This window comes from Eleutherodactylus coqui, chromosome 13 (assembly GCF_035609145.1).
Source record: "Eleutherodactylus coqui strain aEleCoq1 chromosome 13, aEleCoq1.hap1, whole genome shotgun sequence".
Classification (NCBI taxonomy): Eukaryota; Metazoa; Chordata; class Amphibia; order Anura; family Eleutherodactylidae; genus Eleutherodactylus; species Eleutherodactylus coqui.
In genome coordinates this window covers 48,957,894-49,029,982 of record NC_089849.1, presented here as the reverse complement: position 1 = coordinate 49,029,982, position 72,089 = coordinate 48,957,894, and the positions used below count along the sequence as shown (strand labels likewise).

Sequence of the window (72,089 nt, the reverse complement as noted above, 5' to 3'; positions counted from 1 at the left end):
GCAAACGATGTCCGAGTTTGCTTGAGCAACCTGTTTATACCGGTAGATGCATCGTTGGCTCGTTCGAGAAGTCGGTCAGTCATTCATTCACTGCAAAAGTGAATGAGAATGATAATGATTGGTGTTGAAACCAATAAAGGCCCATTTACACAGGACGAGTGTCGGGCAAACGATGCCCGACACTCGCCCCTGTGTCTCCGCTCTCCTGTGCTACCGAACGGCCGCTGTTTAAACTGCACGATGAGCGATGAGCTGATCGTCTATTGTTTATGCAGCATAAAAGATGAGCAATGAAGCTCATCATTCAGCTTAAACAGCGGCCGTTCAGTAGTGAACAGCGGCTGTGTTATGTGAATGGAGGGGGGCAGGGGAGTGAGAGGAGAGAAATCTCCTGCACTGCCCCGCCCCGCTGCTGGCTGCTCCGTGACCCAGCCAGCTCTGCTTGCCCCTGTGCACGAGCACGGGAGAGCGGAGACACAGGGACGAGCGTCAGGCATCGTCTGCCCGACACTCGTCCTGTGTAAATGGGCCTTTAGTAAATGAGCCAATGATGATTTTTATACTTCTATAAAATGAACGACATTTGAAAGTTGGCTGCGTTTACACTGAACAATCGTTCATTTTCGCTCGCTTGAACAATTTATTGAACGATAACCATTCAATGTAATAGGAGTAGAGATGAGCGAACGTACTCGGTAAGGGCGATTTCGCAATCGAGCACCGCGATTTTCGATTACTTCACTACTCGGGTGAAAAGTACTCGGGTGCGCCGGGGGCCGGGGAGAGGCGTGGCGGCGCGGGGGGTAGCAGCAGGGAACAGGGGGGAGCCCTCTCTCTCTCCCTCTCCCCCCCCACTCCCCGCTGCAACCCCCCGCGCCGCCACGGCGACCCCCGAATGTTTTTGCCCGAGTACGGAAGTACTCGAAAATCGCGGTATTCGGGCGAAAAAGGGGCGTGGCCGAGCACCTTCGCTCATCTCTAAATAGGAGGCTTTGTAAATTCCCAGAGAGCACCCCATAACAAAATAAAAATGGTGCACCATTTCTCATACTGGTTCATGTGACCACACCCTGTTCTCCCAGGGATAAAATGGCCAGCACTTATTGCAAACCCAATTCCATTCGTTGTAAGATAAATTGGGTTAATAATAGAGATGAGCGAACGTACTCGTCTGAGCTTGATACTCGTTCGAGTATTAGCGTGTTCGAGATGCTCGTTACTCGAGACGAGTACCACGCGATGTTCGAGTTACTTTCACTTTCATCTTTGAGACGTTAGCGCGCTTTTTTGGCCAATAGAAAGACAGGGAAGGCATTACAACTTCCCCCTGCGACGTTCAAGCCCTATACCACCCCCCTGCAGTGAGTGGCTGGGGAGATCAGGTGTCACCCAAGTATAAAAATCGGCCCCTCCCGCGGCTCGCCACAGATGCGTTCTGACATAGAGGAGGGAAAGTGCTATCTTGTTGGAGCTGCTATAGGGAGAGTGTTAGGAGTATTTTAGGCTTCAAGAACCCCAACGGTCCTTCTTAGGGCCACATCTAACCGTGTGCAGTAGTGTGGAGGCTGCTTTTTGCAGTGTTGCACATTTTTTTTTTTTGTATATCGGCCGTGCAGAGCATTGCGCCCTGCAGTAATTTTACATTGTCCAGGGCCAGTAGTGGTGAGGCAGGGACAGAAGACATATTTATTGAATATAGGCAGTGGGCCTTTCCAAAAACATTTGGGAAAAAAAATCTATTTGGGCTGCCTGTGACCGTCCTCAGTGTACTGGGTCTGTGCTGGGGGTAGTTGTCCTAATTCATACGCAGCCAGCTAAGTGTTACAGCAGGCTTGCGCAAAATTATTTCTTGGCTCTGTGTTGGCTGTTACATCACCGCTGTATTCCGGTCCACAGTGCAACAGTCTGCAGTTATTTTACATACTCCAGGGCCAGTAGTGGTGATGCAGAGAGAGAAGACATATACAGTGTATATAGGCAGTGGGCCTTTCCAAAAACATTTGGGAAAAAAAATCTATTTGGGCTGCCTGTGACTGTCCTCAGTGTACTGGGTCTGTGCTGGGGGTAGTTGTCCTAATTCATACGCAGCCAGCTAAGTGTTACAGCAGGCTTGCGCAAAATTATTTCCTGGCTCTGCTGTGCGTTCCGTAAGCGAAGTCAGCCTCCAACCACAGGCCAATAAGCGGCACATTTAATTACAGCGTTCTGTTTCTGCACTACTGGTAATACACCATGCTGAGGGGTAGGGGTAGGCCTAGAGGACGTGGACGCGGGCGAGGACGCGGAGGCCCAAGTCAGGGTGTGGGCACAGGCCGAGCTCCTGATCCAGGTGTATCGCAGCCGACTGCTGCGGGATTAGGAGAGAGGCACGTTTCTGGCGTCCCCACATTCATCTCACAATTAATGGGTCCACACGGTAGACCTTTATTAGAAAATGAGCAGTGTGAGCAGGTCCTGTCGTGGATGGCAGAAAGTGCATCCAGCAATCTATCGAACACCCAGAGTTCTGCGCCGTCCACTGCTGCAACTCTGAATCCTCTGGCTGCTGCTCCTCCTTCCTCCCAGCCTCCTCACTCCATTACAATGACACATTCTGAGGAGCAGGCAGACTCCCAGGAACTGTTCCCGGGCCCCTGCCCAGAATGGGCAGCAAGGGTTTCGAATCCTCTCCCACTGGAGGAGTTTGTTGTGACCGATGCCCAACCTTTTGAAAGTTCCCGGGGTCCGGGGGATGAGGCTGGGGACTTCCGGCAACTGTCTCAAGACCTTTCAGTGGGTGAGGAGGACGATGACGATGAGACACAGTTGTCGATCAGTGAGGTAGTAGTAAGGGCAGTAAATCCGAGGGAGGAGCGCACAGAGGATTCGGAGGAAGAGCAGCAGGACGATGAGGTGACTGACCCCACCTGGTTTGCTACGCCTACTGAGGACAGGTCTTTAGAGGGGGAGGCAAGGGCAGCAGCAGGGCAGGTTGCAAGAGGCAGTGCGGTGTCCAGGGGTAGAGGCAGGGCCAGACCGAATAATCCACCAACTGTTTCCCAAAGCGCCCCCTCGCGCCATGCCACCCTGCAGAGGCCGAGGTGCTCAAAGGTCTGGCAGTTTTTCACTGAGAGCGCAGACAACCGACGAACAGTGGTGTGCAACCTGTGTCGCGCCAAGATCAGCCGGGGAGCCACCACCACCAGCCTCACCACCACCAGCATGCGCAGACATATGATGGCCAAGCACCCCACAAGGTGGGACGAAGGCCGTTCACCGCCTCCGGGTGGCACCGCTGCCTCTCCCCCTGTGCCCCAACCTGCCACTGAGATCCAACCCCCCTCTCAGGGCACAGGCACTACCGTCTCCTGGCCTGCACCCACACCCTCACCTCCGCTGTCCTCGGCCCCATCCACCAATGTCTGTCAGCGCACCGTCCAGCCGTCGCTAGCGCAAGTGTTGGAGCGCAAGCGCAAGTACGCCGCCACGCACCCGCACGCTCAAGCGTTAAACGTGCACATAGCCAAATTTATCAGCCTGGAGATGCTGCCGTATAGGGTTGTGGAAACGGAGGCTTTCAAAAGTATGACGGTGGCGGCGGCCCCGCGCTACTCAGTTCCCAGTCGCCACTACTTTTCCCGATGTGCCGTCCCAGCCCTGCACGACCACGTCTCCCGCAACATTGTACGCGCCCTCACCAACGCGGTTACTGCCAAGGTCCACTTAACAACAGACACGTGGACAAGCACAGGCGGACAGGGCCACTATATCTCCCTGACGGCACATTGGGTGAATTTAGTGGAGGCTGGGACAGAGTCAGAGCCTGGGACCACTCACGTCCTACCCACCCCCAGAATTGCGGGCCCCAGCTCGGTGGTGGTATCTGCGGCGTTGTATGCTTCCTCCACTAAACCACCCTCCTCCTCCTTCTCCGCAACCTCTGTCTCGCAATCAAGATGTGTCAGCAGCAGCACGTCGGCAGCAGTCGGTGTCGCACGGCGTGGCAGCACAGCGGTGGGCAAGCGTCAGCAGGCCGTGCTGAAACTACTCAGCTTAGGAGATAAGAGGCACACGGCCCACGAACTGCTGCAGGGTCTGACAGAGCAGACCGACCGCTGGCTTGCGCCGCTGAGCCTCCAACCGGGCATGGTCGTGTGTGACAACGGCCGTAACCTGGTGGCGGCTCTGCAGCTCGGCAGCCTCACGCACGTGCCATGCCTGGCCCACGTCTTTAATTTGGTGGTTCAGCGCTTTCTGAAAAGCTACCCACGCTTGTCAGACCTGCTCGGAAAGGTGCGCCGGCTCTGTGCACATTTCCACAAGTCCCACACGGACGCTGCCACCCTGCGCACCCTGCAACATCGGTTTCATCTGCCAGTGCACCGACTGCTGTGCGACGTGCCCACACGGTGGAACTCTACGCTCCACATGTTGGCCAAGCTCTATGAGCAGTGTAGAGCTATAGTGGAATACCAACTCCAACATGGGCGGTGCAGTGGGAGTCAGCCTCCTCAATTCTTTACAGAAGAGTGGGCCTGGTTGGCAGACATCTGCCAGGTCCTTGGAAACTTTGAGGAGTCTACCCAGATGGTGAGCGGCGATGCTGCAATCATTAGCGTCACTATTCCTCTGCTATGCCTCTTGAGAAGTTCCCTGCAAAGCATAAAGGCAGACGCTTTGCGCTCGGAAACAGAGGCGGGGGAAGACAGTATGTCGCTGGATAGTCAGAGCACCCGCCTGTCTATATCTCAGCGCGTTGAGGAGGAGGAGGAGCATGAGGAGGATGAGGAGGAGGGGGAAGAGACAGCTTGGCCCACTGCTGAGGGTACCCATGCTGCTTGCCTGTCATCCTTTCAGCGTGTATGGCCTGAGGAGGAGGAGGATCCTGAAAGTGATCTTCCTAGTGAGGACAGCCATGTGTTGCGTACAGGTACCCTGGCACACATGGCTGACTTCATGTTAGGATGCCTTTCTCGTGACCCTCGCGTTACACGCATTCTGGCCACTACGGATTACTGGGTGTACACACTGCTCGACCCACGGTATAAGGAGAACCTTTCCACTCTCATACCCGAAGAGGAAAGGGGTTCAAGAGTGATGCTATACCACAGGACCCTGGCGGACAAACTGATGGTAAAATTCCCATCCGATAGCGCTAGTGGCCGAAGGCGCAGTTCCGAGGGCCAGGTAGCAGGGGAGGCGCAGAGATCAGGCAGCATGTACAGCGCAGGCAGGGGAACACTCTCTAAGGCCTTTGACAGCTTTCTGGCTCCCCAGCAAGACTGTGTCACCGCTCCCCAGTCAAGGCTGAGTCGGAGGGAGCACTGTAAAAGGATGATGAGGGAGTACGTAGCCGATCGCACGACCGTCCTCCGTGACGCCTCTGCCCCCTACAACTACGGGGTGTCGAAGCTGGACACGTGGCCTGAACTTGCGCTGTATGCCCTGGAGGTGCTTGCTTGTCCTGCGGCTAGCGTCTTGTCAGAGAGGGTGTTTAGTGCGGCTGGGGGAATCATCACAGATAAGCGTACCCGCCTGTCAACCGACAGTGCCGACAGGCTTACACTCATCAAGATGAACAAAGCCTGGATTTCCCCAGACTTCTCTTCTCCACCAGCGGACAGCAGCGATACTTAAACAATACGTAGGCTGCACCCGCGGATGGAAGCATTGTTCTCTATCACCATCAAAAACGTGGACCTTTTAGCTTCATCAATCTGTGTATAATATTCATCCTCCTCCTCCTGCGCCTCCTCCTGAAACCTGACATAATCACGCCGAACGGGCAATTTTTCTTAGGCCCACAAGGCTCAGTCATATAATTTTTGTAAACAATTTTTATACGTTTCAATGCTCATTAAAGCGTTGAAACTTTCACCTGAACCAATTTTTATTTTAACTGGGCTGCCTCCAGGCCTAGTTACAAATTAAGCCACATTAACCAAAGCGATTAATGGGTTTCACCTGCCCTCTTGGTTGGGCATTGGCAATTTTTCTCAGGTACATTAGTACTGTTGGTACACCAATTTTTTGGGGCCCTCGCCTACAGTGTAATCCAATTAATTTTTTGCCCACCTGCATTAAAGCTGACGTTACATCAGCTGTGTTGGGCACTGCAGAGGGATATATTTATGTACCGCCAGTGGGTTCCAGGGAGCCACCCATGCTGTGGGTCCACAGGGAGTTGTAACTGCATGTGTCTACTTCTAAAGAACCCAGTCTGACTGGGGCATGCAGTGTGGGCCGAAGCCCACCTGCATTTAATCGGGAGTTACCTCAGCTGTGATGGGCACTGCAATGGGATATATTTATGTACCGCCGGTGAGTTCCAGGGAGCCACCCATGCTGTGGGTCCACAGGGAGTTGTAACTGCATGTGTCTACTTCTAAAGAACCCCAGTCTGACTGGGGCATGCAGTGTGGGCCGAAGCCCACCTGCATTTAATCGGACGTTACCTAAGCTGTGATGGGAACTGCAATGGGATACATTTATGTACAGCCGGTGGGTTCCAGGGAGCCACCCATGCTGTGGGTGCACACGGAACTCCCATTGCAGAGTTGTACCTGCCTGTGACTATTTATAAAAAACCCCGGTCTGACTGGGGCATGCAGATACCTTGACAGAATGAATAGTGTGTGGCACATAGGTTCCCCATTGCTATGCCCACGTGTGCAGCTCCTGATGGCGGTGGCACAGGATTCTATTTCTCATTGCTTCTGTACAGCATTGTGGGCTATCGCCCTGCCCCTTTTAAAGAGGGTCGCTGCCTAGCCGTGCCAACCCTCTGCAGTGTGTGCCTGTGGTTCCTCCTCATGGCAGACGCACTTATAAATAGACATGAGGGTGGTGTTGCATGAGTGCAGCTGAAGGCTGCGCAGGGACACTTTGGTGTGCGCTGTCGACACTGGGTCGTGCGGGGGGGGGGGGGGGGTGGGCAGCATGTAACCCAGGAGAAGTGGCAGCGGAGTGTCATGCAGGCAGTGATTGTGCTTTGTTGGAGGTAGTGTGGTGCTTAGCTAAGGTATGCATTGCTAATGAGGGCTTTTCAGAAGTAAAAGTTGTTGAGAGGGGGGGGGGGGGCACTCTTGCCGCTATTGTGGCTTAATAGTGGGACCTGGGAACTTGAGATGCAGCCCAACATGTAGCCCCTCGCCTGCCCTATCCGTTGCTGTGTCGTTCCCATCACTTTCTTGAATTGCCCAGATTTTCACAAATGAAAACCTTAGCGAGCATCGGCGATATACAAAGATGCTCGGGTCGCCCATTGACTTCAATGGGGTTCGTTACTCGAAACGAACCCTCGAGTATCGCGATACTTTCGTCCCGAGTAACGAGCACCCGAGCATTTTGGTGCTCTCTCATCTCTAGTTAATAACCTTTGAATCACTTTCTCCATGCACTCTATCCAACAGGGAGACATCTTCTTCTTATGTGCCCTATAGCATTGGTCTGCTTCTATGATGTGTATTTCCTTACTGTTATGTCCTGCGGGAGAAGCTACGTATATCAGTGTCACAGAGAAATGAACACTGTGGGTATGGCCAGAGGCCTAGTCCTTGTCTCGGTGTAACCAAGTCATAACACAGGTGGATTGCTCATGGAAGTCTATATGTATATCATATCGTGACGCCACACCGTTATTCTATGTGGCAGAGCAATAAGCACTGGACAAGTGTATCATACCTCAGGTCCTCAGGAACAGTTGAGGCCCAGTAAAACTTTACTTTAATAAACATTGCAAACAGGTAATTACAGGTACGTTTACGGCAGCAGTTACAGGCAAAAGCTCAGAAGTTGGGAGGAAAAAATACACAGGAACAATACGGCCCTATAGTCTACGTTATCTATATGTCACCAGTCCTGGACATGAAATATACTCCGGAGGAGGGAAAAAGACAGGAATCTCTCCAAATACTCTCTGGTAAGAAATCGCTTAGAAAAAGTGTTAAGCACCCCGCACCTTCTCCGTGTGGGGGTCAAAATCACGTATCTCTGTGTGGAGATCCTATTGATGGATGGCCACACAGGAAAAATAAATGCCTGTAGTGTGAACGGGTACCTGGTTTGTATGAAGTAGGGTGATGGGGGTTTTGCGCTCTCTCTGAAAGGGACTCACTCCTATTACATCCACTCTACATGTGCAACAGGTAGTCGTTACTCTTCCTCCATCTTTACCAATATGGAAGCTAAAGGTGCTCGCATGCATAATCAATATTTATCTGCCGCCCCCCGCTGATGTTAAAATCCTTACTGATGTAACGACCCAGGTGGTCTTGCTTGAACCCGCCCCAATAATATTTATGGGGGATTTCAATCTTATTTTAGATCCGGTGCGGGACCGTTTCGCTCCAGCTGCTTCGATATCAACCAGATTGCTTACGTGGGCTGACTCCTTATTGCTGCAGGAAATATGGTGCCTGCGACACCCGCATAACACTGCTTATTCCTGTCACTCCCTAAAATATAATTCCTTTTCCCGTATCAACCTGTGTTTTGGCTCCCTGGACTGTCTCCCTATAGTGCAGCATGTGTCCTACCTGCCCAGAGGTGTATCAGACCATTCCCCACTCCAGCTGGTCCACGACCTTGGTGTGGAGGGCTCTCGCCCTTTGTGGAGACTCAGCCCCTTGTGGCTGGCACAAGGAGAGATACATGAGTATGTTGAGCAGGAGGCAGGGATGTACTGGGATGTCAATGAGGGGACTGCCTCAGAACTGACTGTGTGGGATGCCTTTAAGGCCTTTACTTGGGGGTCTTTTACATCCACCATTGCTGAATATAGAAGATCTCTGCAAGCTGCCCGACTGGACCTGGAATGCTGCCTTGTTGCAGCGGAAGCCAGGCACATAGCAGATCCTTCCCCAGAAGCCTACCTGGACTTAAATAACCTACGGCGGGAATACAAATTACTACTCGCTGAGTATACCAAAAAGAAGCTTCTTTACTCCCGTCACCAGGTCTTTGACCAGGGAGATAAGAACGGTCATTTGTTGGCCTATTTAACAAAGGAGGATCAGATGTTGCCGCCAATCACGGTGGTGCGCAATGCTTCAGGGACCCTGGTGGATAATCCCAAACTGATCAATCTAACGTTTGCCCACTTCTATAGTAATCTTTATACTTCCAAACTTAGCTGCTCGGATGAACAGCTAATAGCTTACCTTAGTGATATCTCCTTCCCAGCGCTGAGCCAAAGTAGGGCCACTTATTTGGATGGGGACTTGAGTATAGAGGAGGTAATGGATGCTATCAAGTCACTCCCCAATATGAAATCGCCAGGGTTGGATGGACTCCCTGGGGAATGGTATAAAAAGAATGCGGTTATCCTAGCTCCCCGGCTTCTAACGCTATATAATTCTATTCTGCGAGATGGTGCCCTGCCGGACACCATGCGCAAGGCCATAATTGTCATGATTCCTAAAGCTGGAAAAGATCCTGCAGATTGTGGTTCCTATAGGCTCATCTCGCTTCTTAACAACGACGTTAAAATTTTGGCAAAAATACTGGCGATGCGCATAAACTCCGTTCTTAATGAGATTATACACCCTGACCAATCTGGCTTCATGTTTGGCAAAAGTACAGACATGAATCTAAGGCGGCTTTTTGACCATCTGACATATGAACACTCTAACTGTGGGAAACGCACCCTGGTATTTATAGACCAGGCAAAGGCCTTCGACTCAGTAGAGTGGAGGTACTTGTGGGCAGTGATGCAACGGTTTGGATTTGGGCCAGCATTTATTAGGTGGGTAAAGATCCTATATGACTCCCCAGTAGCCAGTATCAAAACCAATGTCCATCTTTCTGCCCAGTTCCCCCTCGGTAGAGGCACATGACAGGGTTGCCCCCTGTCCCCTGCCCTGTTTGCCCTTGCTATAGAGCCCCTTGCAATTCGGGTCCGGACCTCAGCGGTAATAAAGGGATTTAAACTTCACAATTATGAAGAGCGCATAGCACTATATGCTGATGACACCCTCCTCTTTCTCCAGGATTCAAAGTCCTCTCTTGATTCTGCACTCGCCATTTTTGACACATTTGGCCTACATTCTGGTATTCGGGTCAATTGGGATTAAACCCATTTAATTGCTATAGACTCTGCGGCAGCTGAGCTCCCTTTGCCCGGTCCACTAAGCTGGACAGCTCAGACAATCTATTTGGGTATAAGAGTGTCGGTGAGGGTTTCTACCTTCTTTGACCTTAATTTAGCTTCCCTCCTTAAATGGGCTGAGGGAATGGTGACGCGTTGGGCCTCTCTCCTGCTCACTCTAGTGGGAAGAGTCAACTTGTTAAAGATGAAGCTACTACCAAACTTTTTGTACGTCCTCCATAACTCCCCTGTCCTGGTCCCAACCAGATTCTTTGCCACGCTTCGTGGGATTGTACTGCGTATCCTGTGGAGAGGCTCCACCCCCAGGATTAAATTGGAGACCTTGTGCCTCCCGGTGAGCTGGGGAGGATTAGCCTTACCCCACTTCTACTACTACTATCTGGCCAGCCAGTTGATGTATGCTGGGTGGTGGCTGACTTCATCGGATTACAATCTGGTGGTGGGACTGGAGCGCAGGGTGGCGGGCACCTGCAGTGCTTTACAGAGTCTGCATTCTGGAGAGCTCATGGTATTAATGTACTATCGGACATAGTCAGTGAGGGCATCTTCTGCACTTTCCTCCAGCTGCAGATAATCTTCAACCTGCCTGAGCACTCCTATTTCAGGTACTACCAGCTACGACATGTGATCAGGGCTCAGTTTCAGGGCCTGTCCCTACCGCTGTCCCTGACTCGGTTGGAAGGCTTGGCACAGATATGCAACCTAGTAAGACCACTGTCTAGTTTCTATGCCCACTTGGTGCAGTGTCTTGCCCCGTTGAGGGAGAGGGCAACCCAGAAGTGGGCCATTGACATTCCCGATCTGTTAGCGGAATAGAGTGAAGACATATTGGTGAGCTCTGGTCCTCCTTTGATTGGTGCTAGAGATAGGCTTATCCAGGTGAAGTTCCTACACCGTATATACTACACCCCATCCAGGCTACATGTAATGGGTCTGCTCCCCTCAGCGACCTGTCCCCGATGCTTAATTGCCGATGGGACAATCACGCACATGTTCTGGGACTGTGGTGTCATGCGAGACTACTGGGGGGACATTCTTGTATTTATGGAGTCTCACCTGGGGGCCCTGAGGATCATGCACTCTGGGGTGTGCCTCTTTGGGTTTGTTGGAGACCTACCAGTGGCAGCCGCAACCCGCACCTTATATAAGCTACTGTTTTTCTATGCTAAGAAGGTGATTTTGTAAAATTGGAAGCACCCTGGTAGGCCGACTAGAAACACATGGATCCAGGTGGTGAACTCTGTGCTTCCAATGTATAAACTGACTTATATGGCGAGGGGATGTCCTGAGAAGTTCGACAACGTTTTGGGGCACTGCATGAACTGTCTGGCAACAGCAGCAGAGATGCCTGTCTAGATATTGGGAAAATGAATATGGTGAGGAATACCCGCTTGAACCGATCTACTGTTTAGGCTAATTCTTTTTTTCTTTAAGAGTCCTGCAGGGTTGTTGTTTAAGGGGGAGGGGGGGGGGGGGGGTTCTATCTATTTTTTTTGCCCCTTTTTGGTTGTTTTGTCTTGTTTTTTCCTTCTTCCTTTTTCTCCTAGTGTCTTGGGGCTCCGGACTAGGAGCCCTCCCTGGTTTGGGTTTGTTCCATTATGAGTAGTTAATAAATGTGAAAATGAACAGCCAAGTATTATGTTTTATGAGAAATGCACACGAATATGCGAGACACTCAGTGCTTTCACTTTTGTCTTTTTCTTTTCAGTTCTCATGTACTGTGATTAGAGATGAGCGAACCTACTCGTTTGGAGTAATTACTCGATCAAGCACCGCGATTTTCGAGTACTTCCGTACTCGGGTGAAAAGATTCGGTGGGAGGCGTGGTGGAGCGGGGGGTAGCAGCGGGGAACAGGGGGGAGCCCTCTCTCTCTCCCTCTCCCCCCCCCACTCACCCATGGTGCCCCCTGAATCTTTTCGCCCGAGTACGGAAGTACTTGAAAATCGGGGCGCTCGGGCGAAAAAGGGGCGTGGCCGAGTAGGTTCGCTCATCTCGAACTGTGATGTATCAGCAAGGTGTGCATTCTTAATGATGTCTGCTGTTACTGTATATTTGTCTTTTGGCTAAATAAACCTTCCTTTAAAAAAAAAAAAGATGCCCCCATGCAGCTCTGTGTTAGCTCCGAGCAGCAGGTAAGATAAAACCCTACTCCAATACAGAAAGAAGAAGACCGAACTCGAACCCCTTCCTGCTCTCAGACACTCACTTTTATAACCTCACTTGTACTATATGATACAATAGGAAAGATACATTCAGCAACAGAGCTGACAGGCAATGATTTTAGGGGAGTTAACCCTTCAGACGCTGTGCAACATGCATGCAGAAAGGGACATGACAGTTTTGCACAGTGCATCCACGAGACAATATATGTATGACTATTATAGAGGGGACCAGTATGTTGTTCTGGGACACTACAATACCAAGAGTAGGGAAGTGGCCACATGACCATACCCCAGCCAGGTGGGTCTGTAAATTGCCACTTGCTGACTTCACCCCTACCTTTTTCCTCCTGTTAGTGGCATCATTCCTATGCATCATGATGCCCATATTTTTTTCTAATGAGCCATAGCGACTTCAGTTCAACACTGTATTGCAGTACAAGGTATTGCACTGCGCACATTGCAAGAGCTGACTGTAATATTAGTATGCAAATAATTGGCATCTCAGTTCATTTCTTTAACTACTTATTGCATTATAAATTTTCAGTTTGACAATGCAGACGATCTAATTGCTTCCTTACTGGCAGAACATAAAGTCTGCATCTCTCCTTCCTATTAATAGCAGGTGTAGGGTGTCTTCTCAAGCTATGGACAAATTCACCAGTGAGGCCACGTGCTGGAATTTGGCTCTGGTTCACACCCCAGTCAAACAATATTTTGCTTGAAGCTTTTCTTTAAGATCCATGGAATGCTGCCTAACCCTTTATATTTAGAGAAGAAAGTATTTACTAAAGGAAAACTCCAGAACTAATCCACTCCTTGAAGGGAATCTGTCAGCTACGTTGAGCCATATAGGAAGCTAAGCTTATAGGCTCAACGTTGACCCATTAAGTCTAGGGATATAAGTTTTGTGCTCACCTTCTCCACCGTTTCCCCAATGTCAGCACTAAAACCCGCCATTGAATGCACTTAGGTGTGCGCTAGGTAGTCCTCCCATTGTATGCATAGAGTGGGAGGACTACTTAACACACACCTAAATGCATTTCCATAGCAAGTTTGAGCGCTGACAATGGGGAACAACAGGAAAGATAAGTATAAAACCTACATCCCAAGCCTCAGCAGTTCAGCTACTTAGAGCCGATAAGCTTAGCTTCTGAAAGGCCCCAGGGCTTTCTTGGCACTATGCCTATCAAGCCATCCCCATGAGGTGGCTTGATAGCCTGCCTGTCAGATAGCAGTATGATGTAATGCTATGATGCATCTCCTGTTGTTGTCCCCCTTGGAGGCTAAATGAAAAAGTAAAAACAAGTTCAAGATCAATAACGTTTTACTAATTATTAAAAACTAATTAGTAATAAAAATTTAAAGAAAAGTCCTTTTGCCGTATATTAAATTTATCTAAATAATAAAACAAAAATACATATTTGGTATCGCTGCTTCCACAAAAGTCCGATCTATCAAAGTAATGCATTATTTACCCTGCGTGGCGAACGTTGTCCAGAAATGCGTCTTTTTGGTCACCCTGTCTCCCCCCAAAAAATGCAATAGAAAGCGATCAAAAAAGTCGTATGTATTCCAAAATAGGAGCAATGGAAACTACAAGACGGCCAGCAAAAAATGAGCCCCCGCACAACTACGTCGACAGAAAAACAAAAAAGTTATTGTGCGCAGAAGATAGCGGCAGAAAATCATTTTAAAAAATGTAAAATATTTTAAAAAAAATACTAGTTCAGCAAACAAAAACCTACCTAAGTTGGGTATGCTAGTAATCATACTGACCCATAGAATAAAGTTAGCATATCATTTTTGTTGCAGTTTGTGCATGGCAGAAACAAGACGCACTGAAAGATGGCGGAATTTCATTTTTTCCCCCATTTTTCCCCATTATATGGTATATTAAATGGTACTATTGAGAAATACAACTCGTCTTGCAAAAAACAAGCTCTCATATAGCTACTGTAGATCGTTGGATAAACAAAGAAGTTATGATTTTTTAAAGAGGGGGGGAGGAAAAAACGAGAATGGAAAAAAAAAAAAGATTGGTCACTAATAGAGAAAGCACTACTCGCTTGAGTAATTTGCTTTATCCGAGTATCGCTGTGCTCGTCCCTGAAGATTCGGGTGCCGGCACGGAGCAGGGAGCTGCAGGGGAGAGCTGGGAGAAACGGAGGGGAGATCTTTCTCTCCCTCTCTCCCGCCCGCTCTCCCCTGCTCCCCGCTGCAACTCACCTGTCAGCCGCAGCGGCACCCGAATCTTCAGGGACGAGCACAGCGATACTCGGATAAAGCACATTACTCGAGCGAGTAGTGCTTTTCTGAGTACGCTCGCTCATCTCTAGTCACTAAGGGGTTAATACGCCATGTGGGATTTGTCTAGTAGTTTACTAATTGTAGAAGAAGAAATGTGGAATACTTTAACAATTGTACATTTCCAAAGTTTTATAAGAAAATGTTTTATACATATAACATGTGAATTTTTGTTGGTGGTGTTAACAATATTTTGTGCGTTTTGCCATTTACTTAAGCCTGCTGCTAAAACTGTGACTTTGGCATTCATACAGCATGGTGGGAAATTGCAATTGAAGGCTTTTCAAACCTGACAACCAATTTGGCTGCATTTCCTGTTGTCGCTTCTTGAAAAATGGCTGCCACAGCAATATATATCACAGGCTGCTACATCCTTCGTTTATTAAAGGGATTAATAAGCGTCTCCAATATTTAGTGCCAGAATTTTGATCCTAATTTGTACAATTTTTTTTCCAGTCAAGTTAAATATTTTTGTACTCAGGAGGTCAGAAGCCTAAATGATGGAGGCAGAAAGCTTCCAGAATCAGGCAGTATGGGTATATTGGGAGGTTAGCCGTAATGTCTTAGTGCAGTATTTGAAGATGGCAAACACTTGTCTTGCATTACTAGGGGGAGAACCTGGGTGCATACCAATTGGAGCACCTTGGGCAAACACACTACTGAGGTTCTTCTGGGACAGGACAACAGGGCACAGCTTCTAAAGAGATAGGCAGTCAGGGAAGGAAACAAGCAATTTTTTCTCATTAGAAAAGCTGTAATGAGCTCTAAGTGCCACAAATACATGAACAATCCAGTTTTTATGATTTTTTTTACAAGCTGAGGGTGCTACTGTAGATCCACATGGATTGGGCTAAAATCACTGAGGTGAGAGAAAAAAACACAAAGACATTACTCACTGAAAAAGGAGCCAATAACGCACCACCAGATAGAATGCAGGGCAGGCTCAATTGCCATCAACCCTAATAGAATGTATAGAGCCAGACTTTAATATGGAGGAGCTACTTGTTCTGTACAAAATAATGTGCAGTCACCTAACTCATCCCAGCACACACTGGGGGAGGGGTGACTGTAGACAAGCATATCCAGCACATGTGAACTGATACCATGGATGCCAGCCACAGATAGATGCAGCACACCTTATAGGATTGTAATCCTTACTAAACCACCCTATATCACCACAGTGGGTCACACAGGCTGACATCCTGGGCTCCCCCAAGATCTATAGCAAACTGCATGCAAAAAGTACTGATAAATGCGGATGTTAGTTTTGCATTTTTACCAAGACACATAAGCTGACGAGCCACGGCAAGGCCACCACATGGATTGGGCTGGAGTGAGTTATTCCCATCCTGTGGCACCTGGCCAGTCAGTTCTACAGTGGTTCTTTTCAATACATAATAGAAAAGTCCTTCTAGAAGTAACCAAAAAAAGTTGGATAGATGGCCACAAGGTCAACTGTAGTATTGGGTTTGTATGTTCTCACCATGTTTGTGGGAATCAGAGGCCTGATGAAAACCTCTGGGTTTGCCATGTAAGGCAGGCAGGGTCCTACTTTTGGCAGGGTCCAAGAGAAGAGCTGTTAAAGGTATATTACACTGCATTACATGGATAATGCAGTGTAGTATGCCAGTAATCGAAAGTCTTGAGGGACAAAAAAATATGTGTAAAAAGAAGTTAAATAAAGATTACCGTATATACTCGAGTATAAGCCGAGATTTTCAGCACAAATAAATGTGCTGAAAAGCCCCCCTCGGCTTATACTCGAGTGAGGTAAAAAAACAAACAAACAAAAAAAACTCAATACTTACCTATCAGCCGACATCTGTGTCCCTGGCGTGATGCTCTCTCCGGTGATGCGGCCAGCTGCTGCATTCTTCTCCCCGCTGTCTTCTCCCTGGCTTGCTTTTAAAATCCGTGCCTGCAGCGCTGTGATTGGATCGAGCACCGGCCAATCACAGCCGGCGCTTGATAAACCAATCCCAGCCATTCAGAATGACATCACTGGCTGTGATTGGTTTATCGAGCGCCGGCTGTGATTGCCCGACGCTCGATCCAATCACAGCGCTGCCAGCGGGGATTTTAAAAGCAAGTCAGGGAGAAAACAGCGGGGAGAAGAATGCAGTATCTTGTCGCACTGCAGGGGAGAACACCGCGGCGGGGACACAGGCACCGGCTGACAGGTGAGTATTGATTTTTTTTTAACCTACTATATACTCGAGTATAGCTCGGCTTATACTCGAGTCAATAAGTTTTACCAATTTTTTGTGGTAAAACTTATTGACTCGGCTTATACTCGAGTATGTACGGTAATATTTAAAAAAATCCCCATTTTATATGGAAAAAGTAAAAAAAAATGCACATAATAGGTTCTGCTGCATTCAAATAACCTGAACTATAAAAATATTATGTAATTTATCCTCCACAGGGAAAATTGTAAAAAAGAAAAAAAACTGAATTTTTGTTTTTTGTTCATAAGCCTCCTTAAGAAAATGCAACAAAAATAAATTTAAAAAACCATATAGACCCCAAAATGTTACCAATGGAAAAAGCTCAGTTGGCAGAAAAACAAAAGTATTATGAGTCTTGCAATGCGGCGATGCAAATACAATGGCAGACTTTTTCATTTTTTTTCCCCATCTCCCACCCCCCACCCCACCCCCCAAAAAAAGGTTATACAATACATTTTATGTATCACAAAGTCATGCCATTAAAATCCACAATAAACAAGTCCCCAATGGTTATGTCAATAAAAAATATAAATGTTATAGATGTGGAGCGCAACAATGAAAAAAATTGCTTTGTTGTTAAGGTGCAAATAGGATGGTCACTAAGGGGTTACGATCTTATTTGCCTTGGCAGCAGCTACCTTGCGCCAAGCATTGAGCACTTAGAAGTAGTGCGCACAATCAGATGTGATAAACATAAAAAGAACCACTACTCATCTGTTCTCTGCCCCGCCGATCCAGCAGTGCAACTTCGGTGGTCTCTAGGCGGGGTCATCAAGTAGGCAGCAGTGGTATTTCATACTGCCGGTAATCACTGCCACAAATCAGTGGCTGCGGCTGCTATGAGCCCGTACACATGGCATTACCGCTTCGGCAGCTCAGCAGTAACACCATTGTTGCATGGCTGCAGCGGCATGGACTGCTGCATGCAAACGAAGACCAGGAGGACAGCAGGAGATGTCGGGCGGGATCAGCAGAGAAAATAGGAAGTGAGTCCTGGTTCTTGTTTTGTTTTATCATAGCTGCAGGAATTATTAACCCCTTAAGGACACGGCCTATTTTGGCGTTGAGGACCAAATGATTTTTGGTATTTTTTCATCTCCATTTTTCAACAGCCATAACTATTTTATTTTTCCATCGACGCGGCTGTATAAAGGCTTGTTTTTTGCGTGGCAAACTGTAGTTTTTTATTGTTTTTTGGGTACATAGACTATATTGTAAAACTTTTATTATTTTTTTTATGATCGTAGGGAGAGAAAACGCATCAAGTCTGCCATAGATTTTCTTTTTAAAAGCGTTAATTATGCAACATAAATGACCCACCACGTTTTTTTCTGCGGGTCGGTACGGTTACAACGATACCAAAATTCTTATATTTTTTTTAGGTTTTTCCACTTTTCCACAATAAGGGCGAGCACCCACTGGCGTTTTTTTACCTGCGTTTTGGATTTTGCGTTTTTCCTGCACAGGCATAGAGATAACATGTGTTCCTGTCCACTGGCGTTTTTTTGCGTTGCGTTTGCGTTTTTAACATAGGAACTGTCAGTTGCATATGTGTCCTTATTTTTCTCCTAATGCACCCATGAAAGTCAATGGAAATTAATGGAAAAGCCGCGAAAACGCCGCGACGTTTTTCACGCACGAAAATCGCAAAAGCCAGTGGGTGGGCGCCCTTAAAACCCCTTTTTCAGAAATTATTATTTTTTTCTAAACTCACTGCATTCAAAGTCCTATAACTTTTTTATTTTTTCATGGACGGAGCTCTGTGAGGGCTGACACAAGCTGTAGATTTTATTGCTACCATTTTAGGGTGCATACGTTTTTTTTTTAATCACTTTTATTGCATTTTTGGGAGGCAAAATGCTAAAAATTAGCATTTTGCCTCAGTTTTTTAGGTTTTACGCTTTTTGCCGTACAGGATAAAAAGCTCATTCAATTTTTTCCCCGGCGTCATCCTGACGGCATACCTGGAGGTTGCAACTCGACCTTGTAGGGACAGGAAGCAAGAGACTTCAAAAGGCTCCTCCCGCCTCCCATTCTCCAGTGCTTCCTGTCCCTACAGGGACATGCAAGAGGAGCTCCCTCCAGGGAGCCGCAAGGCTGCCAGCGGGGTTGGCGGTCCACAGGATTGCCTCCCCTCTCACCTCCCTTCTGGAAGTCAGCGCGGTCCGGGAAAACGGCAGGCCACAGGTCTGACCGCCCGGGTGTCACCACTGCAGCGCATCGGAGCGGCGAGCCAGAAGTCCTTAAGTCCCCTCCTGCTTCTCCACGGGGCTCCCGTGTAGTCATCTTCAGCCGGGAGAGCGGCGGGCCATAGGCTCGGGAGCCTCTTTCCTCCAGGCATGCTGGCACGGCCACGCAACGTCGGGGGGTGGAGCCAATGACGCGGCATGACGCGGTGACGTCAGACGCCGACAGCAACCCGGAAATGGCGGGAGATTTAAAAATGGAAACCCCCCGGCAAGCTTCCACTGACAGGACACCTTCAGTGAAGAATTATCCTGACAAGCTGGTTTGGTATACTGCTATCCTGCACCATGACTACCAAAGAACCAGAAGTGGAAGCCCTGCAAACCGTAAGTGTGACTTATGCAGGGTTAATGTGCTCAGGGGGACTTTTAGCGATGTATGGCGGGTTTCCCTTATGTGCATGCATGTATCATTGCAGGACAGGGAGTCCACTAGGTCAAACAGGACCCTAAGAAAAGACACAGGAAATGCGCCCTGTGTCTTAAAAAACTGAAGGACGCGTACTACCACGTCCCAATCCTGCTGGTACATCACAAGTACCTGCTGTTTGCCATCAGGATAGGGAGCCGTGTATGCCACATTCAATTTCAGTGCCTACCTTTCGGCATTTCAACGGCCCCCAGAATATTCTCTAAAATAGTGGCAGAGATGGTGGCGCACTTCCATGTAGCAGGCATAAACATCATCCCCTACTTGGACGATTTCCTGGTAATAGGATCCTCGCCAAAGATCCTCAAAGAGGATGCCAGCCGAGTCATCTCCCTATTTCAGAGACTGGGGTGAATAGTTAACTTCCCTAAATCTAGTCTTTCCCCCGAGACACGCAAAACCTTCCTGGGGGTGCGGATAGACTCGGTGTCGCAGACCTTATCCTTGCCTCCACCCAGGCAGGAAAGCCTTAGACAGGCAGTACAAAAATGCGTCCAGAAGAAACAAATAACAATTAGGGATGCGATGAGGCTCCTGGGCCTCATGACCTCATGTATCAGCATTATTCCTTGGGCCCAGGTACACTCAAGAACGCTCCAGAGGGCCATCCTGGGCAACTGGGATGGGGCAACGACCTCCCTGGACATTAGGATGCCCATGTCATCATCCGTCACACGGTCCCTTCGCTGGTGGCAGTCAACAGACAACCTAGAAGCAGAGTCCCCATGGGTGGCAGAGCCCTTTATTTGTGTAGTCACCGACGCAAGCCAGTCTGGCTGGGGAGCGCAAGTGGGACAGCGCCTGCTCCAGGGCGAATGGGGTCCAGCGTTGCGTAGCCAGACCTCAAATTTCAGAGAACTTAGGGCCATCTGGGAGGCGTCTCACAGAGCTCAGGATATCCTAAAGAAGAAGCATGTTAAGATCTTCTCTGATAATATGACCGCCGTTTCCCTTATTCGCCACCAGGGAGGCACCAGGAATTTCCACCTACTGAAATTAACAGCCCGGATCTTCCGATGGGCCAAGACCACGGTACAGTCCCTGACAGCGGTCCACCTCAAAGGGTCCCAGAACCTAACAGCCGACTTTCTCAGTCGAAGATGCCTAGACCCCGGGGAATGGTCCCTGAATCAAGAGGAATTTCAACTTATTACAGACACCTGGGGCAGTCCACAGGTGGACCTATTCGTGAACAGCCGAAATTCAAAATGCCCCATCTACTTTTCCCTAGATCCGAGGGACAGGGCCAAGGTGATAGACGCCTTTTCTCAGAGTTGGGACTTCAGTCTGGCATATGCCTTCCCCCCCATACCCCTGATCCCGAGAGTCTTGCAGAAGGTCCAACAAAGCCATATCACCCTGATCCTAATTGCCCTATACTGGGAAAAACGGGCATGGTTTCCAGTACTCCTAAGACTCGCCATCGCGGAGCCAATCCGCCTTCCAACCAGGAAGGATCTCCTAGCGCAGGGCCCAGTGTTGTGCCCCAATTTAGAGAGACTGAACCTCGCAGTGTGGATATTGAGGAACAGACGCTACTGAGTCAACGTCTGTCCTCCAGAGTTATCGCGACTCTACGCCAGTCTCGCAAACCTGTTACTTCAGCTATTTATAGCAAAATCTGGAAAAGGTTCTTCTCCTGGAGGGGGCTGGAAGTCTCCAATCTTGACACCTCGGTGGTGGAGATCTTGGACTTCCTCCAGGAGGGTCTAGATAAAAACCTTAGACCAGGGACCCTAAAAGTACAGGTATCAGCGCTCTCGGCCATTCTAGACCAACCGTTAGCAGAGCATAGACTGATCCGCAGGTTTATAAAGGCGGCAGAAAGAATGAGGCCAGTTAGCCGTAGTACGGTTCCCCCCTGGGACCTGAACTTAGTTCTCCAGAATCTCTGTAAAATTCCATTTGAGCCCATTGATCAGATATCAATTATGTACCTCACTTTAAAAACCGTATTTCTGGTAGCAATCACAACAGCGAGGCGCGTAAGCGAGCTCCAGGCCCTGTCTTGTAAAACACCTTATCTACTAGTCCAGGATGATAAGGTCATACTAAAAACGGACCCCTTCTTTCTTCCAAAGGTAGCCTCGAAATTCCACAGACAGCAGGAAATTATCCTCCCATCTTTCTGTCAGGATCCCAAAAATGATAGGGAAAGAGATTACCATAGCCTGGACGTAAGGAGGGCCATTCTATGCTACTTAGAGCAGACATCATCCTTTAGGAAGGCTGACTGTCCTTTTGTTCAATTTCAGGGGCCGGGCAGAGGAAGAGCGGCTTCTAGGAGGTCCATTAGCCGCTGGATAAAAAACACAATCCAGCAGACCTACTCTTCCAGAGACAGACCTATCCCGGAAGGACTCAAGGCCCATTCGACCAGGGCAGTATCCTGCTCCTGGGCAGAGAGGGCTATGGCGACGCCGGACCAAATATGCAAGGCAGCCACATGATCCAACCTGCACACGTTCGCTAAACATTACAGGCTGAATACGGACCTCTCCTCTGACCTCTCTTTCGGGAGAAAGGTCTTGTAGGCAGTGGTCCCTCCCTAAGAAAATAATCTGGTATACTCCAGGTATGCCATCAGGATGATTCCTTTTTTCCGAGTCATCCTGACGGCACGTTATTCCCTCCCAAAACTCACACATATATGTCTACGATTAAGCGGGTACCAATTTGTAGCCCATAGGCTCCTATGTTGGATGTTTTCATGCAGTAATTTTTTTGCATAATATCTTTTGTTAAAACTCAGGTGAGCTACCCGTCTTGTTTATGTTTAAATGGAATTAACCATGTTATTTTTGTTTCGGAGCAAATAAAATATCTTCCTTGGTTAACCGCGACATGTCCATGTAAGTAATTTAGAAGACACTGGAGAATGGGAGGCGGGAGGAGCCTTTTGAAGTCTCTTGCTTCCTGTCCCTAGAAGGTCAAGGTGCAACCTCCAGGTATGCCGTCAGGATGACTCGGAAAAAAGGAATTTTCGGTAAGAAATTCACCCCTATTGTATGCGTTGTTACAGACGCGTCGATACCAAATATGTGGGATTTTTTATGCTAATATGAGAAAAAGCATAAAAAATAGGGTTTTTTAACTTCTTTTTTTACATTTTTATTTTTTGTACTTTATTTTGCTCTTATTTTTACACCATCTGTGTCCCTCTGAGGGACTCACACTGCAGCAGTAATGATCGCTACGATAGCCTTATCACTTACTATAGCGATCTTAGGCAACGGCAATACAGGACGCCGGTATCTGGCGTCCTGTTGTCATAACAACCAGCTGAGCTCTCATGATGTGAGAACCCTTTCCTAGCTGTGATCTACTTAGATCGCCACAGGGAAGGGGTTAACGGCGGGTGGGCACATCTCCGATGCCCCCGCTGTTGCAGCGGGAGGCCGGCTACTAGTGACAGCCGACTCCCGCTGCGGGATAGTGCACTGAGCTCCCACCTCCTCTCCACCCCCTCTCTGCCCCTCCCCACTATTTGCAATGGGAGGGGGCGGAGAGGGGCGGAGCTAAGCTCCCGAATGTAGCTTCGCCCTGTCCCGCCCCATCCCATTGCAAATAGTGGCGAGGGGTTGGAGAGGAGGCGGGAGCTCAGAGCACTGCTCCCGGCTCTACCAGCTTCCTGCCCCTGCAGAGAAGGATGCCGTATATCGGCTGGGTGTGAAAATGCAGCCGATATACAATCATCTGAATGTGCCCTAAAGGTGGAATCTAGTAAAATATATTATGTCTGCTTGCATGAAAGTGAAATGGGAAACAAAATTTACTTTGCCAAACAATGAAAAGCGCTTTTTGCAGTCACACGAAATAATGACGTGTTCTTATATAAGAAGATGCAAGTATAATTACATACAAGGCAATTAACATAAGAAGTGTCAAAATTAAATCTTGAACAACTAACGTTAATCCTGCCACTCATAATTTCCCATTATTCACATGACCCAGACAGCAATTTAGAGACACGTAGTGCAGACATATTCTATATTCATGAGAAATGGTAATTAAAATAGTGTCTGCAAAGTATGACCTGCTATGACTTTGGGAATGTGGGGTAAATTTGCACCTGCGGGAGGATGGCTGTAATTGATAGTCTCCAGTTGCAGCGGCTAAGATTGGACATAACTCAGACGGTTAACCTCTTAGGCTCTTTTAACAATAAGGAAGAAATCGGTCGCTTGTCCACTTTATACAGGCAGATAAATCTTTGAAATTTAATTTGCTCATTGCTCAATTGTTTACATTCATTATACTAGTGACTGGGACGACCGAACAATCTCTGTGTTCATACAGATTATCGCTTGTCGTTCAGTCGTTGGCTGTGTTTTCACTAAATGATTACACTGGTCTACATATAAAAAGTTTTGTCCTGTTCACCCAATGTCACCCCAAAACATGCTTTATAAACATTTTGCACACATTCTTATATATTTGATCTTTCTGTGGGTTACTTACATCAAATGCTTTAACTATAGCTATCTGCTAAAGGTACTTCATATCATGTTATATATTAGTATGTAAGACATACCGGTATATATACATGTCTGACAAGATGGTATGTTAGTGTTGGAATATGTAGCAATGAGATAACAACTACGAAACACAGTATATGGTTTCTAGTCTAATCAATACAACGTTACTTAATCGTGTCAAGTGAAAAGTGTTGCATAGCATTTACCTCTGGTTTCTTCTTGGTACGATGATGATCTCTTTTTTTAGACACTCAATGCAGCTATGACTGAGGGCTCTTTCCCACAAGCGTATATCGGCCGTCCGTTTTCACGGATGGCTAATGTACGCTGTGATCTGATGCGTTGGATTCCTATGAATCAGATCACATGGCCGTATTCCTAGATGTAAAAGCACCCAGCCAGGCCAATACAGCGCCGGGCGTTTTTATGTCGGGCCCAAAAGATAGTCCTGGAACTATATTTTGGGCCGGAATATGTCGGCCGCTGCGTGGGCTCCTACTGCGTGGCTGCTAAACTCCCTCCCTCTGCTCTCCTTCCCCAGTGCAGGCTCACCTCTGCTTTCCTCCCAGCTTGTTCTTTGCAGTGGAAGGGGGCGGAGCTAACAGCCGGCCAGTTCCCCTTCCTCCCATTGCTGGCTGCGGACAAGGGGCGGGATGTGGGCAGAGCCCCCGCCTCCTCCCATTGTAAAGAGTGAGCAGGTAGGAGAGCAGAGGTGAGCCTGCGATGGGGAGGGAGGGGAAAGGGGTGACGGCATGGGGACTTTGGCACATTTGCGCTGGGGCCCATGCCGTCTGAACGGGCGCACAAATCTAATGTTCACGAGCTTCTACGCCCCAGATGATAGCGTACATCGGCCGGCTATGAAAACCCCGGCCAATATACGCTCCTGGGAAAGAGCCCTGATCTACAGGCTTCTACTTTGCAGGACTTTGTAGGACTTGTTATAGTTTATTGTATTCTTGCCTTGCACCTCTTTTCCCAAGAATAACTATTGAATTAATGGGATGTTAATGCGGTAAATAAGAAGGAAGCGGTCTATAACCTTCCATTTAAGGTTACATATAAGAAAGACTCCCATGACTGTTATGTAGCATTACTTATTAGACTGTGCCATGCAATGGCTGTCTTACTTTTTTTAGTACTATCCCCCCAAAAATCTTATAAAAGTGAAATGTTAAGCTAAATGTACCCCAAAATGGAGTTGCTAAGTTTATAGAATTTTTCCTGTAAAAAAGCCCTCATATTTGTATCTAATAAGAAAAATAAAGACATTATGGCAGTCAGAATGCAGTGGGGGAACATATCAAAAATTCAATGCCTTTTGGGAATGAAGCCGCTGAACCTGCTCCCTCCTGCTGACCGCACTTGCTCTTACCTTGATCTTTTTCTTTTCCCATCTACCCCCCCCCCCTCTCCGAAATGCCATACCCATTAGAAGCAGAGGCAATTAGCCTACAACAATGGTGGGGGGAATTTGTGTTCGTCCGGGTCTGGGTATGTTCACGGACATACTCAATAGCTCCGCGACAGGAAATGCGCGGATCTACAATTGTCAGTGGGTCGAGTGGCGGGGAAGAGAGCATACCTCTCTCTGGCTCCCACTCTCCCACCTAGGGCACACAGCTAATTTAAGCTGTTACATGTCGCCAATGTTAGGCGAACCTCTAGTTTTTTCTTCTTTTGTTTTTTCCCTTTCTGTTCTCCTCTGTTTGTTGTTAACAGTGCGTTTGCCCCATGTTTTTCCCACGTGTTAATGCCTAACGTATCTACCCACTTCCTCCCTCCTCACCCCCTCTCCCGCCCACCCACCCGGGGAGAAACGAGAGGCCTTGGAACACCCACACGCCAAAAGTTAGATGGCTAGTCTAACATTCTGTTCATTTAACACCAAAGGCCTAAACAGCCCCCAGAAAAGGAGACAACTCCTATATCATCTACACAAAAAGAGGGTGATGGTGGCCCTACTCCAGGAGACTCACTTTAAAGCAGGTAGTGTACCCACCTGTACCTCCTCTCAATACCCAACGTGGATCCATGGCCCCGACCCCACAAGGAAGGCGGGGGGGGGTCTCGATCGCCCTACACAGATCCCTCCAATACCAACACATAGACTCCCTGATCGACCACAATGGTAGATATATCTTTCTCAAGATGGAAATAACGGGCATTGCTATCACCTTTGCTAACCTATATCTTCCCAACCAGAACCAGGTCCCAGCAGCGACAAGAGCCCTGAACGCCTTGGCCGATTTCGCAGGAGGGACTAGGATCATCCTAGGGGGGGACCTCAACATGGTACTAGATCCCGCGATTGACACTACATCAGGTAAGTCCTCTGTCTCACGAGCAGCGATACGCACACTCAAAAAAAGCTAGACACACTACACTTGATAGACCTCTGGAGAATCTTACACCCAGAGGAGAGAGACTACACTTTCCACTCAGCGACTCACAACTCCTATAGCAGGATTGACCACCTCCTAATTTCACACGGCCTTCTTGACAGCGCCCCGACTTGCTCACACGGAGACCTTCTCTGGTCGGATCATTCACCAGTGTATGGAGGCCTGGCAGGCTGGGGGACAACCCCAAAATGCCAGTCATGGAGGCTTAACGATAACCTCCTTAAAGACCCCATCTGTGTAGCAGCAATCAAGAAGTCAATTGAAGACTTCAAAGAGACTCATCGGACAGATCAAACACCCGCCCCGATAAAGTGGGAAGCACTCAAATGTATCTTAAGAGGAGTGCTTATCTCGCATGGCTCCAGGCTTAAAAAAGAGAGAGCGGGCACTCTGTTGGGCCTATTATCCAAGCTGAGAAGTAAAGAGACAGCCAATAAAAACCAACAAAACGACACTTTAAGAGCAGAGATCTCCACCATCCGGCACCAGATCCTAGAGATCCTTGATCAACGCTCATTGGCGCTCAGGGACAAGCTTAAGAGGGGATCTTTCGAATACGGTGATAAATGCGGGAGCCATCTAGCCAAAACCCTCCACCCCAAGACCCCACTCACATACATCTCCAAAATTCAAACACACAGGGGACACATGGTCCACAACACCATGGATATCCTGGAAGAATTCAAAGCCTACTATAGCAAACTGTATAATATCGACTCCCACCCCCAGACCACCACACCGCCACATAGAGAGGAGGTAGACGCATATTTATCTGAATATACCCCTAAAAGACTGACGGATAGGGAGGCAGAAGACCTAGAACCAGACTTCACACCCCAGGAACTGCAGGACATAATTCAAAACCTGAAGGTTAGCAAGAGCCCAGGGCCAGATGGCTATACGGCCAGATTCTATAAACTTTTCGCGGAAGAACTGGTACCAATAGCCCTCGACGCATTCAACGCAATCAACAGGGGCCAACCGTTCCCCAGACAAGCACTACAGGCCCACATAACAATTATTCTCAAACAGGGCAAAGACCCCTCGGCCTGCGGAAGTTACAGGCCTATCTCATTAATAAACGTAGATATCAAAATGTTTGCCAAATTGATAGCCAATAGACTCCAAAACATAATCCCACGCCTGATCCATCTTGAGCAGGTTGGCTTCGTTCCAGGCAGAGAGGCAAGGGACAACACCATCAAAACGATGTCCCTAATAGCTAGGGCAAAATCAGCAAAAACCCCTCTCTGCCTTCTGGCAATCGACGCCGAAAAGGCGTTCGATAGGGTGAGTTGGACCTTCCTCTCTGCCACACTGGAAAGAATCGGCCTGGGCCCGCGTATGCTCCAGAGAGTCATGGCATTATACCGAGAGCCGACGGCCAGGATTAGGGTAAACGGAGCGCTATCCGAATCTCTTCAAATAAATAACGGGACTAGGCAGGGGTGCCCACTCTCACCATTTTTATACATACTGACAATGGAGTCCTTAGCTAATGCCATTCGTAGTAATGAATCGATCAAAGGACTCACAATCGGGCCCACAGAACACAAAATGGCCATATTTGCTGATGACTTACTCCTATACCTGTCCAACCCCCGAGTCAGCATGCCTATACTATTGAGGGAATTTGAAAGATTCGGGAGGGTCAATAACTATAAAGTAAACACCCAGAAATCAGAGGCCCTTAATATTTCGCTTCCGCAGGCCGAGGTCTCCCAACTGGGACGGGCACTCCCTTTCCGGTGGGTCAGCTCACACATAAAGTACCTGGGAGTCATGATCCCGACAGAGCCCTCACTAGCCTACAAACTAAATTACATCCCCTTTATAGAAAATCTTGAGAAGGAACTGGGGAAGTGGAGACCCCTGTACCTCTCCTGGAATGGCCGGGTTAACGCGATAAAAATGGATGTGCTGCCCAGATTCTTGTATCTCTGTCAAACTATCCCGATTGGGATTCCGAGAGCATTTTTCAAAAAAGTCAAATCCCTAATCACTGCTTTCATATGGAGGGGCCGCAAGCCGCGACTACGTTTCTCTATACTAACAAGGGAGAAAGAGAAAGGAGGCCTGAGCCTCCCGGACTTCTCCCTCTACCACAAAGCCAACATCGCAAACTGCGCCCTCGACATCATCAAAAATAGGAATACAAGACTCTGGGTAGAAATGGAGCATGCAGGCGAACCAGACGGGCTTGACGGAGCGTTATGGATCCCCCCTAGACTGATAAAATCCATCCCAAATATCTCCCCTTTTGGTCTCCAGCTAATTAAGACATGGGCAGATATGGCGCACAACTTTGGACTGATCACAATACCAGGCCCTTTAACTCCACTCGTAATTAACCCCCAATTTGAAGCCACTTTACTACACCAGAGACTCCTATCTCTCCCGGTCAGACCGATCCCCAGACTGAGAGATGTCATGACTCAAGAAGGCCTAAAACCCATGACAGAGATACTGGGACAGAATTCCCATCAGCCAGGGTCCTGGCTTCAATACCTGCAACTAAGGGGGTTTGTGAGCTCGCTGACACCGAAAGACAACCTGACAGCGCCGCTTACGGCGTTTGAACAACTCTGCTTATCAACCACAAACCAGAGACACTTGATCTCCAGATTATACAAGATACTGCTGGGCCGTGAGACGGAGGACGAGACCTTGAATTACAAAGAGGCATGGGAAACAGAACTTGGCACCATTCTCACAGAGGAGGACTGGGATAAAGTATGGGCCCTCACACATAAACTCTCCTCAGCGGGCAGGATCCAAGACCTCAATTACAAGTTAGTTACAAGGTGGTATAGGACGCCTGACCTGCTGCAGAAGATCTTCCCTCAATCCTCACCCATGTGCTGGAGGTGTGGTGAGAACAGAGGCACAATGATACACATCTGGTGGGACTGCCGACCAGTGGCCTCTCTCTGGAACGAGGTGACAACCCTCTATAACCACATCAACCACACAGGGCTGTTGAAAAACCCAAAACTAGCCCTACTCTCGCTTTTCCCAGGGTCGGTGAAAGATGCCAAAACAGGCCTATTAAGGTACTTTATAATAGCAGTCAGAAGGCTAATACCGAGGTTCTGGCGTTCTCCAACCACCCCCACTAGAGGCATGTGGGTGGAGGAACTCCACACCCTTATGAGATATGACGAAATGGGGGCCGATGATCCCAAGATTTGGGAAACCACCTTTAAGACTTGGCAGCCGTGGGTGGCGTTCAGAGGCTCAGATAATTTCAAAAAGTGGGTAGCCCAGGGCTCACTGGACTAGACAACAGGCCAAGGGACAAGCAGACGTGACCATAAAGCAGAATCTCAAGGGGCCCCATACAGCAGTTCTTCTCGTTTCTCCCCCCCCCAAACCCCCCCTCCTCTAGCCCCCCCCCCTCCCCCTTTAGTGTGTTAAGAGAGTTAAGTTTCACATAGTCGAAGGGAGAACTATTCGCTATACTCAAGGTGGGGGCCGTAACAAGCCTCGCCACCATGAATCCCAAAGGTAGCCGAGGTAGAGGGAACGCGAAAGAAGTAGCTAGCACGAGGCATAACTGTCTCGCCAAGCCCCACCAGGGATAAACGCTCCTCCCCCAGACCTACCTTACTTCTCCCTTCGATCTTTACATTTTTCCAAAAGTTTACGAAAGTTATATCTGATTTTTTATGATTAACGCAGAAAATTAACTTTGTTTGACTGATATATGTAATAAAATCTATTTGAATCAAAAAATTCAATGCCTTTTTAAAGGGGTAGTATGGGGGAAAAATAGGGAAACATGACCACCGAAGTCAATTACCAGCTGATCGTAAGTTACGGCGGGAAGTAGAGGAGAGGTGAATATTTTTTTTTAAATACTTATGTCATCCCTCCACTGCAACATATCAGAAAACCCCTTAAAGACATTGAAAAGCTATTGTTATCTTGACACGCTAAAGCCATTGTAAGGCTATTAAAGGGCAAATAAACCGTGGCACAGAAAATTATCTTAACTCGTTAAGAGTCAAGTACATCACTACAACTGTCCATATGAATGTGCCAGGTCCTCCAGAGTGGGAGTCGCTGTTTATAACCACTCTCCACGCTGGTCCTGAATGGGGAAAGCCTCGCTATTAATTTAGTATCCTCTAATAAAGTATCTTGAAATTAGTTTTCTCAACTAGATTACCCCTTTTTAAAGCGCTATTCCTAGAGATCACATGGGTTGCAGCCATTGGGGCAACGTGGCTTACTTAGAAAGTTCTTTAATCTGAAAACAGGATAGACAGAGAAATTGGAAACATATACAGATAGGGCAGAGGCATAAAGAGACAAGAAAGCAGCAAGAACAGCAAAAATGAGCTAAACTCTGCCATCTTAGGGTCTTTTTAGAAGAGCTGAGTCTCGTTTGAACGAGTGAGGTTATGTCACCGATAACTCGTTTGCTCTCGTGCAGCTGGTTTAGATAGGCAAATGCTTCATTGGCTTGTTGAAACGAGGATAGTTCTGAACCGTTCAGTCCCTGTATAAGTGACTGAGAGGGACTGAACAAGTGCCGTGTAAACAGTATAGATAAGCAAACGAGACAATGATGGTTTTTATGCCTACATAAAATGAACGACGAATGAAAAGTGAATGATTCTCGTTCACCCTTCAGTCATTGGCTCGCGTTTAGACCAAACGATTATTGTTCACTTTTGCTTGTTTGAACAAAAGTTCAACTCAACTCAACACAGGAGTAACACAATAACTCTGTTAGGCAACAACTGGCCACAGCTGGTTCAGCCAATGTTCGGAATGGTAAATCCCTTACATTCTTCATTTCACATTGGTAGCGTTGTCAATAATATCTTTTCTAAATCTTTCAGCAATGCCAGTAGTTTTCAGACACTATGTGTTGTATCACTGATGTTTATGTGTTAGCTTCCCATAATTTACATACTAGACTAAGGAGGATCTGGGCAGAGACACTTGGAGGAGGAGACATCCTAGGTTAGAAGTTCAGCAGAGAAGAGTTGATTTATCTTTAGGTAATACATCTCAGTCTGTCCATAAGAAGGGAAGAACTAGCAGCAATAGCTGCTCACTATGGCTTACCGTAAGTATCTTACTATTACCCTTCAACTATAGAAGATAGAAATACTATCTAACATTCTCTCCTGTCAAGCATCAGGAGTTTCTTTCAAACTAGACAGATGACTTTTGTAAAAAATTCTGGAGTGATTTAAGAGAATTGCCTTATTATTATGAGTTTTATGCTAACTTTCTGTGATTAGGATATAATACTTTTTATAGATGCATCCAATACTAGTAAATTTAAACACTATTCTGAGACTTCACCTCTTGTATATATGTCTTAGTAGTGTGGCTGTTTGTGTTTACGTATATGCTGTGTCCATCTTTGGGAGAATGAGGGTCTTGTGAGTCACCTTGCACAGTAGAAGCAGAATAGGTCGGCTACTGCTGCACCAAAGTGGTCAAAGTACCTCCAATTCTTGGGAGGTGCAGGTCTCATAATTGTCTGTTGTGAACATACTTCTTTAAGAAACTTCAGCTTTTAGTATAGCATTTGTTTTATTCTGAAAGCAAAGAAATTGCAAGAGGTTCTCCTTAAACTGCAATTCATTTTGACAATGACCTTTAACCAAAAATTAAGCAATGATGGAAACTTACAAAGTATTTTCTTGGCAATGGAAGCTTTAATGATGTCAAAATTAGCATCAGCTGCAGACAAGATTAATTAAGTGTATAAAATGTATAGTACAAGGTGCCAAGTTGAAGTCAGCAGGACAATTAATGTTCAATCCGTGTTGGTCCATAGCGTAATCAGTGTCCAGAACATGATGTCTAATGAGATACTTAGAATTTGGTCCCTGGTGGTCTGTAAAAAAGTTAACATCTAGCACCTAAAGGTTGGTGGAAGACATAGTCTTGTGGCTCTAGTGGTCCGGAGTACATTGTGCATCCTATAAATGATAGTCCGTTAAATACTAAGTGTCTAGCCATAGTCCGTGTCCTATCCCTGATACCTTCACAGATCTAATAATGATGGTTGAGTTGCATAACAAAGTGTTTAAGGTGCTTGGAGAACCCTTGTGCTCTACATGACTGATCACTGCTCAAGTCTTGGCTTGACTAATCAATATCCTTTATGCCACTTAACTTGTAAGAACAAATAGTCTCAATTAGCACAATTTATTCACAGATCTAAAATTCAAAATCGAATGACAACCAAACATTTTTATTCTTTTTTTATTACATTATAGAACTTAAAAAAACATGACCAGATCATGTCCATAAATATAAACACTCAGGGGTGGACTTGGAGGTAAAGGTATCAAATCCACGTTTCAACTTAATATAGATGAGAAGACCTAAGGGATGAAATATGCGATACTTGCGATATTTGTCCAATACTAGAAAAGTCTGAGAGTAGAAGGATAAAAATATGTGAAATGGAGGAAATCCAGGCTGCCACCTGCCCAGTGAGCCATTGGTTCAACTATTTTTTTTTTTTGCGGAGTGAAATGCCTGTATCAACTTTTCTCTGGCAATATTAATAGTTCCTAACATGTTGGAGACGTGTACATTGCTGTATCACCAGTATCAGCAGGATGTGTTGTTATCATGTTCACCAGTAACTAGATTAGTAGGATTAAGGAACAGCATTAGCCAGTGCAGTGGGCATTGTAACTGGTATGGGGCCTAGCAGTCAGTCTATAGTGTCAGTAAAGGCCCAGTTACACGGAGCGATGATCGCTCAAAGATCGCTCAAACCACAGTTTGAGTGACAGCTTTGAGCGATCATTTTGCATAAACTATTAAGTAGCTACTCAGGTACTTAATAGCTTATTAGCATGCAAATGAAGCCTTAGCTGAAAGCAGTTAATAGCCCAATGGCTCTTATCTACATTCAGGTCCTTTGTTCTCCGACTGGAAACAATGCTATCAGCACTGCCCGTGAAGAACTCAGCGTGCGGTTCCGATACGACCGCACGATCATTTTTATGTTGACCTGAATGTAATGATCAGCTAGCAGTGCACGAAAAGTGCATGATGGCCGCGCGTTTAGACGCAACGATTATCACTCAAACGATCGCTTTTTAGCAATTTTTGAGCGATCATCGCTCCGTGTTAATGGGCCTTAAGTGTTTTTGATGCACTTAGTTAGGCTAAGTTCACATCTGCATTTAAGATTCCATTTTCCGGCTCCCAAATGACAGCAGGGAAGAAGAATCCCCTGGCGGAACAGTTCAGATATATAATGGAATTGAACGGCATCGTACAGATGCTCCGAATATAAACACAGCCAAATAATGTAACTTACTGCAATTTAAAGGACTATTAGGGCGAGTGCGCTTACACTCCAAAATATGGAATTTGGGGATAATCCCTGTAACTTTTTAGACAATTTCGCAAATATAAACATAAGCCAAGCCAATTACCTGTGAAAAAAGGATACAAATATCTTACTTGGCATTCAAGGGCGCTGGTAGACTTGGTCATCAGATGCATAAATAAAGTTATGGAGAAGAATTGCCAAATCCAGAGCAGAATCAAATTATTTTGGATGTATACTTACAGAGGTGAAGTGTTTTCATGTCCCATGCTTGAGTGTTCCCTTGGAATGCCTCGCCCATTGTTTTCAATGGAGCTGGGAAAAACATTGCATGGCGTGCGAGGTGCACATGAGTGTGATGCAAGGTCTCCCATTGAAAACAATGGAAAACACTTGCTGATCGCTACATTCCTTAAGTGATGAGAGGCGTTTTCGCCTATGTGAAATCAGCCTTAGAGTAAGGGGAACATGATCAACCTGTGTAAGTATATAAATGGCCCTTACAAAAATATATGGAACAGCTGTTCCATCTCAAATCCCTTCAAAATGCAAGGGGGCGCTCTCTGCGTCCAAAGACATAAAAAAGGTTCATTTTCTGGAGGTGTCAAGCTTATTTTACCATAAGAGTTGTGAATTTTAGAAATAGTCATCTCAGGAGTTGGTCACAGCCGTAATGGGTGATGGCTTCAAAACAGATGATTCTTAGGACAAACACTTATGGAAACATATAGAATTCACTTTGATTGTTAATCCAGCCCGATCGCCACATGTGTTTAGGGGGGAACTTTTTTTTAACTTTTAGGGCAGATTGGCTCAGGCATTATGTAGGGTATAATCTAGAGAGTTTCCTCACACTTTTTGTCCTTATCCACATTATATCCCATCCCTTGGATGAACTGGAAGGACCTATGTCTTTTCAGCTGTGCTAATTATGTAATGAGAGACTAGCAAGTCTAACAACATCAGTTTCTGTTAATTGCCAGGTCAGAAGGTTGACAGCCCAAGTACTTGGATTCTAGCATCACTGAGCAATATCAATAGGTGGAGTAAACTCTACTGGATGACTTAAATAATATGCAGGTTAGATATATAATTAAAGTCAATACCTTGGTTGAAGTATGCATTTTAAAAGTTTATTATACAATCTGTGGAAGTATTTGTTATAAAAGTCTATTATACAGTCTGTAGAGGTACTTGTTCAAAAAGTCTATTCAACAGCTATACTTATGTGCGTATTTAAGTTAATCACCAGCTCTTCACAGGGAAAGATGGAATGAGACCAATGTACGGATCAAGGACACAATAGTAGATGTCTCGCTATAGCTCGTGTGTACTATTACATGCCAACCATTTCAATGAATGGCTAAGTATGTAGTAGGTGAGTCTACTGGAGTGATAGACAATCTTTTTAGTGGCTCTTAGCTCCGCCACATTTCCTTCATACAGCAACCTACGTCCATGTTCACATCATGGTTGTGGTTTCCATTCTCCTGCTCCATTATGGTATTTCCTGGCCAAATGGGTGGTGCCAAATGGACGTCATTGATTATAATGGTGTCCATTTGGTTCCCGTCATGCTATGTGGCATATTTCATCTGAAAGTTTAACAGAATTCAGTAACGTAAGCTCTGAATGGAGTCCCCAATGCTGATGTGAGCAAATCCTAAGGGCTCACTCATACTGGTGTATGTGCGCCGCATGTTACATGTGCATTTTTCATATGCATAAAATACGCAGTACATAGCAAATATGCATGTAAATGCATATTTTCTGTGTATGTTAAATCCTCATAGCTAATATTGGTGCGTGGAACAATACCTCTGCAGGGCCACTTATCGGGCGGCAGCATTCATGCAAATCAGTGTTCAACCCTTTATAGAGGTTTTTATAACAATGATTGGGAATTGAAAACCAAGCTAGAATCCACACGCAGATAGCCGTTTCAAGGTTTTTTGCCCCTCATCAGTGAGCAGTAGGTTTCTGGCTTGGCTGGTGAGAAGTCTATGATGCGGGTTGGGAGGGGTATCATCTCTCCTTAAGTAGAGCACCTAGAAGGTCAGTGAGGAGACACAATCTTTGTTATAAAGACCTGTAAAAATAGTTGGACATTGACTTGCAGGAATGCTGCTATCCAATTAATGGCGAGGTATTGTTCCATCTTCCTTATTTGCATATATTTCCTAGAGGAGCATGCATAGCCTTATAAGTCTTCTCACTCACCTTCTAGGTGCTCTTCTTAAGGAGAGATGATACCCCTCCCACACTAAAATTGGACATGCTGCGATTTTTTTCAGGCACATATTACGCATGCGAAAAAGACGCAGGTGTGAGTGGCCTGATGGAATTCAATGGGCTTTTAGCACCACGTATTACGTGTATGAAAAATACGCGTATAATACAGGGGCGACAACTGCTTGTGTCAGTGAGTCTTTAGACTTTTTTGTGTATTTTTTTAGGAATTTAATAAAAAGATATAGTAAGTGACAAATACCTCACACTGAAGATTTAGAAACCAAATAAAGTCTAAAATACGAGGGCAATGACCTGCTTCTTGTAAGAAAAGGAATGCTCTAAAGGCAGCACAAGAAAAGAAATAGTGCATGGCATCCAAGGGCCTGATCCAGCGTCTCTCAAAATGACATGAGAGCAGAGAGACAGGCAGCACTCTGGTTCCATGACCCTTTTATTTCCCCATCACAACGTTTCAGCCCACTGTGGAGTCTTTCTTTGAGTAATGCCCACAGTGGCCTGAAACGTTGCAATGAGGGAATAAAGGTTTGTGCAACTGAAGTGCCGGCTCATTGGCTTCTCTTATGTTTTGGTTTAAATCTTGATAGGTTTTGCTGGCATGACTCCACATTTCTCAGGTGTGACCAGGAGCAATGTTGGCTCTGGTTGACAGGAAATAGGTAAGTAAATATTAGGTGTAGACGACATGTGTTGGAAACCATCTCCACCGCCAAAAGAGTCTACAAAATGAACATCTCTATAAAAACAAATGACTACTCATCGAAGCTTTCAACATTCATAGATCACTGAGCAGGCAAATAATGTCAACTTGTTTTAGCTTAACAATCGGTATGCATTAAAAACATTTTAGACCTGGCGGATGCTCAATTCTCCGAGGTCAAATATGTTTACATTTAACATTTATGTTTCTTAAAGGAGTTTTCCAGACTTAAATAAAAAATTCTACCACCGTGGAATGGTGTGAAATGAGGAAAAAAAGTCATACTCACCTCCTTCAGTGACTTTCTGTCTAGCACTGGAGCCCTGTTCCCTTCTGCTCCAAACCAGGAAGTCAGCTGCTGGTACTTGGAGCAACAGGACATAAACTTACATCCTCTGTTAAGAGGATGTGGTAATAGTGGCAACACTGTAGTGATGGTTGCTGCTGGGGGACCATTCACAGTAGTCCTGCCCCAACGATCAATGGGATTGGTCAGTGAGCACTTACTGACCAATCAGAGCACAGCAGCCCGAGTTTGCACTATTTACAATGTGAACTCTCTCTCCAGCCACTGTAGCCTGAAAAAAATTTAGCGATCGGTGTTAGTATAGGTAGTGTAGGTGTAGTGCTAGTGTAGAGTGATCAGTATATTAGAGTAGTTAGTAAAGTGTGATCGGTCGGTGTAGTGTTAGTTTAGTCAGTATATTTAGTGTAGTGTCTGATACTGGCAGTGTAAAAAAAAAGTTCCTGCTATGTTCCCGTCCTCATCTCAAAGTCCTGTTGTCACTCATCCCATGGTCAGTCAGTGTAGCATAGTGTGTGGTTAGTCAGTGTAGTGTCAGTGTATCTGACAGTGTAAAGCGAAAAGAAAAAAAAGTTTGAGGAAGGGTCCATTGAAGATCTGAAAGCTTGCTATAACATCATGTATTTTTGTTCGTCAGTGTCGTATCAGAGTATCCGTCAGTGTACAATGGAGATGACATGCGTTAAAAAGTGCTGAAAAGCACTAAAGTAAAGCACTTGAAAAAGTCTCGTTTGAGAGATGAAACGCGTTGTACAATAAAGGAAAACTGTGCTTTTACATCTCGGAGCGGTTTATGGAAAGTACTTTCGTTTAAAGGAACGCGGATGGTTTTTCATGTTTCGGTGTTAGCTGGCTATTCTTTCGTCTGGTTTCCTTATGGGAACAAGAAACATCTGCTAGCTCTCCTGCTTCTAGCTCAGCGGGATCTAAGCAATAGCTGCAGTTTGATTCAAGGCTTTCCAGGATTTCTGTGTGCTAATGGAGGTCCTGACTATCAGGACTCCACAGCACACTGGGTGAGTTTACACCTTGTTATAAGTGCATATTTGGTGTGTTTATCCGTTGAGCGCTATTCTCATTAGTTTTATCTTTCAACTAAAGTAAAGCAGGCAGGGCTCGAAAATTGTGGTGTTTCTAACACCACGTTAGAAAGTGTGTCTGAGAAGCCCCATTGAAATCAGTAGAGGCATTTTACAGCATTAGTGCGACGTTTGGAACGCTGTGCTAAACGAATGTAAAAATCGGTGTGTGTTAGAGTGGCCTAAATGTCCCAGAGATCACCCAGTGTCCTGTGGTCAGCCACCCAATAAAAGATTATTTTTGTTCTTTTTTGGGTACATAATAAATTTATATATCTATAGTATGGCCTGCAGGAGGTTTACCGCTTACGCAATACTTGCAAATAAGTCAGACTCAGCTAGTAACGAAGGCCTCAGCTAATGAGGATGACCATCACACAAGTCTGAACCCCCTGTGCACCCGAGAAGGCGTCCAAGGACTGCCACTTCAGAGGACCCCGATTCATCTGATGCTAAGTGCTTTACCCAAGAAATTTTCAGACCCCAGATCCCTGATTTTACTGGGAACTCAGGCAAACAATGTAATTCTCATATTGCTCCTAGCAAGAATTAACAATCTGGGACTAAACCGACATATTACTGGAAAAATTGGAATTTTTTGTTTTCAAATAAAAATGTAAAAAAAAACCACAAATCACCTATGGGGTCAAAACACTCAGTAGACCCCTCTAGGAACTCCCTGAGGGATCTAGTTTCCAAAATGGGGTCAGTTCTTGAGGGTTTCAAGTGTACTGGTACCTCAGAGGCTGCAAATACAACATGGCGTCTAAAAATCATTCCTGTAAAATCTGCATTGCAAAAGCCAAATAGGATTCTTTCTCGTCTGAGCCTGTCATGTGCCCAAACAGCAGTCTCCGTCCACATATGGGTCATTTTTAAGAACTGCAGAAACCGGGTAATAAATTCAGAGTTTTGTTTCTCTGCTATATCCTGCTGTGTTATAGAAAAAATGTTTCAAGTGAAAATCTGCAAAAAAATTGAACTGCTCTAATGCACTTTACTCTAATTCCTTTAAAATATTTAAAGAGTTAATAAACTTCCTAAGTGCCATTCTGAATACTTTGAGGGGTGCTATTTTTAAAATGGGGTGATTCGTGGGGGTTTTCTGATATGTCGGGTCTTAAAATCCAAGTCAAAACTGAATTGGTCCTTTAAAAAAATCAGCTTTAGAAATTTGCTAGAAAATGTGAAAAATGACCGCTAAATAGAGATGAGCGAACACGTTCGGCCCCGCCCCTTTTTCGCCCGAACACCGAACTTTGCGAACACTTCAGTGTTCGGGCGAAAAAGTTCGGGGGCCGCCGTGGCAGCGCGGGGGGGGGTGCGGCGGGGAGTGGGGGGGAGAGGGAGAGAGAGAGGGCTCCCCCCTGTTCCCCGCTACTGCCGCCCGAGCCGCCGCGCATCTCCCCGCCCCCCGGCGGCACCCGGACCTTTACGCGCGAACACTGCAGTGTTCGGCAAAGCCGGTGTCCGGGTGCGGATGTGTCCGTAACGGACACGTTCGCTCATCTCTACCGCTAAACTGATATACTTTGTGGAGTGCTAACAAAATAAATTAGCACTGAGGAAATGATTGCAATATAGAGTAGGCCTATGGTAAATATTAATTATGAACTATTTTGTGGTGTATGGCTATCTGTCTTACAAGGAGAAAAACTCAAAAGTTTGAAAATTGTGAATTTTTCCAAACTTTCAGTAAATTTAGATTTTTCTCAATAACGACATTTATTGATGAACATTTGCCATTAACATAAACTGCAATATTTCACAAAAAAACCAAATTAGAATTGCGTTGATCCGTTAAACAATTAAAAGTTATTACCAAATAATGTGACCGGTTTGAAAAATAAGAATTGGTCCTTAAGGCCAAATTATGCCACGTCCTTAAGAATTTAAAGGGGTGAACCGTTCGTTAGATATACAGAATAATTTGATGATGTTCTTCTTGCTATGGTCCATACTGGATGGCTATTCATAAATGATAAAAAGTGGATAGAGCTTGTACTCTTCAAAGCTCTTTTATACCAAACTCCTATGACATTCGAGAGAAGCTTCAGAATTCGAGCTAAGGCCTCTTTTTAGAGAAGAGTGGACCACTTAGAGCTTGGAAAGTCTATGCTGTGATATTTGCATTTGGAAAGAAGTATATAATGAAGATGACACTGCAGGTGAACCCTTTACCATGTACATTTTTATATGTAAGTAGACTTATGTTTTAAGTGGAAACCCATAGGTAAGTACTAATCATATGATGCACCATCTAGTCAGTTAACATTCCTAGCAGCTTCAGATTCTGTAGGTATATACTTACCAAATTCCTTTGTCACACACCTTTCTTTTCTGCAATCATCCCAAGGCTCGGCTAATGCATCTTATTTATTACAGCGCCAGAAATTTCAAGGATCGATGCCAACAGACTAAAAAATACTCAAGAGCACAGGACTAATAGTATACGGGGAAGGGACCTTTTTCTTCGTAGAGGACAACCCTTTATCATTACATTGTCTTTTTACCACAGAAGACAAGAGGAAACGTTAGAGAACCTGAGTCTTACAGCAAAAACAGGTAAGTGGAGAAACAGCAGCAAACAAAACCCTATGATTTAGTATAAAGAGACGCTTAAAGGGGTTGTCCCGCGATAGCAAGTGGGGTTAAGCACTTCTGTATGGCCATATAAATGCACTTTGTAATATACATCGTGCATTAAATATTGGCCATACAGAAGTTATAGACTTACCCCCTCCGGTGTTGGCGTCCCCGTCTCCATGGCGCCGACTGAAGCCGCCTTCTGCCTGGATTAGACGCGCTTGCGCTGTCTGCTTCTTCTGTCCCGCTGAAGGGGCCGCTCTGGCGTGCTCATGCCACACAGGTCTTCTGCGCATGCTCAGAAGACCTCTGCGGCGTGAGCACGCCGGAGCGGGACAGAAGAGGGCAGACTGCGCAAGCGCGTCTAATCCAGGCAGAAGAAGGCTTCGGTCGGCGCCATGGAGACGGGGACGCCAACACCGGAGGGGGTAAGTCTATAACTTCTGTATGGCCAATATTTAATGCACGATGTATATTACAAAGTGCATTTATATGGCCATACAGAAGTGTATAACCTCACTTGCTTTCGCGGGACAACCCCTTTAACTTATCATGAAACTTCCACTAGAAGCCAAGTTAAAGAGATAACCACCCAATACTGCCGAGAGAAATGGTCTTCTAGTGCCGGGTTTCTCAACTCCAGTCCTCAGGACCCCCAACAGATCATATTGTCAAGATTTCCTCAGTATTGCTCAGGTGATATAATTATGTTCAGTGCTTCAGAAATGACCACCAGGGTTCTCTATAGGATATTCTCAAATCAAGACCTGTTTGGGTACTTGAGGACTGGAGTTGAGAAACAGTGACATTCCAGGCCCCCTATATAGAGACATTTTTGTAGCTGCTCTAAATAAGCTAATCGAGGGGGTCCTGAAGGGTATATTTTAATTAGACTCTCCTTTAAAGATACGGGTGATTAAAAAGTTGTGCCTGAGATACTTGGGCGCAACTTGCATCAGACAGCACTCGGATATCCCGTCCGTGTACGGTCCCATGTGCTCAGCACAGACATTGACATGCGCTATTCTCATTCGAAAATTGGACAAGAACAGGACATGCTGTGATTTCTTTTACTCGGGTTAAAAAAGCTTGTGTGCATACACCCATTCAGATGAATGGCTGCTATTTCTGCCCATTTTTTGGACCGATTTTTGTGGTTTGAAAATCGGACTGAAAAACAACCTGTGTGCAAGTAGCCTAAGGGCGCACTCAAAATTGGACTGAAATCGTAAGGAAATAGAACACATTGATTTAAATGGAGATATTCACATGGGTTTTTATTCACTCGGATGAACAGTCCATGGGAAGAAAAAAGCAGCATCTCCTATGTGGGTCTGATTTTCATATGACAATCACCCATTCAAATCAAAAAGAGCTCTAAAAAATGAATTCTCCTCACATGATGTGAGTGTGATGACTTTTTAGTGCATGTAACCTTGGGGGCCATAAAAAAATGAAGAGAACCTGGAAAATTAAGAGAGCGCAAGGTGGCCCAAAATTACAAGCTCTTCACTTCTAGGTTCTCTTAATTTTAATGATCCCTATGTTTATGGAAAATTACAAGTTTCCTGTCCCCCATAGCTATGACACCGGATACATACAGTGCAAATAACATTGAATGTACAAACTAGACTTTAACCCCTTACACATATACCTGTGGGGCAGGAGTAACTTACGTCATAGATGTAAGCAAGAACTGCCACATTCACTGACAGCAAGCAGAGATTTTGAAAAAGGTTGGAAATATACATAACGTATATTAGAAAATGGCTGAACTTTTCATTATACAACAATTGAGGCCTCAGTCACACGGGCGCATCAGCGCCCGTGTTACTGCAGGAAGGAGACGGATGTACCTGAAGACAGCCGTCTCTCTGCAGCGCCGGAGGAAAGAACATGTGACCGACTTCATTGCCGGTCATGTGTTCTTTCCTCCGGCCCTGCAGAAAAATGGCCGTCTTCAGGTACGTCCGTCTTCTTCCTGCAGTCACACGGGCGCATCGGCGCCGGTGTACGGATGCCGATGCGCCCGTGTGACTGAGCCCTGAGTGTTAATTGCATAAATCGTAAAACCCCACATTTGTGATAACATTTATATTATAGCAGATATTACAGGTTGAAAACAAATTAAGTTTAAAGGGAACCTGTCACCACTGACCAGCGCCATAAACTAAGTTAGGTGCTTTTCGGGGGATTGATGAGGAGTCAGGGATGTATTTTTTGTATATGCACTTGCTCCCTGCAGTGTCACACAGTAAGGCCTCATTCACACGAACATTATTGCGTGGCCAACTTAGCCGCACAATAAAATCACGACCATCTGAACCAATGGTTTCCTATGGAATCATTCAGATGAAGAATTTTTACCTGCGCAAAAAAAAAATTGGACCTGAAAATATAGCAGATAAGCGAATGAATTCAGCGACTGAAATTTACTGCTGCGAAAAAATATAGGTCTTGCCCCATCTTTGGACCAAAAAACGCTGGAGCCTCCATAGACTCATATGGAAGCTGTAAAAAGAGAGAGGAGAGGGAGTTTAGCTGCGTGCAACGCTGGGAAAAGATGACAGGGGCCTCTTTTTAAGTTATTGGGAAGATTTCTGCCGACTGAGGGAATTCCGATCACCAGCGGATTTTTTCAGCAGTACTTCACACCCAGCCGTGTGAATGGACGGAAAAACACTAATGAAGCTCAAGACTCGTTTGCAGAAAATTGTCCATTGATGGGATTTATGGCAGAGATGGGCGTGATTTTATTGCGCGGCTAACTTTGGTGTGATAATAACAATGTGAATGAGGTTTAAAGATCACATATGGTCTAAAAATGTGGCTTGTCAGACCGCTGTGCACGCGCACTCCTATAGACGTTTACGAGACAGCGTGCACACAGCCGTCTGAAAAGAGTCTAATTTTCACACTGTGCGCGATCTTCAGCGGGTGACAGCCTGGTAACCCCGCCTCCCCATCACGCCCTAAACAGCACCATAACTTAGCCTACAGTGCTGCTTGGTGGTAATAGTGTCCTTTTAACCCCTTTAGTGGCACACCCTGAAAATCTCCTAAAAATCAATGTTGAAATGTGCTGAAGACTACTTAAACCTGCCACTGAAGGGGGTAAAAGTTATCATGCTATATATTTTCTAATCACTTGGTTTTACTTTCAGGTCCAAATCCATCTAAGCAAGCAGGGACCCTAATAAAGATCCCAGTCACAGGTCTACGGGACACAACATGGAGTGCTGCGGCCGAGAGTCAATCCATAACTTCTTTAATATTGACTATTTGCACCTCAGTAAACGCTTCTATTGGGCGATACCATCTGTCCCTTGAAGGCACCTACTGGGGAAGGACCAGATCCTACTACTTAGGGGAATTTGTTCTCCTCTTCAATCCTTGGTGCCCAGGTAAACGTCTAATTATCACAATGAATGGCATTCCAATCCTAATCCTATCTCACATCCGGTGCGGATTCACCTCTTAATATATCTTTATGGTGGTCAGTGCTCTACATTCTGACTCAGAGCTCCAAATGCCCAGAACAGACATGGCGGGGGTTTACTAAAACTGGCATTTCATATACCAGTCTTAAACTTAAATATGTTTGAATACTATGAGATGCGCTAAATGTAATTGTCACACCCGAAATGTAAACCTACGCTTGCTATCAGCAGGTATAGAGGTTTCTGGTGTAAGTCATAGCAAGTCTTTCTGTCTGAGGAAGCCATACACGTCTGCTAAACTTTACCCACTTTTTTAAAAAGGTGGCAAGATTCCTAAGAATAAGCCACCAATAGTTTTGCTCCTTGAAAACCCATTTCATTGCAAGTATTTAATACAGCATCTTTTTTTCCTGCTATGTCTTTATAGTCAGTCTCAAAGATGGTGTATTAAATAAGAAAAAGAGAGCTGTCATGTTCTAGAAACAGTGTCACTCCTAGTGATTCGCAAATGGGAAGATGGACCAATGCATCTGCAGCGCCACCTATTGGGAGGCAGCATAAAAAAAACCTTATAAAATTCCTGTTTATTGCCCCCTTTACATCTTTATTGAGCCACATTGTCTTTCCCCTATTACTAATTCCTTTATTCCTATAGGTATGAACCTCTCACAGTGAGTATTTAATATATATTGAAACATTTCCCATTTATTGTTCGTATTTTTGAGCACATTGTCCCAGTCAATAATTTTACGGGCATCTTTGAACTTCCCTATAAAACTCTCCTAAAGGATAAGTTGAAATGTATTATATTATGGTCACTATTTCCCAGATGCCCCCAACCTGCACCCCTATTATTCTGTCAGGTCTGTTGGTTAATATTAAGTCGAAACTGGCTGTCCCTCTAGTTGGGTCCTGTAGAAATTGCGTATGGTAATCTTTAGTAATTGACAGAAAGTTGTTAACTTCATGAGATCCGCAGGTTTCAACTTCCCAGTTTATATCCGAATAGTTAAAGTCCCCCATAATAATTAATTCAAACAATTATTGTGATTTGCTGTTTCATCTATTGTCCATTAGGATTTTCAGTGGCTTTTGTTATATTTGGTGGTTTATAGAAAACCCCCATGAAACAGATATTGACACAAGCCAATTATTCCATTAATTATTCATCACTAATGATAGGCAACTGCAAGAAACATCAATCAGGAGATGAAGAGAAACCAGAGTTCAGGAGGATCTGTAATGCTTAGTTGTAAAGGTGGCCGTGCATATTCAGTTATTATCCACCGAAATTGCAGGTTATGGCAGGACTGGCTGACCATCTAATGTATAAGGGGGTCTCCCAACTCTTGTCTGATAGCAGATGCTGAGGAAAAGAATGATTGGGGCATTGGATTACAACATGCCTGATCTTTTGGTTCTCAGGGGATTACTCCACTTTTCCCATTCCCAACACATGGACATTTGGCGAAGCAGAATGTGCATGAATATGGGAATATGGTTTGGGAAGAATCGTTGTTGGCCAATCACTTGTTTGAAGTATATAGCTATCGCAGATATATAGCCAGCTTAAGAAGCACCAAGAGAAAAGACTGAGGCCACTTTTAGGGCTCAGTCACACGGACGCATCCGTGATGCGCCCGTGTTACTGCATGCAGAAGACGGCCGCACTGCAGGTGTGGACGACTCTCCGCAGCCCTGGAAGAAAGAACACATGACCGGCAATGGAGCCGGTCATGTGTTCTTTCTTCGTACCTGCAGTGCGGCCGTCTTATCCTGCAGGAAGACGGGTGCATCAGCGCCCGGATGCACCTGTGTGACTGAGCCCTCACACACAAGGCCTTTTTATAGCATTTGCCGTGACATTTCAAACACCGCGCTAAACGCTGTAAAACGCCTCCATTGATTTCAATGGGGCTTCTCAGACTAGCATTCGAACACTGTCTGTTCTATTTTCGACATTTCAGCATTATTAAATCTGATGCATCCCCCATTGAAATCAATGGGGAGCATTTCCAATGCTGGGAAAAAGGCGGTATAATGCTGTGTACAGCGTTTTACCTTGTTGAATGCAGCATTCAAGCTGGGAGAAAGTGCCTACTAATACAAATAGAAATTAACTATTTCCCATACAACATATTTATTGGCACACCATGGATGGGGGCCTACTGTGCCGCTAACTCATTTGACTTTGGGCTACTCTTGAGAGTTGCAGCTAGTGGACCTGGCTTTCACCATCTAACTTCTTTTTGAGAGATCTGGTCTTAGATGCAGGGACCCCTAGACCATTAGTGCCTTCTGAGAGAAATAGGTCAGAGATATTGTAGAACAGTACTAGAGGGACAGGCAAAGATGTAGTCGATATAACTGGCTGAAGTCCAGACAGGTGGAGCTTGTGCTAAATGGAAAAGACAGGCAGAGGGCAAGGCAAGCGGCTATCAGGCAAATCATGGACAGGGAACAAGCTGAGGTCAGGATAGGAGAAGTCAGGAAAATTGGGTGAACAGACCCGAGTCACAACCAGGAGTCGATAATGAAACAACAGTACCTTTGCAGAAGCCAAGGGAAACCTATTTCTCAGGCATACTGCAATGTGGGAGGGTGCCTTAAATAAACCGGGAGAAACCAGAAATGGCCAGAGGCAGGGAAAGTGGGAGCGCGCGCTGGCCCTTCAAGAAGTGAACCACCCATTTACATGCAAACTATGGGTGGCAGTGCAGCATCTGCTGCACAGAACAGAGAATGGGAGCTGATAGGTGGGTGGGGGAGGTGAGGAGAGACAGCTGCTGGTCATGGCATTCATAATACCAAATTGTATCTACTTATTGATATTTCTTTCCAGATGATGATGTTTTTCTGGATGATGAAGAGATGAGGCAAGAATATGTGATGAATGAGCATGGTTTATTGTTTCAGGGAAGCAAGGACTTTATAGCCACCATACCATGGAACTTTGGACAGGTATTATGCTGACATCCTTATTATCAATATCCTGAAGTCAACATCAAATACCTGTGGCAGTGTCTAATAGGTCAACATAGATGGCTGACCAGAGGCCAATGTTATGCCTCCGGGTGTTATAGCAACCCACCAGCTTTCTATCATCATGGGGGATTCCCTTTGTCATCCTTTTAGATGCTAACTGATCCTATGGGCTCATTCACACCTTTGTTAGGGCTCATTCACACCTATGTTAGGGCTCCATTAGGGCTTTCTATCTTCCTATTCCACTTTTGGAGCAGAGAAATCGAATTAAACATTTCAGTTTTTATCCCATTGATTTCAATGGGTTTTCCAAAAACTGAAAAGCAAATGGAAAGCTTTCAGTTTGCAACCTTTCTGTTAGGTTTTCATTGTTTAATAGAACAAATAGCGTGGCATACTGCGCTATTTGTTCTGGATTTTAGCGATCATGTTTTTGATCTGCCAATTTTGTCATGCTGCACCACTCCCTAATCAAGGGATTAGAGTAATATAACAGTGATCATTCATTGCCCCGCAGGCCAGTTATTAAGACGAACAAATGCATTTGGCAGGGAATCTATGACAAATCACAGAAATGAGTGTAGTAAATAATGCTGTTTTAATTCACTGGTCTCTGTGATGACAATGTGGTATCATCAAAGCTTTTGAATGTGGGACATGGAAAGAAAATATATATATTTATTAGTAGCTCTGGCTTACTTCAAGGGGTTGAATGTGGTTAAGGAAACATGGGTGCCTTCTTCAGAGTCAGTGCTACTTTTATCTATGAGTTGTGTTTGGTATTCCATTTGAGCGTGATCTTTCATTGTAAATGGGACTAAAAGCAGCCCATTCTCAGAATTACCCGTAGGTCCAACCTATCAACAGTTTATGATCAGGAACCCCCTGATCATAATCTGGAGAGTTACTCATAAATAGTTATTCCTTTCTCAGTAAGTTAGGCCCTTTTCACAGGATAGGCAATAACTAGCTGATCTCTAGGGGTCCAACTGCTGGAACCTCCACTGACCCCAAGATTTCAGTCCTGGCGCATCCCGAAGTGTGGGCAGCAGAAGCCACGCATGTGTACCTCCACTCTATTTACTTCAGTCGGAATTCTGGAGATAGCTTCAACTCAGCAACCTCCAGTGGTGAAATCTTGGGATTGGTTGGGTCCCAGCCTTTGTATAGGATAAAACCTGATGGGATAGGAAAAACCCTTGAAGGAATATACTCAATCTATGAAGCATGTGACAAACTTGTAATATTTCCTTTTTTGTAGTAAAAACATATTTTCAGAAATGCCTTTTTTGTACAATTCTTAGTTTGAAGATGGAGTAGGTGAAATCTGCCTGAGAATTTTGGACATGAGCCCGAATTATCTGAAGAATCCGTCTTTAGATTGTTCTAGGAGAGGCAACCCTGTGTATGTCAGTAGAGTCATCTCTGCCATGGTAAGCCGGTACAGTACGTCAGATGACATATTGTTGGTCTTTATGATTCATGGGAACTTTTCATTTTTCTTATTAATAATCATTCAAATATGCAGATCAATTCTAATGATGATCGTGGAGTAATAGAATCTTGTTGGGGTGAGTTCTTCGACAATGGTGCCAACCCAAGCACATGGAACGGAAGTGTTACTATCCTGAGAATGTGGCACAATACTGGGTGCAGGCCAGTTCGATATGGACAATGCTGGGTTCTGGCTGGAGTGATGTGTACAGGTAAAATGCTGAGATAGTTATAAGCTGATGTATAAGGCGATAGGAGACATCCAGTGTAATAAAGACACTAGGAGTGCCCGATCTTGTTTTCTCATTTCTAGAACATCTTTGGTCTAGACTAGAGACTTTGACCAAGTCCACCAAATGGGGGTCTCCATTATTATGTTGCAATATCATGTTTCAGCTATCAGTCCATCCTTCTGTGCCACTATTTGTCTCTGAGAGGCTTCTCTCTGCCACAGCCTGCCTCGTGCAATGCCCTTACTTAGTATCAGAATTGCTTTGTGACTTTTGTAAAATCCCACAGAGTGGCTAATACAGCCTCAGTCCAAGTCCTTTTTAGGCCTTAGTCAGACGGGCGTTTTTAGCCGCGATTTGCGCATGCGCATGCGTCCGGCGATTTTATAAAACCATTGCTTTGCAATAGCATCGGACACATGAGCGCTTTTTATGCGCTCGTCCGATAAATTATAGAACAGAAATCGCAGATCGCACCTATCTGCGATCTGCGATTCCTGTTCTCTTCTCTATATGCGCTCAATGGGGCCGGCGGCAGCAGCGCCGACCCCATTGAGAACATATAGAAGACAAATCATTCTTCTCTGCCACAGCTGTAACAGCTGTGACAGAGAAGAACGATGTTTGCCCATTGAATTCAATGGAGCTGGCAATACAGCCGCTCCATTGAAAGCAATGGGCTGCCGGCGTGCGCGGGGTGAATTGTCGGGAAGGGGTTAAATATATAAGCCCTTCCCTGCAATTCATCCTAAAATGTGTTAAAATTTAAAAAAAATTGTATACTCACCTTTCCGCTGCAGCTGGAGTCCAGCCGCGGCCGCTTTCAGTTCTCCTGAACTGCTTCTCGGCACTATTTAGCCGGCGGGGCTTTAAAATCCCCGCCTGCTGAATGATCTGCCTCTGATTGGTCACAGCCCTGACCAATCAGAGGCTGAAAACACTCACACACCCATTCATGAATTCATGAATGGGTGAGTGACTGCTGCCTCTCAGCGCTGAGCCAATCAGTGGCAGGTCTGACTCACATCCATTCATGAATTCATGAATGGGTGTGAGTGAGACATGCCTCTGATTGGCTCAGCGCTGAGAGGCAGCAGTCACTCACCCATTCAGGGGCAGGTCTGACTCACACCCCCTTCACACCCACTGCAGGACGGCCGCGCGGAGCTCTGGCTGCCGGGAGAAGGTGAGTATATATTTATTTTTTATTTTTACACATTTTAGGATGAATTGCAGAGAAGGGCTTATATATTTAAGCCCTTCCCGACAATTCATCCCGGGCTCGCCCGCAGCGCATTGCTTTAAATGGATCCGACTCTATTGCCGTCTCCATTGAATGCAATGCGCTGGACAGCTCCGGCCCGTTTCTAATGAAACGCGGCTAGGAGCAGATTTTCGGGCGATTTGCGGGCGACTTGCGCGCACCGGTCACGCGATTTGCGGATGCGCATCCGTCATGCGATCCGCAAATCGCGTGAAAAAACGCCCGTGTGACTAAGGCCTTAGAAAGAGATTAGCATCTCTTTAAAGGGGTTTTCTAAGATTATTTTTTTTAAAGTAGTGAAAGGCAGGCAATGGGACAAAATATCAAATTATCCATTACTTACCTGTTAAATGTCCTGCTGCTTAAATGCAGCTGCTTCAGTCCTAGAAGCTCTTGCAACAGTCATGTGCCATAAATTGTTCATGTGACTGCTGCAGCCAATCACTGCCTTCAGTGGTGATACCACCATGAACAACATGTGACCACTCCGCTGCAGAAGCTTCCAGGACCGGAGTAATGGGGAATAGAGTGTCTGTGCTGGAGTGGCAGGACACTTAGTGGATGAGTACTGAATGCTTTATTAATGTGGCCCTTTCACCGCACTTTAACACCTTAAGTATGTGCCGTATTTTGGGCATAAGGACGCAACAATTTTTGACGGATTTTCATCTCCATTTTTCAAAAGCCATACATTTTTTATTTTTCCGCCAACGTGGCTGTAAAAGGGCTCGTTTTTTGTGGCGAATTGTAGTTTATATATTTTTTTACCCATTTTTGGGTGCATAGACTATATTGTAAATCGTTTATTAATTTTTTAAAGATAGCAGGGAGAGAAAACGCATCAATTTTGCCTTTTTTATTTTCTAAATCGCTGCATTTAAAGTGCTATAACTTTTTTATTTTTCCATAGGCGGAGCTCTATGAGGGCTTATTTTTTGTTAGACGAGCTGTAGTATTTATTTGTACCATTTTGTGGTACATACATCTTCTTTGATTACTTTTATTGCATATTTTGTGAGGCTTAATGAGAAAAATTAGCACTTTGCCTCAGTTTTTTAGGGTTTTTTTTAAAAGTCTTGGAAACACTTTTCAAAGACCGCTCAACTTACATCACATATGCATGGGCCCCATTCACATGAGTGTTATTTTGACACAAAATAGGTGCATCAAAAAATCATGACCCTTAGAACCAATGGTTTCCTATGGATTCCTTCAGATAAACAATTTTTTGGACGTGCCAAAAAAATCGGACAGTAAAATATAGGACATAACGAGTTATTTCAACGCCAAAAATTTCTTGCTATGCTAAACGATAGGTCTTGCCCTATCTTTGGACCACACAACGCAGGAGGCTCTACAGACTCTTATGGGAGCCATCTGAAAAAGGGAGGAGGAGAGATTTTAGCAGAGGCGAGAGCTGCTAAACACTGACAGGTACCTCTAGTGAGGCATTTAAAGTGATTAATAGTAGCTCTACTCTGCTAAACTCTCTCCTCCTTCCTTTTTCAGAGGAGTTATTTCACTGCAGCCAGCGATGTAAATGGATGGAAAAATCATGAATATTAGCTGTGACTTGGTCATGGCTACTCTTCGCTCGTGCGATTTGCTGCTCCGATAGTTAGGATTTTTTGGTGTGGCTAACATAACATCAAGTACCTTTACATGGGATGACTGTTGGGTACATAAGCGCCAACCAGTCATCCCATGGACATCCGCCCAACTATTGCTCTGGGGCTTTACACAGAAGCTGTAGTCATTCTGTGAATGGAGGTGTAGCATCTGGGGATTGTTCCTGCCTGCCCATCTCCATTCACTGTAAACAGGAGTAGCTCCTGTTGACACGGCCCAACAGTCACTTGGTTTTCTGTTCTGCTAAAAATCAAACAACTCTGACAGGTGAACAATTCCTTGCCCAAGGCTCTGTTGGTCTTCACGGGACGATTGTTGCCCAAATTAGCTGTTTTCAGCAATACTTCTGATCAGAGGTGTAACGTGAAGCTTCTGGGCCCCAATGCAAAATCTGTAACAGGACCCCCAACTATAATGTTTTATTCATACTACTAGGCTTACTATATGGAGAAGAGAGACCTTATGGGGCCCCTAAGGCTCCTGGGCCCAGGAGGAATCTTTAATTTGTTGTGGTCATAAATTAGCTGATAAAAAGTGCAGAAGTTGAGAGATAAGGGCTATAAGTCAGGCTTGAGTCTAGCACACTGATGAGTCTCCAATAGAGGCTAAGTGTACTTTTACATGGGAGGACAATCGCTACTGGGATTGTACACATGAGTGACAGCCGTTCAGTGGATGGAGGCGGAGCGCACCAGAGATCTCTTCTGACCGCCTCCATTCACTGTGAACAGGCAGTCATTCAAAGATGAGCAACTGCCTGTTTACACTGAGCAAGAAATCGCTTATTAGTCTCTTCAATTCCTGGAAATGAGCTCAGTATTCTGCTAGGCTCTGCTTTTATTGGAACCAACTGTTCGTTAAAATTAGAGTTGAGCGAACGTACTCTGCCGAGCTTGATGCTCGTCTGAGTATTAGCGTACTCGATGGTGCTCATTACTCGAACGGTCATCACGCTGTGTTCAACCCCTGCCCCAGTTTTTGGCTCCTCCTCGCTGTGACGTGCCTGTTTAGGCTCCTCCCTGCCATGACGCAGCGCGACCGTCAATGGCAAATTTTTTGGCTGGCAGGCAGGGGGAGAGAAGGAGATAGAGAAAGGAGAGAGAGAGAAAAAAAAACCACACGAACCAAGAAAAAAAAAGAAAAAAAGCTCGGGACCCGGCGTCCCTCATACAAAAATGTTCGAGTCTCCCATTGTAGTCAATGGGGTTCGTTCTTGAGTAGCGCTCTCGAATTTTACAAAAAGCTCGACTCGAATAACTCTGACCCTAGCATTTGGGTGCTCGCTCATCTCTAGTTAAAATCTCTCTGTGTAAAAGTACCCTTCGACTACAGTGTCTATATACAATGATATGTAGAAGCTGCAGAAGACAAATGGGACAGGATTTTTAATTAAGCCCTATTGCAATTTCTTAGCTCTTTTTTGTCTTTATAGTGATGAGACTCCTGGGAATTCCTACCCGTGTTGTGACAAATTTTGAATCTGCACATGATACAAACTTCAGCCTAACAGTTGATGAGTATTATGATGAAACGGGGAAGAAGTTGAATCCAGCGAAAGGAGACAGTATCTGGTGAGAAGAATGCAAGGCAACGCTGCTTGCTCTATGTACATTCACACATAACACATGTCATAGGGAATCATAAAGCAATAAAACAGAAGCCATTAACCACTAATGACGCCTTCACTTTCTCCAGCCTTCGTGACAGATACTAGGGTAATAAAAAAGCATTAATAGTCACTGTGTGCTCACCTACAGTCAGCAACTATATACAACTGCATTATGGTAATTCCAGAAAGACACAATATAATGTATTGTAGATAGTCTTAACATTCAAGATCATCATGCTTCACCAACTAGCAGCCACATTCACATAGCAGGTAAGTAGAAAGTATTTTAAGTACACCATGAGAAAAGGCAATCTCATCCAGCAATTGTCTGGCAACCATTACTGGGTATTAACCCTATAGAATCTGAGTGAAAAACTATAGAGAAAAAAGACTGGTGGATACGCACAACTCTCAAGAAAAGATAGTGGGAAGATTGGATATATTCTCCAACTTCCCTTTTATTGAGTATATTAAAAAACAGCATAGGAAATGCATTTCGAGGTGAATCCCTTCTTCGGTCATGCTGGGTGGGGCATCATTTCTAGGACTTCAAGAATATGGGTCCAAAAAGTGCTTGTGTAAGCTATATCCTGTCCTCCACTTCTCCAGCCGTGTCTCCAGCTCCCCCACTGGTTACACAAGCACTCTTTGGGATAGTTCTGGTGTGGGAGAGCAGGCTAGGGGAGGGGCTGAGAAGCAGCCATCAGTTCACTATCACTGATGATATTGTAGTGCCTGATGGTTTTGCTAATTTGTCAGTCGGCTAATTTTTTAAAATGAAACTCAATTAAAAAACTATCAGCGGTAGTCAGGTGACCACTACGCGAATCAGGGGCTGCAGCATCATCATTCCAAACTCCTGGCAACCTAGCTTCCAGAATGTGAGCCCTGATGCCAGGAATTTGCACAGTAATACTGCGGCATCTAATTGGCTGCAGCAGTCACCTGACTTCTTCTGGCCATCCAATCCCAAACTCATGGCTTGTGCCAAGAGGGCCGCTAAGCTATTTTCCAGGGGGCCAAAGAAAGGGGAGTATAGTTTATTTTTTTTATTTTACATCAGGCCCAGCTGCTAGAATTTTTTTGTGATAGCGATAAAACTCCTTTAACCCTTTCCAATCCAATTTGTATCCTAGTTTTCCTAGGGGGCTTACTCTTTTTCTGCCGTTATATAACAGCGCTATCTGCTGGCTAAAGCAGTTACTGCATGAGGTGACACGTGGGATAGGCTCCGACAGCAGAGAGGCTGGCCATATACAGTAAGAGAACCCCGATGGACGTCTTCCAACATCGGAGCTGTACAGCCTTAAATCATAATGTCTTCAGGGGTCAGACAGTGGATTGGAAAGGGTTAATAGAATGCCCACTGAAATACAATGTACTACAATAGTGAAGTATTATGATATATTGTATAAGGCTTCAGACGATCACTAGTTCAAGACCAACTAAAAAAAAAAGAAAACAGTGATATAAAGTTTCCTTTATTACATTTCCTTTATTAAATTATTAATAGAGATGAGCGAACGTACTCGGATAAGCACTACTCGTCCGAGTAATGTGCCTTATCCGAGTACCGCTGTACTCGTGCTGAAAGATTCGGGGCACTCCGCTGCTGACAGGTGAGTCGCAGCAGGGAGTGGGGCAGAGCGGGCGGGAGAGAAGGAGAGAAAGATCTCCCCTCCGTTCCTCCCCGCTCTCCCCTGCAGCTCCCCGCTCCGCAGCGCGTCCCGAATCTTTCAGCACGAGTACAGCGGTACTCGGATAAGGCACATTACTCGGACGAATAGTGCTTATCCGAGTACGTTCGCTCATCTCTAATTATTAAAGGGGTTGTCCCGCGGCAGCAAGTGGGTCTATACACTTCTGTATGGCCATATTAATGCACTTTGTAATGTACATTGTGCATTAATTATGAGCCATACAGAAGTTATAAAAAGTTTTTTACTTACCTGCTCCGTTGCTAGCGTCCTCGTTCCCATGGAGCCGACTAATTTTCGCCCTCCGATGGCCAAATTAGCCGCGCTTGCGCAGTCCGGGTCTTCTGCTCTCTTCAATTGAGCCGCTCGTGCAGAATGCCGGCTCCGTGTAGCTCCGCCCCGTCACGTGCCGATTCCAGCCAATCAGGAGGCTGGAATCGGCAATGGACCGCACAGAAGAGCTGCGGTCCACGGAGGAAGAGGATCCCGGCGGCCATCTTCACCGGTAAGTATAGAAGTCACCGGAGCGCGGGGATTCAGGTAAGCGCTCCGGTAAGCTCTCTTTAGGTCCCTGCATCGGGGTTGTCTTGCGCCGAACGGGGGGGGGGGGGGGGGGGTTTGAAAAAAAAAACAACCCGTTTCGGCGCGGGACAACCCCTTTAAGTCTCTTAAAAGTTTAAAAAAAAACTATATTCTCATTTTTAAAATAATAAAAGTTACATTGCTACTTCCAAAAAAGTCTGATCTATTAAAATAATGTACTATTTAACCTACATGGTGAATGCCAGAAAACAAATACATAACACCAGAATTGTGGGTTTTTTTGGTTACCTCGTCTCCATGATAAAATGTAATTAAAGGCAATCAAAAAGTCATGTGTACCCAAAATGGTGCCAGTAGAAAGTAGCGGTCGTCCTGCAAAAGGATTAGTCTTAACGCAAGCCATCAATGAAAAAAATCAAAGTTCTGCTAGTCAGAAGATGGCAACAGAAAGTCATTTTTTAAAGATAATTAATTTTTTAAAAGGATTGTAACAAAAAAGAAAATGAATTGGTGGCTCAAACGATCAAGTTTATTAACACATATGTCCACAAATCGCATACTCTTATATACTAATGTTTGAAAACCATGTAGGAATTTTCATGTCTGGGATGAATGTTGGATGACAAGGAAAGACCTCCGTCCAGGTTATGATGGCTGGCAGGTCCTGGATCCCACCCCACAAGAGATCAGTGGAGGTATGTGTATACTGTACATCTAGACCATCGTCTGAACTAAGGGGCCTCGTGTGGCGCAGAGTGTTAAGCTCTCAATCACTGAAGGTTGCGGGTTCAATCCCCGCTTGGTTCAGTTAGCCTGTTCAAGGTTGACCCAGCCTTCCATCCTTCCGAGGTCAGTAAAATGAGTACCCAGCTTGGTGGGGGGTAATAAATAAATGACCTGAAAGTGCTGCAGAATAAATTGGCGCTATACAAATAACAAGTCCCTTCACCCCTTCCCTATTTGATATTGTATATAGATGTGTCATATGGTGTCCTGTTCTGTCTTCTTCAAGGGACTTTTTGCTGCGGTCCAGCCCCTGTGAAAGCAGTCAAAGAAGGAGATGTTGATGTAGATTATGATGTTGCATTCGTGTTTGCGGAGGTGAATGGTGATGTTGTTCACTGGGTTTTCCGAGATGGTGAAGTAGAAAAAGGACAAGTGGATGGCCTAACCATTGGCAAATTCATAAGTACAAAAGGAGTTGGAAATAACAACAGAGAAGATATAACAAATCACTACAAGTATGGAGATGGTAAGCATAACTCTTACGGATCGAGAATACAACATTTCTATTAGTTCTGTGGTGTTGACTTTGGGAACCTCTCCTGTTTTATTTCGTAGGATCTGCCCAGGAGAGGGCTGTGTTTGAAAAAGCTGTAGATAAATTAAAGTCCAAAAAGCCATCTATGGATAAAGACTCGGTTGTTGCACTAGATTTTAATACGTCCTTAAAGTTGGCACAGTCCCCTCTGATTGGACAGACGATTATTCTTCTGTATCGTATTCATAATAAAAGCATTGAACACAAAAGTTTTTCTATATCTGTCAGTGCTCAAGAGATGATGTATAATGGAACAGCTTTGGAGCAATTCTGGGTTGAAACCTTTGAGATTGATGTCCGTGCAGGCCGAGGTAAGGGAAGTACAGATGTGTGTATTATCATAAAAATGCCTCCACAGGCCACAGAATCAATGGTCTGATTTATCTATTCAACATTGACTACTGTTTTTGCTTTTGAGTATTACCAACTAGAGATGAGCGAGCACCCAGATGCTCGGGTCCGCGTTTTTCGAGTCGAGCTTTTCGTAAAGTTCGAGAGCTCTACTCGAGTAACGAACCCCATTGGCTACAATGGGAGACTCGAGCATTTTTGTATGTATGTTTTTACGTCATACACATTGCCACAAACTTTATTCTTTGTATCAGTAGGATTATAGTGTTACCAAATGTATACAGTTTTTTTCTTGCTGTATTAACAAAAAAAATTCTGTTGTCATCTTCTGACATCATAACTTTTTACATTTTTCATCAATAGGGTTGTGTGAAGACTTGTTTTTGCTTGACAATCTGTAGCTTCTATTTCTACCCTTTTGGGGTGCATGTGACGTTTTGATTGCTTTTTATTTAATTTTACCTTGGGGACAGGATGGCTAAAAAAGCCCATTTCTGGCTTTGTGTATTTTTTCTGATGGCACTCACTATGTAGGACAAATAATGTATTATTTGGATAGATTCGACTTTTACAGATACGACGATACCCCATATGCTTGTTTTGGGGGTTTTATTATATTTTAAAATAAGGAAAAACAATTTTTAAAGCTTTTACTTTTTTCTTTTATCTTTTTTCACTCATTTTGATTTTTTTGTCTACTTAGGTAAAGCGCTGCGGAATAAGTTGGCGCTATACAAATAAAGATTATTATTATTATTACATGGGGGACTTGAATTGCAGATCACTTTAAGGGCTCAGTCACACAGGCGCATCGGCACCTGTGTACGGGTGCCGATGCGCCTGTGTGACTGAGTCCTTACTGCAGGAAGAAGACGGCCGTACTTCAAGATGGACGACTCCCCGCAGCGCTGAAGAAAGAACACTTGACCGGCAATGAAGCCAGTCACATGTGCTTTCTCCCGGCGCCACAGAGAGACGTCCGTCTTGAGGTACGGCAGTCTTCCTCCTGCAGTAACACGGGCGCCGATGCACCCATGTGACTGAGCCCTAATACTTATACAATGCACTGCAATACTTTAGTATTGCATTAGTTTATATTTTTGTAGGCAGTCTATTAAGATATGGCAGCTTGGAAATAAAGGCCCCAGGCTGCCATGACACCTGAACATAGGTGCAGAATAGAAAAATGTAGTTTATCAGATGGTGCATTCTTGGCTTCTTTTTCTGTGAGTTGTTTCAGAATAGAAAAATGGGTGGTTTGGCGCAGTTCTTCAGAGACAGTCAGATTACTAGAACAATTAGGTTAAACTTCTCCTTTATTGGTTATCCAGACAACCAGCATTAAAATACGTGTTTGAGGGCAAGACCCCTTCATTGGTTCAACTGGATTACATACAGTCAAGTACATACAGTCAAGGTCCTAACTACTGGGAAAGAATCCAGGGATGTTAGTGGAGGGCACAGTGGTCAGCAATGGAAAAGTATGTTAATGCTGGGTTGTCTAAATCACCAATAAAGGAGAAGTTGAACCTAATTTTTCTAGTAATTTGATTGCCTCTGGACAGCTGCTTCGAGACACCAATTTTTTGTCTCTCTATGACACTTGAAGGGCACCCTGCGATTTCATTGTGCGGGGCTATTAGGAAGACAGAGGGAGCCCCTTCCCTATATTAGGCCCCAGGCTCTATCACTCTTATTGTAAAAACTGCTAGTGCGTAGGGAGCTAAAACGTTTTCTGAATATACAGTAAGTGGTTAAAAAATGTGAAAGTTTTTAGTTTTTTTTTACTGTACAGTAGATATACAGCATGTCCTGCAAGGATTTCCAAGATTCTAAAGTATGATCTTTGTCATTTTGGAAACCTTTAGATGTCCTTATCATTTATGTCACAGTTTTGAAGAATATTATGCTTTTTAAAAAAGTTTTTAATAGATGTAACAAAGCTTTTCAATGAAACAATGTCCCCCGATGCTTATAAGTTCTACAAACGACCTTGGCACAATGTTATAAAAGTCTTCACCCACTTGTAATTATTTTGTAAAACAAAGTTTGTGTCTAATCAAAGTAAAGAATATGTAAATGGGCCATCATTTCAGCAGAAATAGACAGCAGATGGCGCTCTGTCACCTTCTCTGATCTAAGAACATTGTTGAGGATTAATTATGTTAATTACTAGTCTGTAGGCGCCATACATTATAGTACTGTAGAGCACTATATTATGGTTATCTTGATACATGTACAAAACGTACAATATCAGTAAGGCCGTGTTCAGATTTACATTCGAGGCTTCGGTCAAGGCATCCATCGTAAATACCATAAAAAATACTGCAGATACTGTACTATTTTTTCAAGTAAAATGACGGAAATTAGACAAAACCCATTACAGTCAAAAAGTTCCATCAGATGCCCCAGGCTTCCGTCATTTGCCAAATCCAGTGTGACGTTTTTTCCATTCTTCTGTTCCATGACGCAATAGAAGAACGGAAATTTAAAGCGGAAATGTGAACAAAGCCTGATTAAGAAGTAATATGGCAAAAAGCAAGGGCGTAGCATGAAGACCCTGGGTTCCAATGTAAATTCTGCAAAAAAAAAAACCTACCTCCCATCTGCCATTTATAATAGTGCAATAAATGTATTGAGATGTGCATGCCTCATAATAAATCGGGCACATCTCAGGCTGCCCATATGCCAGGAAATGAAATCGGCACCTGCCATAAGCAGACATAGCTTTATTTAGCTTTTTTCTTCATATTCTGCTGTAAAAATGTATAAATCCAGTGGTGCCTCCAGCTCCCCACACTAAACCGTGCCTCCTTTTGAAATGTGGCAAGAAAAAAGTTGAGAAAAAGTTACACATTTCAGTACACATATGATGTGTGTTAAAATTTGTAACATTTTTACGCCAGAAAGCTGGTGTAACTCACAACTCACTCAGATGAATTCCCAAATAGTGTTTTACGCTATCTTTACATGTACTTATTTTTCTAATTCTAGATATACAGTCCAGTTTTCAGATTCATGCTTCTCATTACCAGCCGTTTGTGCGCCCTGGTAATAACATCCGAGTCACTGCACTGACCACAGATCTAAAAAACAAGAAGTTAAAATTGGCATCTAAGAACATCGTATTTGAGGCTCCTGAAATAACTATAGAGGTAAAGGCTGACACAAAGGAGTAAGCATGGTGAATGGATGACATACTGTGCACATGATGCATGCATATATCTGAGTGTGTGTATATCTTCCTTAATTGCATATATATTGTTTATGTATACCCTGTCTCCCCGAAAATAAGATCTACTCTAAAAATAAACCTTACCCTGATTTTCAGATGTATGGGAACTTGAAATTTAAGCCCTACCCTGAAAATAAGCCCCAGCTACACTACATAAACAAAAAAACAATACATTACCTAGCAGGCTCATCCAGGTCCTTCCCACTGGTCTCCGCTGCTCCGGCACACTTGCTTGCATTCCCCAGCTGCCGACATAAGATCACTTATTGGTAATGGGGTTTGTAAACCCCACCTCCAAGAGACAATGGCTCTGATTGGTTCTCGAGCGCCATGGTTGAGCCAATCAATGTAGTGCTCGATGAACCAATGCGATGGCTGTGATTGGTTCTTGGAGTGCTGCACTGATTGGCTGAGCCAAGGCACTCGAGAAACAATCACAGCCATCACATTGGTTCTTCAAGCATTGAATTGATTGGGCATTGATTGGCTGAGTTGCGGCACAATCAGAGCCATTGCTTCCTGGAGTTGGGGTTTCCGGACTTTTTTACCAGGAAACGATCTTCTGTCGGTGGCTGAGGACTGCAAACAAGTGTGCCGTAACGCCGGACAGCAGCAGAAGGCACCCGACCGTGCCTGCTAGAAAAGTAAAATAAGACTTACCCCGAAAATAAGACCCAGTGCCTCTTTTGGGGCCAAAAATAATATAACACAGGGTCTTATTTTCAGAGAAACACAGTACACACACCACACGTTTATATTATTATACATGAATGTGCTTATTTGCATCTTTGCAAGCATAACATGGAAAGTATAGATCTGGATATTGGTACATGTATATGTGAAGTTTTACATTTATCTTTACAGTGGGTCCAGAAAGCCTTCAGACACTTTCACTTTTACTTTTTAACATTTTGTTATGTTGTGGCTTTGTGGAAATTAATTTAAAAAAGAATCATTCTGTACTCAACAGCCCATAATGACAAAGTGAAAACCTTATATTAGAATATTTTGTCCTTTTTAATGAAAAACTAACATATTTTGTATTCAGATTTTTTGGTATGACAATTGAAATTAAGGTCTGGGGACCTCTCATTTCTCTTAATCATCTTTGAGATGTTTCCACGCCTTGATTAGAGTCTGTCTGTGGTAAATTCAGTTAATTGGACATCATTTTAGAAGACACACTCCTGTCTATTAGAGATGAGCGAGCGTACTCGGAAAAGCACTACTCGCTCAAGTAATTTGCTTTATCCGAGTATCGCTGTGCTCGTCCCTGAAGATTCGGGTGCCGGCACGGAGCGGGGAGCTGCAGGGGAGAGCGGGGAGGAACGGAGGGGAGATCTTTCTCTCCCTCTCTCCCGCCCGCTCTCCCCTGCTCCCCGCTGCGACTCACCTGTCAGCCGCAGCGGCACCCGAATCTTCAGGGACGAGCACAGTGATACTCGGATAAAGCAAATTACTCGAGCGAGTAGTATTTTTCCGAGTACGCTCGCTCATCTCTACTGTCTATATAAAGTCTTACAGCTCACAATGCATATCAGAGCCAAAACCAAGCCATGAGGAGGAAAGAACTGCCTGAAGAGCTCAGAGACAGAATTGTGTGGAAGCACAGATTTGGAGAGGGTTACAAAAAATTACTGCTGCTCTAAAAATGGGAGAAGTTTGGAACAACCAAGACTCTTCCTAGAGCTGCCAACTCACCAAACTTAGTATTTAGGATTGTTCCCAGCAAGAGAAACCACGTAATCTTGTAGATATGATACCTTTTAATGGCTAAAAAAAATACATGATGTAATAATAGCGAGCTTGCAAACCAACGCAGGGTTCTTCTTCAGGCTTATGGATTGGATCTGAAGAGGCATGAGTATTTATACACACTTATAACATACATACTTATGACAAGGCACAGATATGGATGTGATTGGTTGGCACTTAAAAGGAATTCTGCAACAGCAAACAAACTTTTTTTGTCTAGGCACTTATAGCGGAGTGAAAGTTTTATGGTCCCTAAATTACTGTTGGGGGGTGGGGGAGGTCGGCAGGCTAGAATTGCTACAAGAGGTACACAAAGATTTTTAGCTAAACACTGATAAGGGAGTGAAAGTTTATGGTCCCTGAATTACTGTTGATGGGGGTCTTATCTGAGCAATAAATGTCTCACACTTCCCATTTACGCATAAATCCTGGGGAATAATTTAACCCAGTATTCAGCGTGTCAAAGGTTGTTATCAATTTATATTCCCAAATTCTTCTGTGGTTTTGTGACTTGAAACCACCCTTCAATACCAAAACTCTCATATCTCCTATGTCATGTCCGTGGTTAGAGAAGTGCTCGGCCACAGGCAATTCTCTCTTTCTGTGTTTAATCGTGTGGTGATGAGACCTCATCCTGGCTTTCAGTTTCTGTCCTGTTTCTCCAACATAAAGACCCCCAACAGGACATTTACTGCACATGATCAGGTACACAACATTGGACGTGGAACATGTGAATGTCCCCGGGATCTTATAGTCCTGCTGTGTGTTGGGGATCTGTATCCTGTCCGCAGTCAGTATATGTGAGCAGGTCTTACAGCTCCTTACATTACAGGGATAAGTTCCTTTTTGTGTGTCAGAGGTTAATGCACTCCTGATTATAAAGTTCCTCAAGTTAGGAGGTTGCCTGTAACACAGAAGCGGAGGGTCCGGGAATATGGTTTTCAGACGGTCATCCTTGTGCAGGGTATGGTGGAGTTTTCTTGCGGTTTTCCTTAGTACCTCTAGTTGCTGATTGTAGGTCACTACTAGAGGCACACAATTGCTTCTTTCCTTCTCCTTGTATTGGAGTAGTTGATTCCTGGGTATCCTGGTGGCTCAGTTGATTTGGTCATCAATTGAGGTGGGATGGTAGCCCTGATTTATAAATGTTCTTTTAAGATGGTACAAATGTTCCTCTCTGTCTGCTGGATTGGAGCAGATCCGGTTATACCTGATGGCCTGGCTGTAGACAATGGACTTTTTGATGTGTTTAGGATGGAAACTGTCCCATCTGAGGTATGTAGGCCGATCAATCGGTTTTTGGTACAGGGATGTCTGTATTAAGTTGTATAAAATCTTTATGGTGGTGTCCAAAAAGTTGATTACTGTATGCGAGTAGCTTAATGTCAGTTTTATGGTGGGATGGAATGCATTAAATCTTTCATGGAATTTTATTAATTCTTGTTTGGTGTGGGTCCAGATGATCATGATGTCATCAATGTAGCGGAAGTAGCTACATTTAGCTAAAAATCTTTGTGCACCTCTTGTAGCATTTCTAGCCTGCTGACCTCTCCCCCCACCCCCCAAACAGTAATTTAGGGACCATAAAACTTTCACTCCGCTATCAGTGCCTAGACAAAAAAAAATTGTTTGCTGTTGCAGAATTCCTTTTAAGTGCCAACCAATCACATCCATATCTGTGCCTTGTCATAAGTATGTATGTTATAAGTTTTTATAAATATTCATGCCTCTTCAGATCCAATCCATAAGTCTGAAGAAGAACCCTGCGTTGGTTTGCAAGCTCGCTATTATTACATCATGTATTTTTGTTAGCCATTAAAAGGTATCATATCTACAAGATTACTTGGTTTCTCTTGCTGGGAACAATCACATTTTGCTCTACTGGCTAACACCGTACCAGATCTTTGTTTTCATTATTAGTATTTAGGAAAAATGGCTTTGGTAAGACGGGTGACCAAGAACCCAATGGTCACTCTGGCTGAGTTCCAAAGATTTGTTGTAGAGATTGGTGAAACTTCTAGAAGGTCATTCATCACTGCAGTGCAAATTGATGAGGAAAAACTTGAATATTTTTTTTATTTTGTACAAGGCCACAACATAACAAAATGTGAAGAAAAGTGAAAGGGTCTCAAGACTTTCCTGACCGACTGTACATGATTTTTATATACAATGCACAGTTTTGATTCTAGTATGAGACAGAATTGGATCAAAAGGAAGGAGAAGATTAAAGGGGTTGTCCCGTGAAATCAAGTGGGGTTATACACTTCTGTATGGCCATATTAATGCACTTTGTTATATACATCGTGCATTAAATATGAGCAGTGGAATGGAAAGGGTTAAAAGAGAAAAAAAAAGGCTGGTCTTTAGGTGATTAATACTTTATAGGAACAGGTAATATGCTGTCTTACTTAGGACATCACCTTCTTATATTTCCAGAATAGATTCATGTTAAGAACTTGATGAACAATTAACATCTTTGGCAGTGGGGCGTGGAAGCTTTATCCACATTCCCGGGACAATGACTGTGAAGATTAGGAAATAGTTGTGGTTGTACATTGTGTGAACATTTATTGTAGAAGCACATTTATTACCATTCAAACTGTCATTCATAGGCTTTCGAGAAATTAGAACGACACTGTGCTATGGCTATAGTCACTCCTGTTAGAAATACAAACCGGGTTCTACCACATTTTAAACAGAGGAGACCAGGCCCCCTTCTGGTGCAGGTTCATGTCACCATATGATGTAAACTGTGCCAACCACTGATCAACTGATATTTAGGACTTCTCTTAATGAAAAGAGGTTCTAAAGCAGCTTCAGTGTGTATTTTACAATACTGTATTCCAGCTCAATCTCAAATGCTACAGACCAAAAACATAAGCTTGTTTCATATCTATCTATCCACCAATCAATCATGAACATAGTTGTTCTTCAAAAGAGGTTCTTTATCACCTGAGGTGTAAATTATAGGACTATTGTAAATTATAAAAACACCTGGCACCATTCGCTTCATTAAAAAAAACAAAACAATATGTGACTTCTCGTTGACTTATCAAAGGGTGGAGTTGTGGACTTCCTATAACAAGAACATCTTCTCCTGTAGGGCAATACATCTTGTTCTACTGCTCTGACAACTCAGTATTGGCGTAGGACCAATAACCTCATCACAACCAATCAGAAGTCTAATTTTTCTAGTACATTAGATCTGGTTGTTTGCCATTCGGTTCTATGATAACACTGCATTGGCACAGCAATGGGGTAGGAAATGTTCCAGATGGATAATTATACACTGAATGATCACTATATTAGGAACAGCTGGCATGTAACATCTTGTGATAAGAATCGCAGTACCATGTAAGAGCTGCGTCACAATCTACTCTCAAATAACCCGTGGACCTCTCCTAAGCAGCAGGAGGTAACATTTGGCAGTCATGGCTAACTCTGGTGACTTGAGTGACTGACCATGGGCGCCTTGTTGGTGCCTGGAGGTATAATGCTAGAATTTCTGAAACAATCACACTTATTGGTTGTTTCTGAATCATAGTATCAAGAATGTACCAAGACTGGCTGAACCATGGATACACATCCAACAGAAGATCACACAGCAGCATGCCACATTCGTTTGATCTTATAGGCGAATATTGGGTGGCACAAGTGTTATCTCAGCAACGACATGTCACAATGGACCAAGTGACCCAGTAGTACAACAGCAGGGTAATTAGATATGTTCACAATGACCATGTGTTGTACCTTGTGTTGACTGGGGCTTACTTACCATAGACCAACAAGCATGCCCCTGAAGGCTCCACATCATAACCAACCACATCATAACCAACAACTCCTCACATGGGCCCAGTAAAGACATCAATGGACTTGGACACATAGCAGAAGATTGTCTGTAGTGACAAGTCTGAAACTTACATATGGCTGGGACTGCATCATGTGTGCATCATCGGGGTTCAATGGGCTGGTGGTCGTGGTGTCATCGTTTACGATATGATTTCCTAGCATGACCTAGGACCAGTGGTTATCATAGCACAATCCTTGAATGGAATATGTTAGCTGACCATCTACACCCATATCTTAGGGAGTCTTCCCTGACCACAATGCCATCTTTCAACAGGGCAATAGCCTGTGTCAAGTAGCTCATATCAGTAGAAAGTGGTTGGAGGAACATGATAATGAATTCCCCACACTGCCTTGGCCTCCAAACTGACCGGATTGAACCCCCATTGAACATGTTTGGGATATGCTGGAAAAGGCTGTGAGATCTGCTCCTACTTATCCACAAAATGTACAGCAACTGACTGAGCTGCCGCAGCAGGCATCGGTCGAGTTCAGTATGGAGGATGTTCAACACTAGAGATGAGCGAGCGTACTCGTTTCGAGTAATTACTCGATCGAGCACCACGATTTTCGAGTACTTCCGTACTCGGGTGAAAAGATTCTGGGGGCGCCGGGGGGCGGGGGGAGGCGTGGCAGAGCGGGGGGTAGCAGCGGGGAACAGGGGGGAGCTCTCTCTCTCCCTCTCCTCCCCACTCCCCGCTGCAACCCCCCACTCACCCACGGCGCCCCCCGAATCTTTTCGCCTGAGTACGGAAGTACTCGAAAATCGCGGTGCTCGGGCGAAAAAGGGGCGTGGCCGAGTAGGCTCGCTCATCTCTATTCAACACCTGATGTAATCTGTTTGCCATGTTTGAAAGCTGTGTTAAAGTAATCACTTAATTTAGGTGATACTCAAGCAGTATATTAGCCTTATCAATCAGGTATGCCTAATAATTATTTGATGCATCAAGAAGAGTACAATGAGAAACACTCAGGTGATGTTTCTAAGGCTTTTTAAACTCTTCTGTTGTATTGTTGCAATGCAAGAGGTTATATAGCGTAATAACAACCCCCACAATAGTCAGTAAGTCAACAATTCAAAGTCTACAGCATGTGTGATGCTTCTATCTTAGTAAAACGTTCCAAAGGCTATTATGACCAAACTGCATTGCCAAGCGTCTGAGACCCTGTTAGTAAAATTTAACAACGTGTCTTTTGCACACATCCTTTTTCTATGCACATGGCAAAAATATTATGCATACAACACTACTGCGTAAAATATAAATCAATTATTTCACAATATAATTCAATGCTTTCATAGCCGTAATTACTCAAAACCGTGGACCAAGCGATTATCGACTAGGTGCTCCTAATGCAGTAATCATTCAGTGTATAACAAGTATTCTTATTTTTACCATCAATAAGAAATGTTATTAATGTTATAAAAATGTAGAAGAAATGTCCTCATTCAGACGGGATGGTTAAAGCATGTCACTATTGAAGAGTCAACTGTAATTATAAATTAATTAAAACAATACTAGTAAGTAATAAGTTCTCTAGTCTATGAAGACAATATACATTTACCATACTGCCCCATGATGTTCTTGATTTAGTGACGAGGCTAAATATTACAGCATAACCTTTTCTGATGCAGTTTTAGGAGGACCTGTCGATCTTATCACCAGAAAAGTGTCCAGACTCTGGAATCTCATAATGAAGTTTATCTAATTATCTTTCCCTAAATTCCATAGCCACATAATTAATTTACAGCTTAAATAAGGTTACTAGGTCATTAAAATCTAGCAGCAATTTTGTCTATTTTTGATAAGGTCACTTTAACTCCTTATTAAGGGTGCCTTCACACGAGCGTGTTTATGTGCATGCATATGCGCTCACAAAAACATGCGTCTATTACAACCACTGCATTCCCTATGGTGTGTTCACATGTCTGTGTTTTATAGGCATGCACCTGTAAAGATAAGACATGCCTGCACCCCATGGGGAATGTACGCATTGCCTTCAGTGGAACCTGCCGGCACCACTGAAGTGATTTTCAGGAATTAAAATCTCCGCCTGCTGAAACAGCTGCTTCTGATTGGCTGAGGTACTCAGCCAATCACAGACAGCTCTCGCCTGTCATTCATTGAATTGAATTGAAAATTGATTTGTGTGGACATTGGCCACAGTGAGTAGGTGTGTTTTGGCCCTGTGTGGGCTAATGCTCATAGGCCAGTGCTGTGGGCTTGCCCCTCTGGCTAAAATTCCCAGACAACCTCTGTATATGTATTATTTATAACTACGGTATATGAGTGATGTACAGAGTGATATAAATATTTCAGGTTGCTTTACCATTCACTTTAGATTACATCCATACTAATGTTCTTTTTGATATATTACATCATATGTTTGTTCCCCAGATCAAATACTATAATGCACTCTCCATGGGATAGAATCCATTAGCAAGTTACCCATTGCTGTTTATTATAGGCTGCAAGGGCAATACAGACTAAAAACTGTCATTAAAGGCTATAAGAACCTTTGTGCATTACAAATCAACACACACACATATCTTACTAAGTCCATGCAGAAAAAAATGATGCACTTATCTTTTTTATTTGCATTGAGTTTTCCTTCACATGCATTTAGAAAGCCTCATATTTTGCTTACAGGTTGTCGCATTCAAGTTTCTGGCTGGGGTTTTTTCTCAGCACTGATCATCTGCTCTCTCTTTTTGAGCATTGCAAGACCAATCTGGAATATCTATCTTGTATACATGAGCTATAGATGGCAATCTAGGGTCATGTACTGAAAGTGTTGCTTATATTGTCTTAGAGAACTACAAAATAGTAAATAAATAAAAAGATAATGACATTTTTTTTGTTATCACTTTAGCTTCTTGGTACTCCACAACTCAACCATCCTCTTACTGTCTTGTTATCCATCGCCAACCCACTCAATGAGATCCTGAATAACTGTGTGGTAACTGCAGAGGGCACAGGTCTCTTCCCTAATGGCTCTGCCAGAGTACAGTAAGTATTTTCTTCTCAACGGAATATTTGTTAGTTTTAAACTTGTATCTCAAAAATAGACTGAAGTGCAAATCCCTATAAACCTTTTTAGGTCTCAAGCTATTTTCAGATATCAAAGGTAATACTGAGCCATAACAATAATTAAAAGAAAAGAAAGCCTATGAAAGTTATGACTGTAAGTCTTTCTTCACATTGCCATTAGTTCTTTTCTGTCAGGTTTCAATTCATCATTGATGGGCAAGGTAGGTACAATGCTCTACTATTCTACCTAGTGAAAAGATGGGAAAACTGACAGACCCATTACAAATCAATTGGACCCATGAGGATCCTTTAGGAAAACAGATATATACCCTAGTGTAAACTGTGTGCCATCCAGTAGGTATAAAAACACAGCTGCATACTGTATTCTCCAAAGGTTTGGAAACACCTCATGTTTTAGACAGCAAATCACTCATCAGAAACATATCTGAGAAGTTCTCCACCAAGAATGGAAACGTATCCCAAACAAAAAACGTAAAAGCTGAACCACCGTATTCAGAGACGTAACTTGAAGCTCCTGGGCCCCAATGTAAAATCTGCAACAGGGCCCCAACTGTAATCCTTCATTCATAGTACTGGGCTCTCTATATGGAAAAGAGGGGCCTTATGGGCCACCTAAGGCTCCGTCGCCCAGGTGCAAGCGCATCCCCTGCATCCACTATAGTTATGACCCTGACCGTATTCTTTGAGGAGACTAACTTGAAGTTACTTCCAGATTCCAAGTGTCAGTCAGAAGATTGAACTTTTTTTCTTTTAATTTATTTAATAAACACGTATAGCCTAAAGTGGTTATGTTTTTGACTATTATACCCAATCCTACATTTTAAGGGATGTTTCAAAACTTCTGCACGGTACTATACAATACAGGATTGTCATTCAGAGATCTTAGGGAAAGCTGATAATGAGGGTAATTTTTTATATTTCCCTTTAAAGAAGTGGGTAATCATTTATACTGTTGGGTGTTTATTTTTTCAAATGAAGCTGGTTCAGCTATCAGCCGAAACTCCTGGCGAACAGCTGATATTGCCAGGGAAGTTTGTAGCTGGCCATATATATATTCTCTTGCAGCAGCCAATGAAGGAGAAATTCACCATTACACATTAATAATCGATCATATAACATCTGAACAGGCCAGGTCTGTTTGAGCAAAAAAGGTTCTTATTAGCAGCTGTCTGCTCTGGCTAATAGGTGGGAATCCAAACTGGGGTGAGCCCTACCCCTCTATGATGTCCATATGTACTAATAATAGAGTTTACAGAAAGGGGATTTCGTTTGGATGTAAAGTCTATGAGGGCAGGACAGATTCCCTCAAGGACAGCTGCATAGATAATGAGGTACAACAGATAGGGGTGTACTTTCTTTCAACTTTTTACTGCAGCAACTCAACAAGTTGGACGTAAACTGACCAACATAGGGAAGGAGTTTAGAACCCGCATCAGCCACTAAGGGACAGTTGCCCAATAGAAACAATACTCGACACTGTATGGACAGTCTCCTATTGCAAACAGTCTTTAATGCATACAAGAAGAAATTCCTCTCCAAAAGGTAAGGCATAATACTCGCGATACAACAGGTTCTATATGGCAGTGGTCCTCAGGGTGATGCCCAACACAATCTTTCCCTCATTAGCTTGATGTAGTTCCTTAGCACCCAGTCTGTGACCACTCTCTGTCCCCACTGTCTTAGATATGCCCTCTCCGAAATTTCGTAGACTCACTTTCAGTCAATCTTCTGTTTGAACCAATTTGCTGCAACACTCATGCAAGGGGAAGGTATTTGTAGGAAGAGTGTAGGCCCAATGATGACTCTGGCACCAGCCAACCTTCTTGGGCTTAAGTGTCTCACACCCTAGTCACAGTTTTCTTTGTGTCTCGACCAACTGTCTACACTTCTTGTCGACAAACTCAACACAGAATTACCTTTATCAGTGACAAGCTATCCCTCTATATAGACTAGCCACAGGTCGATGTGAGAAAGGCAACATAACTAAAGCATTGGTTAGGACACGGTCACCATCGCACTCCTGAGAGCCATTGCACATAACAATACCATACAATAGGGTCTCAGTTGCATAACATAGCAACATGAAGAATACACAAAGTTAAAAACTTACATCTTTATCCAAACGCCTCCTATTAAACAGAAGAATACACAAAACAAAGCATGGAACACTTGCAATAGACATGACCGCACTCTCTTAACCAATGGGAGCTCCTCATATAGGGTGACAAATACTGTAACTTCAGTTTTGGAGATAGTATTTTTAAGCATAGACTGTATACTTTGACAATATATAACCATTAGTAACGACCAGAAATTTTAAAAATAACTTAGTATACAGTATATATTCTTTTATATGGTATCTTTAATGATCGACACTTTGTTCATTTCTTCTCTCTCCCTTGTACAGAATGGATCAGATATTTCCTGGTCGAAATGGCATTGTAAGGCTCTTCTGTGTGCCATTTAAGACAGGAAAACTGCAACTGGAGGTGAACTTTTCCTGCAACCAGCTGAAATACATCAAGGGTAGTTTAATTATCGAGGTCCCATGAATATGACCCAGACGTACACTGCATCTGCTTCCCAAGAAAGCCTGGCAACACCAATTTCAACCATACAACACGGGCACATTCACTGGTTAATTCTAGCAAATATGTATTTATCTTCCTTATATTTATACAAGCACTTTTTGTATGTGAATACATGTGAATTATATTACTGGAATCAATCTTTATTTGCCACGCAGCAGGAATAAATGAAGTTTAAATTACATTGGCGCTTTTTTACCTTTTTCATGAACAAGGCTACATGAGTCTGGACAGCCATCAATTACACGAGGAACACACATCGAGAAGCATCTGTGAAATCAGAAATGTATTGATATTGACACCTAGAGGGAAATATGGGGCTTATCTGCATAGACAAACAGCAAGAAATGAAGTCCAGCAGTGTAGGCCTCACTTTCGGCAAACATGAACTTTTAGTTTAGCAAACCTTTCACATGGGATGGAATATTCTGCAACAATGTTGTGGAATATGAATTCTGCACCAAAATCTGT

The 72,089-nt window shown here is 44.4% G+C and overlaps 1 protein-coding gene across 1 annotated transcript; it reads left to right on the top strand.

Moving 5' to 3' along the window:
• Positions 1–31,340: 31,340 nt before the first annotated feature.
• On the top strand, positions 31,341–71,785 carry LOC136588206 (protein-glutamine gamma-glutamyltransferase 5-like). Its single transcript, XM_066587256.1, has 13 exons — positions 31,341–31,421; positions 40,381–40,560; positions 43,746–43,985; positions 46,864–46,982; positions 48,311–48,439; positions 48,535–48,712; positions 53,056–53,194; positions 56,064–56,167; positions 56,485–56,724; positions 56,814–57,104; positions 60,139–60,299; positions 68,852–68,988; positions 71,438–71,785. Exons 1-13 carry the CDS (start codon positions 31,412–31,414, stop codon positions 71,580–71,582), a joined length of 2,073 nt encoding a protein of 690 aa, XP_066443353.1. The 5' UTR covers positions 31,341–31,411; the 3' UTR covers positions 71,583–71,785.
• Positions 71,786–72,089: the final 304 nt, after the last annotated feature.

Coding starts and splice junctions, on each gene's coding strand:
- LOC136588206 (XM_066587256.1), top strand. Junction 48,440..48,534: donor GTAGAGTCATCTCTGCCATG/GTAAGCCGGTAC, acceptor TCAAATATGCAG/ATCAATTCTAATGATGATCG. Junction 68,989..71,437: donor AATGGCTCTGCCAGAGTACA/GTAAGTATTTTC, acceptor TCCCTTGTACAG/AATGGATCAGATATTTCCTG.